The sequence below is a fragment of the Papaver somniferum genome, chromosome 6 (genome assembly GCF_003573695.1).
Source record: "Papaver somniferum cultivar HN1 chromosome 6, ASM357369v1, whole genome shotgun sequence".
Lineage (NCBI taxonomy): Eukaryota > Viridiplantae > Streptophyta > Magnoliopsida > Ranunculales > Papaveraceae > Papaver > Papaver somniferum.
The window spans coordinates 69,508,094-69,580,182 of NC_039363.1; the positions used below are offsets into that span (position 1 = coordinate 69,508,094).

Here is a 72,089-nt window from a genome sequence, read left to right on the forward strand (position 1 = left end):
CAGGTCCATTCCAACGAAAATAAGTCATTGAATCTCCATAGAAATCGCTCAAAACTCCAACCCTAAATCTACCTGCGTCTGCACTATTTTCCCGCCAATTTGAAATTTGAGTTTGGGAAGAAAGGTGGTCGCCCCCTATTCAGAGTGGGGGTGCGAATAACAGCTGCCTTGGGGGTGTCCAGGTGGTTCCCCTTATCCAAACCGGGGGTCCGAATAGCAAGTGTCCTCCGGGTGCTTTCCGACAACTTTTCGAGCCAATTTTTTCCAAAAATGTTTATTGGCCAAAAATACCTACAAATAAATAAAACACCATAATAAGTACAAAAATGAGCCCTAATAATATATAGAATCGAGACAAATCGGACACAAAAATGTGTCTATCAGTCTATCGCATTAGGAAAAAGTTTGATGGTTTTATTGATCGTTACAAAGCTCGTCTCGTGGCCAAAGGATACTCTCAACAGTATGGGTTGACTTTGATAAAACATTCAGTCACGTCGTTAAGCGAGTTACATTAGTATTGTTCTCTTTGTTTGTGCGTCCCAACAATGGTCTATTCGTCAACTCAATGTAAAAAATACATTTCTCTGCGGCACACTTGATGAAGAGGTGCACATGACTCAACCTCACGCATTTGTTGATAATAAATTTCCGAATCATGTTTTTTTATTTACATAAGGATTTATGTGGATATGTCCTGGAGATTGGTTTAATCGTCTCACCAAATATCTCTTTGAATTACGCATTCAACAGTCTTTCGTTGATTACTCCATGTTTTATACGTTTTCTTCATCCAGTATCGTTATTCACCTACTTTATGTTGACGACATAATCATAATTGTCTCTATCTCAATAGGTCTTAGTACTCTAATTTTCATATTGTAATCTCAGTTTTCCATGTCTGATCTCGGCCCCTTGATCGGCATGGAGGCTTCCTCTAATTATCAAAGCCTGACTCTCACTCAAACTAAATGAACCACAGATCTTCTTAGATATGTTTGTTAGAGCACTGCTCGGTCGAACTCGCAAGTTTTGCTGTCTCAAGCTTGTTGTCAATGTTATATTTAGAAAATTATATCTTGAGTTCTAGTCTACTAAAGTCAAGTCTCAGACGAGGATTAGAGTATGGTACTTAAGTATCAGACATCATTGAATATCCCTCAAGGATTGAAGACTGAAAAACAAACGAAGACATTTATAAGAACTTCATCAAAACTATTATGTGAACACTGACGTATTATATTTACTCGTGGAATATAATATTCTATCTTATGAGACTATGTCATGTGATTTTAATTAATTTAATATTTCAAAATACGATTCAACCAATGGATGTTTATTGTTCACAAAATATTTTTGTTTCAAGTTATTCATTTGGAAATTGCTCAAGCAACAATGTATATTGTCTATGGCTATTGAAAATATTTCAAATCTAATCATGAGAGAAATAGAACTGTTTGACGCAAGTCACACATATTTGTATGTATTACCCTAAGTCAGCATGAGTTCCAGAGGTTGTAGAGGTTGCAAACCCGATTTGTGAACCCTTTACATCTGAGTTCCGGAATGGGGGTACGTGTTCAAACCCCTTGAACCTGACTTCGCGAATTGCCAGTGGTTTGCAGACCTACACAGTTCCAGTTTAACGGAAGGTCACAAACTATTCTATATGACTATGTTCTCTTTTGCTACAACTCTGATACACACTTTTAAGGTAAGCTTATTTAAGAAATCACTTCGGGCTTGTGGATCCTTGTTTAGTCCCGAGTGTTATTGAACACCGTTATACGCTTGTAAGTTCTAAGGCGTACTTGCCGCTATGAACTATCATTGTGCATGGTTCTAGAACCCTAGACCATAGTGCATATTATTTTGTGTGATTTCAAGGCGAACTTTACACATGATTTCATAAATTCCTAATAAGTTTTTCATTTAAACTTGGAAAGTGTTTGCTTGGATCTCAAGCTAACTTTAGCTTGAATCCAAAGCTACCTATAGCCTTGAAGTTAGAGTCGTCCTTTATAACCTAGGTTATTCATAGAACTTTGTTCTAGGTTACGACTTTGAAGACTTAAGGATTCGTGAAGCCCAGTCCGATTAACTTCTTATCTAATAGTTATAATTTATCCGGATAGGTTCTACTGGTTATTGAAGTTCATGGACTTTAAATAAGGAACAAGAAAAATAGAAATCACAAAGAGTTCTCTTCATCTCAGACTTTGTGAGTCCTCAAAATAGATAATTTCTAAACTCTTCTTCGATTTGTTTGGATTATTCTTGAGATGTGGTTAGTAATCTAGGATTCTTTGTTAACAGAGTGTAAGTATTCAGGATTCGTGAGGTTTGCTGAACTTTGTCTACCGCAAACAGATTTACAAACTAGATTGAAACCTATCAAAGTGGATATCAAATAGGCTTGTCTGTTAGAGACAAATAGATATCAAAAGTCCTCACTAAGGTTGAAGCAACTCTTAGATTGTAAAGGACATCAACTCAAGTGTGTAGAATCTTGGAGGTTCAAGAGATGTAAGGAAAATGACTGTATCTGAATTGCGTGGAGGGTTTCAGTTTCAGCTACATTTCAGTCTGAAGTATGATAATTGGCTGATTTCTGTAGCGGTTTAACACAGTATCACGTTCAAGTTAGACGAGGTCCCGGGGTTTTTCTGCAAGTACAGTTTTTCTCGTTAACAAAATTTCTGGTGTCTTGTGTTTTTTCTTTTTCGTATTATATTGAATAGCATAAGTACTGCGTGAATCAATCTAGATAATTTAAGTTCTTATTATTTTAGGATCTTGCAAGAACTCTTCTATACGATCCGTATGCGGGCCTTTGGTCTATACATATTTATTGTCGAAGAGAAAGAGAAAAACACTATATACGATCTTCTTCAAGGGTCTTGGCTTTGACCTACTTGTGATTGTATTAGGTTTTTTCCATACAGGTTGACGAACGAAAAACTTGGTGGTGTACTTGGTATCGTCTCCTTTTTAGTATGGATCTTCTTCATACTAAACATGTTGTTACTCCTGCCAAAACTGGCTCAAAATTTTTGTGTTCCAAAAGGTTCCTTTTAAGGATGTTATCTTATATCACAGTCTTGTAGGTGGTTTATAATATCTTACAATGACGACATAGAACATCACTTACGTTGTAAATCAAGTTAGTCGGTTTACGCATGCGCCTGCTGATATATATTTTATGGTACTTAAGCGCATTCTTTCGTTATTTAAAAGGTACATTTGTTTACGATGTTTGTCTTTTGGTTTCTTCTCCCTTTGAGTTAACAACATGTTCATTGCTGATTGGGCAGGTGATCCAGATCATTCAAGAACTACAATTGGTAAATGTATCTTTCTTGGTCGTAACTTGATTTCATAGGGTTCTAAGACTCCACATATTGTTTCTAAATCTAGTATTAAGGTTGAATATTGTGCCTTATCTAGTACTAACGCTGATCTTATTAAGATTCTATTCTTAGTAATTATCATATCCTTTACTGTGACAACATCGACGCATCATATTTAGTAGTTAATCAAATTCAACATTCTTGTTCGAAAAACATACATGTTACCTGTAATTTATTTCAGTAGCGTACCATCTATGACCAGCTTCTTGTTTGTCATATTTCCACTCATCTTCGGTTAACAGATTGTCTAAGGGACTTAGTACTAATCAGTTTAGCAATCTTTGTTCCAAGCTTTCTCTGTGGTTTCCCATTGTTTAACTCGAGGGGAGGTGTAAATGAGTTTCACATTATGTCGAAATAATGTATTTGCTTAGGTCATAAGCTTAAGACAGCGTATGTATATTTGTATACTTGATTGCTTAATATAAATACTTCTGCCTCTATCCTAATGAGGTAAGAAAGCCTAATTACTCTTACAAGACGAACAACATTGCAAAAAATAACTCCCTTTTAGAAGAGAAACAACATTTGCAAAAACTAACACGAATATATCTATATTTTTAATCAGTTATGTGGTTTTTCGTATGGGATGTACTATTTCCGAAAAGGGTTTTATGTTAAATGTATATGCGGTTTAGATGTTTAGTGTTCTCGGGGAGTGTTTGCAATGTCTATCTAGCAACACTCACTAATGATGAAACAAAGTAAATCTAGAAGACGTGTAAGCATAGCGTACAATGAAACCCCCGACATCTGTACAAAATATCCGAGGATATTTCCGGCGAGTTTGAAAGTTTACAGACTAGGGATGATTGTTGTCAGTATTGGTCCGCTATTAGTTTTTCTATGGAAAAAAAATGTTATACAAACAAGAGATTAAGATACAAAATTTTTTCCAGTTCAAATCTCCAACCAAGTCCCACCAATAGATTTTTCTCCGACGACTTCGTGCACCTCAGTGATGACTAACGACTACACATGTTATTTAACTCTTCTCCTAAGGTTGTTTATGATCTAGTTATAACTAGATTAAGTTCCTATTTGGCTTTTATTTCCAATTTTATTATCTTTTTATGTTTACTCTTTCATGTATGGGTTCAGTGTTTACAACATCAACAACAACACTACCAAGTTTTCCAAAGTCACCGGTTGAAACAAATTGTTCTCTAAAGACACCCACAACAACTTCAAAGTTGCCGAAGACACCAGCAACAAATAATTCTGGAATATAAATTCCGATGAAGACCCAGACCGAGTCTGATGATCGATTTCGTCCTATGATAACCGATTCATGTTATCTCTGCTATTATTGGTGTCACCTTGAAAAAATAATAAACAATTGGATGAATCTATGGATCCTTTCTTACCTATGTCATATGTTTTACTACATTTCAAAAAAAAAAAGAAATCTTGAGAAATGGTTGGATTTTTGGATACTAACTTCTTTAATAATTGTAGATTTGTTTATAGGTTGTGCTACTTTCAATCCAAACTAGACCATTTAAACTAGTTTTGTTACTTAAAATATTGTATGAAATGGTTAGGAGTCTAAGTTGAGTTATCTCTTGTAACTATGTTGTTAAGTGTCTTCATTATGTTGGCTGTCTGGTAGGGAATTTTGTGATGGTTGGAAACCACCTAGTCAGTTCTGTAACCGATTTCGGTCATGTAAACTATCCCGTCTTTGAAACGAAGAATAATTGAGGCTTGCCGCTTTTAGGAAGTAAAAAAAAATGAAACCCCCACGGGTCCCCACTTATCTGTTGGGAAGCCGTTACAGGGTCCACAGTGCGCCTACGTATGGTATGACCCGTCTGGCCAATGGTCATAAGACTCACCAGTGGCCGAGCGAGCTCGATAAATGTAGCTCATCTTCTCCAAATCAATTGAAACGGCATTTATTTGTCAGAAAGAAAAACTTGTCCCTAGCTTTGCTATTTATGATGAGTTGGGACATATTCCATTCACTCTCAACGGCTGCTGTCCCACTCCAACGGAAGACATAACCATTCCATCTACCACAGAAGTACAATGATACGTAAGTTGAATATCAAGTACTCGCAATAGTGAGTTTCATTTTCTCATTTATTATTACTATCAATATAAGTTGTTGCCATATATTATTATCAATATAAGTTTATTTTGTCTCACTCTTCTTTCACCCCTTCTCAAAAGCCTAGAGAACACTCGTCATCTTCTTCTTCCTTTGCTAAGATCTAGTTCTTTTGGGGCTAGATCTGAACATAGATTGTCTGTTTTTAAGAGTTATTTGGTTATTTAGAATAAATTTCTTCGCTATTAGAGTGATTTTTTTCTTCGTTATTGGGGCAAATATTCTCTTCGCTATTAGAGCGATTTTATCTGCACTTTTGATAGTGTTTCATTTTATAGATTTGTTCGTGATTTGGATTATTGGATACAAATACATCGGCGATTTGACGGAGGCAAGATCAAATTATTCTTCAATAGAATAATAAATCCAGGGGTCTGGGGTTCTCGCTACGCATGAGTTTTTGGGAAAGTCACTCCTCTCTCATACGAGTATCTCTTTTCAAGAAGAAAATCAATCAAAAGGTCGAACTATGATTCTGAATACCATTTCTTCTCCAATCTCTACATACAAGATTTGGGTGCTACCGTTGTGGATCACCCTTGCTCTTCGCGATTTATTTTCGTTTTGCATCTATCATTGTATTTTTTCATGCTTATGTTGTACTTGTTTTTTCTTAAAAACCATCATGTAAACGTTTCTTATTTGGAATGAAATAGTAATGGTTTGATTATCAAAAAAAAAAAAAAAAAAAAGCTAAAGGTTGACTAGGGCTTAGTTTGGAACATGCAATTGGGGATACTTATATTAATTGAGGGATATAGGAAAAATACAAAAACGGGATTTAAATAGTAAATCAAGGTCACACCATATCCATGTATTTTCACTAATTCTTAATCTACCTCTCATTAATCAGGTTTAGTGGTTAATAATAATTAATTATGTTAATTGATTAGTTTGAAATGATTTATAGAAATCTTTATCGTTTCGGAGAGATTAGAAGTATGAATTTTGGGTTCAAAATTTTTGGTTGAGATGAGTGACCATAGTGACCAAAGAGATGTCTCTGAGTCTTCACGTTAGCAATAAATATGTCTTTCATGTTGAATCTTCTCTAGATGTAACTTTGGATTCACCATGGATGCACCTGCAAATCATCCTGTCGGCATTGATATAACTATGAATACCATGTCGGAACAACCTGAACCGGCATGGTATTCATAGTTATATCAATGCTGACACACCATATTTTCACGTAACAGGGAATATTCAACCAACACAGTGTGCCGGGGTTGTTGTCGTTCGTCCATCCATGACGGCATTTGTTGGAAATTTTCATAAATGTTTGCCGCTATCCGAGGGGGCGTAGCCCCTCCCGGCCGTGTTCAAAACCTATTCCGGTTTTGAAATTTTTTCTGGTTTTAATCAGTCCACTGCCAGCACAGTCAATTAATTCTCGAGCATGCCGGTACTGCTAACGGCATAGCATGTTGCTTAAATTTCTTTGCCGGCACATGATGTAAAGTATCCAGAAAATTGAATTTTTTTCACTTGACTATCGGTATTAATAGATTTCTATCGAGCATACCGGAAGTTAGTTACCGCATTGAATGTTAGTTACCAAGCATGTCGGCATCATTTTTCGGTATGGTTTTCATCAATTCCGGCACCGTCTCCATCGCTTCCGGTAATGTAAAAAAAAAGTAAATTCCGACATGGTCTTCATCACTTCCGAATGTAAAAAAAAAAAGTGGGGAATATTTAGGTTTCAAAGCCCTAACCCTAACGAGAATGTCGGCAGTGAAGATGGAAATGGGGGATATGATTTTCTTTTTTGATTTCTATTTTGAGGGAAGGGTATTTTAGTATCCCCCCGAAGAAAAACACCCCTTAGCAAACACTATTGGTTGGGAAAGTAATTTATATCCCTCAATTAATATAAGTATCCCCCAATCGCGCGTTCTTAGTTTAGTATTACTGCGGTTTTTGGAAAAACATTTCTTTGTGGAAAAGCATTTTGCTGCTGTGTGTTGATGTGTTGTGCTGTGAGAAAAAAACAGTTAGATGTTTGGTGAAAAATTAATTAAAGTTAAAGCTGATTAAAAAAGCAATCAAAGTGTGTTTGGTAAAATATCATATTCAACCATTATTGTTGTAGCAAATAGTTAATTTTACTGTTAGATATTAAATTTACTAATTATCACTATTATTATGATTATAAAAAAAAATTTATAAGAAAATTATTTTACTTAATCACTTTTTAATATATATATAATTTTCAAACAAAAAATCAAATTAAAATAAAAAAAAATATTTAATATTTATTTTTATTTAAATTATTGACAAATTAAATGAAAGTGTATATAAAATAGTTAGAAATAAAAAATAGTAATATTTAGAGAATAAAATATAAGAAATAAAAATTTGATTATATATAAATTTAAGCATAACTTTTGTCATTCATAAAATAAAATAGGGATAAAAAAGATAAATCAAGTATGAAATTGAGGTGGGATCAAAATTTATGCTTTTGTAGCTTTTAAAAGCTCCTTCTCCGTAGCTTTTAAAAGTTGAGGAATTTGAAAATGTTTTCGATAAAAAGCACTTTCATTTTTTTTACCAAACACTAATTTCATATAGATTTTGAAAGTGCTTTCGGAAGAATAAAAAAAAAACCCATTACCAAACTCAGCCTAATCCTAATTCTAACCGCTGTAAAATCCTTATAACCATATTAAACCCTCTAGTTGGTTTTATAATTTATATTTAGTCCACCTATAAGTGTGTACTACAGTCTATGGTCCTGCATAGGGCTGCACAAGACCCGCCCACCAAATCCAAACCCGCCCGTACCCGCTAAACTCGTGGTTTTTTAGTCCATACCCGCCCGTTGTGGGTGCGGGGTTGGTTATGAGAAAAAAAAATCTGTTGTCTGTGGGTGCGAGGTTGGTTTAAGCTACTACCCGCCCATACCCGCCCAAAAAACCCGCAGATTTTATTCCATTAGATAAAACTAATCCTAGCCGACCATTATGAAACCCTAATACTAGTAGATAGGATAACTGATAACCCTCATTCACTTTCTACACTCTTGTCTATGTTCGGCCTCTCCTCTTCTTCCTCCTCAGTTCTTCTCCTTCACCTACGAACGACAATTACCAGAAATCTTCATCAGAAATCAACAACAACAACTTCGAATCTTCACCAGAAATCGACAACAATCGAAAAATCAACAGATTTTCAACACTTAATCTTCATCTGTGAACTTAAGTAAAACATGTGTGTGAGTGAATGAGTATTGAATTATAAAGCGGGTCTAAGCGGGTTTAAACCCATACCCGCCCAACCCGCCCGCTGTTTGTGGGTGCGGGGTTGGTTTTGAAGAAAAAAAAACCGCAATCTGTGGGTGCGAGGTTGGTTTGATCTTATACCCGCTCATACCCGCCCATGTGCAGACCTAGTCCTACATGTTTAAAGAATGTTTTTTCGTTCCCACGAATCACGATGTTAATTTCTGGTTTCGCCACTAAACATATGGTCCAGTGGAGGAGATATGAACTCCGTTAATGGCAATCTGATCAACACGATCATAAAGCGTAGACATAATTAAGACAAGAATAAATAAGGTTTACCATAAACCCAAAGATTCCAATGTATAAGCAAGAAAGAAACGAAATGACACAACTCTAGACGACAATCACGTAGTCAATTGTTCAGCAACGGAACAATCGTCTAAGGTAATAATAACACAAGTGGACGTCTCTTTTTATGTCAAAATGCATCCACCGGATCAGATATCGTCATTGCAATAAACACGGCCAATATTATATCAATGGATGCTCTGAGATAAGCAAATCAACATGGGAATGAATCCACACTTCGTACCAAAAACGCATCTCAGAGTGCTGATCAGTGACAGCTTTAGCAATATCAAAAATGCCTTGTTGTCTATTATTGCATCTGTTAGGAGTCATTGAAAGGTGATTATTTATGACAAGATGTGAATGTGGTGGATGAGGTTATTCTTCGTTGCTTCTTTCACATTCAACGAAGTACATAATTGTGGACGTAATTGGGAATAAAGTATGATATGTTTGTCCAACCGTGGTTGCGGACCATTAAATTCCTTCTATTTCTATCTATTTTTCAAATTAAAAGCAAGGAAATGCATTGCGCGGTCATTTGGCCATCCTCGAATCGCATTCTTGTTGATAATGCGGAAAATGGGTCATATGACCAAAACCCAATATGGGAGTGATGGACAAGCAAACTATGGGTCTAGATGAAAAAGACACAGGAAAATTTAATCATATATATCATTTACTTTAAATTTTATTATTCTTTATTATATCCTTCTCTTTTTTATTTATTTTCTCTCTCCAATTTAAATTAATCGCGAGAAAGATCTTAACTTCCGAAATATAAGTCGGATTTTAATAAAATTTATGATTTTGGAAACGGATCAAAAAACCTCTACAAAACAAGATCCATTGTTGATATGAAATTCGAAGAAGCAATTTTTTTTATTTTCAACCAGGCCGAAGATACATTATGCACCCAGGCGCAACTTAGTCATAATTTATTTTCTATTAAAATGTGCTTTATACATCCAGGTGCAACTTGGCCAAAATTTAATTCATATAAAATATGCGTTATGCACCCAGGTCCAACCTGGCCGAAATTTATCTTCTATAAACATCAAAAAAAATATACATGATGCACTCGGATGCACCATGGCCAAAACCTATTTCCTGTCAGAATTATACATTATGCACTCAGGTGCATCTTGTATATTTCGTGGATAAATCTAGGTTTATCCTAGTAATCACCTGCAATATATTATAAACAACCAAAATCATTAGTTCATGATCTTGAGCGATAGAATCCACCACCAATACCATCAAATTCACCATTAAAACATCAACCAAAAACAAATATTAAAAAAGAAAAATAAAAAAAATTCAAAAAAATATACATTAAGCACTTAGCTGCAACCTGACCATGATATTTTTTATTTTGTCAGAATATCCATTATGCACTCCGGTGCATCTTGTATATTTGGCAGGTCAAGCTAGGTTTATCTTGGTAATCTTTTTAGGAAGGACCTAGTAGTCACATGTAATATACTAACAACCTTGTCACGTTAGGCCAATTAAGATCGACAGAATACATACATTTTCAATCCATAGAGAATAAAAAAAATCACCAAAAATATATTAAATGGAAAAGGTAAGAATTAGTAAACAAAATCACTAGCAGGAGCCATGGAAAAAGTAAGAATTAGTAACCAAACTTGATAAGAATAAATCTCCTCGGATCATGTTCAATTCTAGTACAATATCTGCAACAACTCCTGGTACATCTCAATTCAACCACAAATAAAATTGCAGTAACATACCATCAATTCCTCCTTGGTTTAATCAACAACGACGCTTTCTAACTCCATTTCTTCTTAATCAGTCTTATGGCATCACTGTTCTTCTCCATGGCTTGAAATTCGTGCCCTACTTTGACCAAATTTTCACTGTTTCTCCTAATCCACCGTCTATTGAATTCTAATTCTTATTATAACCCTTAAAAGACTCATACCTATCAGCAGAATCATGAATCAATAACCATGAAAAAAAACCAATCTTCTTTTCGATTGAAACCCTAACTTTGAATGATGATGGAATTGGTGGTTCGAAATACTAGAATCAAGCTTACCGATTTGAGTAAAGATTAGAGAAGAGTTTGATTGGGAATCAACATCGATTAGATCCGAAAACTGGAGCTCGTTTTTTCAAGTCTGCATCTTAAAATCAAAACTGGATATCTCTTTATCCCTCTTTTTGTTAACAGCGACCAAATACAATTGTGGTTAAGGGTATGATGGTCAGTTACAATTAAATGTTTTTAATATTTTGGGCAGTATATCCAAATTTGGATATTAGAATAGTATATGGGATGATTGGGGAATTCAGACTGTACTTACAAGATACAAGTGGTATGTGCAGAAGTTAATTCCAATGAGATGCATGGCAGACGATGATCATTGCAGTTTCTATACTATAACTGTATTGAGATCGATACGGTGGCTGAGCCAGAAAATAATATTAAGGCGGCTAGGGATTGTATTCTTTTTTTATTGAAATGTGAAAATTTTGGTGGATTAAGTGATCATTTTTTGGTGGAGTAAACATATAATATAGCATAAAATGTAGGGTTTCTATACAATTATATATCATTTCAGGCGTGCTAGCAGTTAGAGCGGGGGTTAGTCAACTTTATGCTCTGCTCATGGATCGACGCATCAGTGTATGATTGAGTTACTCAACTTGGCTCTGCTCATGGATCTGCGATTAGCTGAACTTAAATTTATGTTCTTCACGGAAAATATTATGGCTTCTATTTTAATATTGCTCGTGGATGCCATAGAGTATGTCCGTGTGGATAATGTTAAACACTATACAATAAAATTGATTCAACTCTCAATGATTTTACCTTTCTGCATTTATATCAGTTTGGCTACAAAGCAACGCTCATGGGTTGATGTATTGTTTCACGCGTTAGTGTGTGGTATCTAACGAAAATAATTCTCTCATATTTCATTTGATATTGATGATAGTTAAGAGAAAATCAAATAATTTGACTCGACAGTCAATGAGTAACGAAGTCACCCTGAGACAATTGAGGTCTTTTTTTTTTGTTGAGAAAAGTTGAAATTGATTCAGAGTGCCAAGGAGGAACAAGAGAAACAAACAGGAAAACACTCCGCAATTAAAAAGATTGGCAGTGCTAAAAAACTGGTTGCAAAGTTACATATAAATCTTTGGTTCCCAATTGCGTACTAAATCATCAAAATACAAACCTTTAAAAGCTTGAGAGGGAGTCCCCATTGAAACAAAAGTGACTTTACAGCTATAATTACACCATTTGGTTCGTAATCCTTACTGTGGAAAGTCCTTTTATTTATTTCGATCCATAGTACCCACCGTATCGCATAAGAAAGATTGTTCCATATGAAGTTATGAATTGCTTTGGAAAATTTGTTTTTCGATGACTTAATGCAACCTTCTGTTGTCTGGTTCATTGCTAAGCCAACTACACAGTATCCAAGAAAATATGACCAGACAGCTGAAGTCTCTAGGCTACTCTTTTTCTAACCTTAATGTAAACATGGATAATTTTTTGGTAAATTTTTAGTCTTTGTGGGGTTAGCAGAGAAAAACTGATGTAACTACCCTTTATTTATTTTGACCCAGATCGGCGAAACATCTTCCCTCAGTCGTTGTCGTCAACGGTCAGTTCAGGTACCAACTTTTAAGTTCTTAAATAGTGGGTATTAAACTAATATACGTACTGGACATTTTACTACGTACCAACGGTAGATAGCCCTTGAAAAATTGATTAATTCTAATCCTTAATTACCCCTTTTGTTACTTAGCACTGCAAATGTATCTACAAGAGTTGGTGTAAATACCTTTATTTGGGTCCTTTTTAAACCACCGGAAGGCTCTTTGTGCCTTTGATAGCTAACAAAAACTCCTTATCCATAAGATTTTTTTTTGTAATGGCCAAATTACCTCGATTAATTAGTATTAATAAACTTAACCATTCCAGTTATTAAGTGTTAGGGATTACAAAAATTATTGAAATTGATTAATAGGTAGATTAAAAATATTAGAGTTAATTTAAACATTTTTATTCTATCTACGTCTAAGAAATAGTTTACAATTAAGAACTTATGAACTCGTGACCATAAACTATTTCTACGACTAGGAACTCATGAACTCTTACTGGTAAACAACTTCTATGGTTGGGAACTCATGAACTCCAAGCCATAAACTAGAATTTATGGCTAGGAGTTCATGGTTTTCTATCCATATACTACATCTACGACCAGGAAATCTTCTTATTTCAGTTAAACTTTCTTATTTCTGTTTCACCTTTTCATTTTTGTTACAGTATCTATTTCTTTTTCGGCTTCTTATTTCTGTTACACCTTCCTATTATAATATAATCAAAAACATAGAAAAAAATGCAATTTCAAATTTTTTTAAAAAAATCAGATTCCTACGACCAATAATCAAGGTATAGTTCACTTACGGCTAGAAAATGCTAGCATCGATTGGGAATATAATTTACAATACACTGTCTACGTCTAGGAAAATACTTATACGACTAGGAGTTCTTCATTTTCCAGTCGCAATAGTTGATAATATCCAACTTATATTTGGGAGTTCTGATGGTATTTTTCAATGATGTTGTAGTAAAAGGTTCGTTGAGACTTGTGAGGGTTCGATTTTTAAACTTAATAAAACTAAGAATATAGCAAACTCAAATATAAAAGGTGTTTGTAGAAATTATGGAGAAGATGGGGCTAGGAATTCATCATTGTCCGATATTAGTGATTTAATAAAATAATAATTACGCAACTCAGCATTCAAATTGATTCTAATATTATTGCCTAGACATGTAGATTTTCAAAAGAATAGATGTCACTCCAAGCATAGAACATCAAAACCCTAAAGCAAGCATATTCTATTAAGAGAAAATACACCTAACTAATCAAAATCATATAAAAAAAATTTAGTTCTAGAGTTGTTATAATTAATTAAAAATAAAAATATATCACTTTTACCAAAGCAACGGCTTCCTCCATAGCCCCAAGGATTGGGTTTAGCTCATCATCATTTTGGAAACACGCTCAAAAGTTGATTTCATTGCTCAAAGTGTTTACAAATGATGAAAATGGGAGAAAATGATTAAACCGGGTTTGTAACAGTTATATTTGTTACAAACCGAACTGTTACAAAGAACGATAAAGGCGAGCTGTCACTGTTACTGTAGCATAGACTGCCACCCATCTGTCGCACTTACAGTAGCAATAACGACTGTTCCGCGTGCGTCTTATGTTCTTCGTGTTCTTCACAGCAGCAGCAATGGTGATTCTGTAACTTCACTGTCCGGTTCTGTTGATGCTCTGTATCTCTCCCAAACTCTCTATCCCCCTCCGTGAGACCTTAAACACCCTTTTTATACTCAAAAGCATCAGAATCTCTCGCGATAACTACTTCAAATCTTCTCTTTACTCTCTCGGGAAAAGTTTCCATGATTAAATTATTCACGCGTCTGTTGCAGAGTTTCACGTGTTTTCTGGTGTTGTCATACTCAAAGCATGGTTAGTAATCATCCCATCAGTAGTCAAATTCCCTGAAAACACATGCAGTCCTTCCAATTATAGAAAATCAAGCCGGAAATAAAATATCCTCCCTGTTATACGAGATATGATAAGATCTTCTCTCTTTCACGTTACCATACTTGTTTTGGTTCAACAGGTCATTACCAACCAAATCTGAGAGAAAATCTCGAGAGAATCGCTCCAAAATCAATACAGCAGATATGCAGGTGAAAACTGCTTGAATCAGAGTTTCCCGCCAAATCCAATTTTGAACTCGTGAAGAAAAGGGTTGCCCCCTATCCAGAACTAGGGTGCGAATAGCATGTGGCTGCCCCTTAGAAATTGAGATGCCCCTTGACCAACAGTGAGAGTCCGAATAACACTTGTCTTCCGGGTGCCTAAATCAACTTTTCGAGCCGAATTTTCCAATAAAGTTTATTTCTCAAAAATACTTACACATACACAAAATACCAAAATTAGTCCAAATCGAGCACTAACAATACAGAACATTGAGGACAACTTAGACACAAAAATGTGTCTATCAAGTTCATCGATTCTTGGTAGTAACTACAAAAAAAATCTAACTTACCCCCAATTGTAATTTGTTGTTTACGTTTAGGAGTTCATCCATTCCTAGCCATAGGTAGTTCAAAAACTGAAAAATGAATCCTGAGTTTCATCAAACTTAACCTATTTAAGCAATCAAAAGCAAGAAAATATGGTAATTTTTTTGAATCTTACATATTAGATTTGTTAGAGGATTAACTTATGTTTGAACTTCTTGATTGATCAATTATTCATTTTGTTGTGGATTCATTATCATCTATCACCGATGAAGAAGAATAAATTTTAGGTTTTGTTTTTGAATAATATTAGATTTAGCTAGATTCAGTTACAGAGAAAGGGTAATCTTGACATTTTTATGAGATGGTCTCCCCCTTTGTCCTGTTTTTAGCTTGAGATAGAACTTTGGCCTTCGAGCCATTTAAAGACTCAACAACACTTTAACATGCATATAAAATTTTTTTTTAGACAGAAAAAGGGCATATTTGATTAAAAATTAACTCTCAATGAAAAGATGAGAGGTTAATAGATACAAAAAAAGATAACAAAAGAGAGTTAATTGTCGTTCACAATTGCGTCCCAATTACAGATTAAAGAGCTTAAAGAGTAATCACTAAAAAGCTTTGTATGCACTGACCAATTGAACAAAGTGCATTTGACTAAAATTATTAACTGATCTGCATTTCTTCTTGTATTTCTATAAAGCACTGCCGTTTCGTTCCCCCATATAGTCCACCAGATGGCAAAGGGCCGGGAGCAGCCCCCTAATCTTTTTGATAATGTTTGTGCTCTTTTTGTTGGACCACTCCCACAAATTAGTTTTAACATCTTCTGCAAAGACCCATTTTGCTCCAAAACTGTCCAGGAAATAATGCCAAATCTTCCTTGTTTCCGAGCAATGCAGGAAAAGATAATTGTTAGATTCTTGTTCTGAATGACATAGCAAGCACTCACTATTAATTACTTTACCAGCTTTATGTAAATAATCTAAAGTAGGAGCACCTGAGTAGCAAAGAGTCCAAGCAAGAAACGAAACTTTCAATGGTATTTTTGGGTTCCACAGTTGTTTGTGTGGGAACCTCAAAAAACCACCTAAATCCAAAGAAGAGTAGCAGTTTGCGACTGTAAACTCAGACCCAAAATTCCATTTTCTCCCATCATCTTCCCCTAAGAGGTGCAACGGATTTGCAACTTCACCCACTTCTGTTTCATTTAAGCACCTTTTGAAGTTGAAATTCCAGCCTCCTTCACCGTTGAGCATATCCTTCACAGATGCCTTTTTTTATTTTGATAATTTAAAGATGGCAGGGAAACTGTCGTTTAAGGAGACTTCTCCGAGCCATTTATCTATCCAGAAGAGGATGCTTGACCCATTATGCAAAATCAAATTAGTATTCTCAACTATATACTTTCTTTCTTTCAGAACACCTGCCCATAAACTATGTTTCAGTGTCTTGGAGTAAGATGAAGGGAAGAAATTACCTGCATTTCCACCAAATTTTTCGTTAATGATAGATTTCCATAGAGCCTTCTTCTCCTTTCCATAACGCCAAACCCATTTACAATGCAAAGCTTTGTTAACCAATTTCAGTTTCTTAATACCAATACCTCCTTTCGATTTTGGAATTGTAGCTTTGGACCAACCTACCCAACTTCTTTTCTTATTCGATTGAGAAGATCCCCAAATGAAATTTCTCATTATCTTCTCAATTTCCTTGACTACTGACATTAGCATTTGAAATAGAGAAAGATAATAAATAGGCAAGCTTGCCAGAATACTGTTTACCAAAATCAGTCTTTGCCCTTTAGAAAGATATCTTCTCTTCCAAGTACTCAGTTTTTGATGACACTTCTGAATTATTACTTCCCAAATAGCCTTGCACTTAGATCTGCTTCCAAGAGGGATACCCAAATAATTTATAGGCAGGTTAGTAACTTGACATCCAAAGGTATTGGCACACAATTCCGCATTGTTGTTTTCTCCAATTCCCACTACTGCACTTTTTATAAAGTTCGCCTTCAATCCTGCCACTATCTCAAAAGAAAATAAGATGTTTTGTAAATGAGTTACCTGCTCAACTGTATCATCAATGAAAACAATCAAGTCGTCGGCAAACTGCAGATGATTAATTGTTGTACCATTTGGAGTTACTTGAAAACCAAAAATTAGATTCATATCAGCCGTCTTCCGAATCATTGCAGATAATATGTCAGCTACCATAATGAAAAGAAAGGGAGATAGTGGGTCTCCCTGCCGTATACCTTTTTGGTTCTTAAAACATTTTGAAGCTTCACCATTGATGAGAATAGAGAATCTAGCAAAGGATATACACCATTTGATCCAACTCCTCCAAAAGTTGCCAAAACCAAATTTTTCCAGCACCAGATCAACACAATTCCAGTTAATGTTATCGAATGCTTTTTCAAATCCACTTTGCACAATAAACCAGACTTATTATGTTTCATTCTGGAATCTATTAACTCTGCGGCAATGAGGATGCCATCATTTATCTGCCTCTCTTGAACAAAAGCCCATTGGAAGTTAGATATAATGGAAGGCATTACTATCTTCAACCTTTTTGTCAAAAGCTTAGATATAATCTTATACACCTCGCCAATAAGACTAATTGGCCTAAAATTTTGTAACGAAACAGCACCACTGACTTTAGGAATCAACTTCAGGTTAGTACTGTTCAACCTCCAATCCAGCGAGGCTTTAGATTCAAACTCTTTGATAACCAACATCAAATCCTCTTTGAAAATATCCCAAGAGACTTTAAAGAACTCCATTGTTAGACCATATGGACCTGGATCTTTGTTCGACCCAAAATTCATAATAACTTGTCTCACTGACATGCATATACATTTTGTTTCGTTGAAATTTGTTTTTTAGCTATGTTTTTACAAAAAATACTACTCGATGTGGTGAAGGAGAAAGATACTTTCTCCAACACCTAAGCGCCACATTGTCACCGTCTTATTCATCCATTAACGAGTCCAATTTTATGAACACACCTTGAAACGGTGTGCACTAACAAAACAATTCCATATCGTTGAAAACAAACGATTGCCAATTTCATCGTTATTGTTATTGATTTTTGTTCTTAATACTCCTATGACTTAAATTTTAAATGATGGATATATACCATAAATTAACTAAATTATAGTATTTTTAAAATTGGGAATTTAATTAATTATATCAAAATTTAGGGATAAATTCTTTTTTACAATTACATGGATTCGGTCATCATGAAATCTATCATTTGATTTATTTTTTATGTTAATTTTTTTATGCCTGTCTCCTTATATGCACAAACGGTTCCATTATATTCCTTGAATTCTAAAAGTATATTTTAGCATCCGCCTCAGTTGTCTTTTCTTAAAGAATTTGTTGAACATCATCACCAAATCGAAGATACTCTTCGGTAATATTTGTATTCTCCCACACTTTGTTTTTCCGTCCATCATTAACTATTTTTTTCTTTGGGGAGATACCCTCACACTTTTATTTTCATTTTTTTTTTTATTTTTTGATGGAAACCACATTTCAATTCATTCAAACCAAATTAGTGATTACATGATTGCTTCAAGATTATCAAAAACACCAAAATACAAGATAATCAAAACCCAAATACAAATGACGACACCAATTGCAAGTATATCCTTATTTTCATACTATCTCACATTTTGAGAGACATTGTTCTTAAAAAAAATAAACGGTAACGTATTTGAAGCTAATATTTTGGGGATATGTCCGTCTTGCAAAGCTTTACATGCTCACAAAAAAATGAGCACATTCCGAAACGTATAACTCCACTATCTATTGTTTTGAAAATCTAACCGTCAAAATCAACGACTTTTCAACCATAGAAAGTTAAGATTAGTAGATGATGAAGTTTGATATTTCAGAATATATTCATTTTTTAGTGAATATATAGAGCTTTATAAGACAAATATATCCTCAGACTATTAGTTTCAAATACGTTATTGTTTAAATTTTATCAAGAAAAATACCTCTAAAAATGTAATGTGAAACAGTATGAGCTTGAAAGTGCGAGGGAATCTCCCTCTATTATTTGTAAGATGTTATATTTTAGTTTATATATAGATATTGTATGTTCATAAGATTAAAATTAAATTTAAATTATAATAAGGTTGCTTTGTTACTTGTTAGTGCACACTGAATTATTTTGACTCGCCATTAACTAGCTGGTCTAAGCATTGGTGTTTTTAATATTCTCCATTTAGAATAACTAGTCCGAATAAAATCATAATCGGGAACAGAAGAGTCCAAGATCTGCATAAAAATAGCTTTGAGACTGCTGTATATATAAACAGGAGGAAGGGAACTGTGTCCTCAAGTCGAGCGAGGCATGGACGAGACGTGGGCCAAAAATATCCCCTCAAATGGCTGTGGATCTAGTATTAAACCTACAACTATATAAGTATGGTGGGGAGTTTTCCAGTAGTCCATCTTCATTAATTCTTTCTTTATTATACCCATTTTGGAAAAAGTAAAGTATCTGATGATAACATTCAATTGTTTCAGTTGGCTGGTGCAAACTCATTAACTCTTCTTTTCCATCTTTATCTTCTTCATTCTATATATATATTAACCCTAGCTACCATCTTCTTCACTATCTTCATATATACACTCTCTTTAAACCTTCACATTTTCACCCTTCAAATTCTTCCCTGATCTACAAAAATGGAAGCTCTTGATCTCATTATCATCTCTGCATCAATTCTTTTCACATTCGTATGGTGGAAATATTGGTCAGTCACAGGCGGAGGATCCAAAAATCTTCCTCCTGGTCCACCAGGTTGGCCTCTGGTCGGAAACTTACTTCAAGTTGTTCTTCAACGTCGACCGTTCATGTATATTGTTCGTGATTTACGTCTGAAATATGGTCCTATATTCACCATGCAAATGGGGCAACGTACACTGGTTATTATCACAAGTTCTGAACTAATCCATGAAGCATTAGTCCAAAAAGGACCCATTTTCGCTAGTCGACCTGAAGAATCACCGACTCGTCTTCTATTCAGTGTGGGTAAGTGCACAATCAATTCTGCTCAATATGGTCCTCTTTGGCGTACATTACGAAGAAATTTCGTTACGGAGTTGATAAACCCGGCGAGAATTCGTCAGTGTAGCTGGATCCGAAAATGGGCATTGGAGAATCATCTGAGAAGACTCAGAAGTGAGTGTCAAGAAACCGGCTCCGTTGAAGTTATGAGTAATTGTAGACTTACAATATGTAGTATCTTAGTGTGTATTTGTTTTGGTGCTAAAATATCTGAAACCCTAATCAAAGAAATTGAAGCTGTTTTAAAAGATGTCATGCTAATGACAACACCAAAACTACCCGATTTTCTACCTATATTTACACCGTTATTTAGGAAACAATTGAAAGAAGCCAAAGAACTAAGGAGAAAGCAACTGGAGTGTTTGGTTCCATTAGTAAGAAAAAGGAGAGCTTTTGTAGAGAGTGGTGGTAAAGATCTAGGTCATGACTCGGTGATGGTGAGTGAAATTGGTGCAGCGTATATCGACTCGCTATTCGGGTTAGAACCAGCTGGTCGAGGCCGATTAGGTGAAGAGGAGTTGGTAACCTTATGTTCTGAGGTTATGAATGCTGGAACAGATACTAGTGCAACAGCCTTAGAATGGGCGTTGCTTCATTTGGTTACCAACCAAGAAATACAACAAAAATTGTATGATGAAATTGTTGAAAGTGTAGGGAAAGAAGGGGTCATTACTGAGGAAGATGTTGAGAAAATGAGATATTTGAGTGCAGTTGTGAAGGAAACGTTTAGAAGACACCCACCTAGTCATTTTGTGCTGTCTCATGCAGCAACCAAAGAGACCGAGTTGGGTGGATACACAATTCCGGCAGATGCAAATTTAGAGATTTATACAGCATGGCTTACTGAAGATCCAAGTGCATGGAAAGATCCGGATGAGTTTATACCCGAAAGATTTTTAGATGGAGATGGAGTTGATGTTGATATCACCGGTACAAAAAATTTGAAGATGATGCCATTTGGTGCCGGAAGAAGAATTTGTCCTGCTTCAACCCTTGGAACTTTACATGTTCATATGTTACTTGCACAAATGGTTCAAGCTTTCAAATGGGTTCCAGTACCCGGTTCTCCACCCGACCCGACGGAAACTTTTGCTTTTACCGTGGTCATGAAAAATTCTCTTAGGGCTGTCATCTTGCCTAGGTCATCTACAGTTGTTGCTTGCTAAGTTGTTTCTATCTAAATTGCTTTTTTGGTTGTATCTTAAGAATTTTTGTAGCTGTTTATTGTTTCTGTCATCCACCTTCTCCTGTTCCCTGTTAGAGAATTCATTGTACCCGGTGATGCTATTAAATACACTATATTATAATTATATATATAAATAATTCTGTTTTCAGGATTCTAAACCCTATTAGTTGGATGATCAGACAGCGAAAGCTAATAGAGCAAGTAACTTAGGCTCATTTATTATGTAGCTATATAGTTGGTGTAATTTGATCGCAAACACAGCTAGGGTTACATTTCTTTGCTTGTGTAGTAATTTAGTTCAGGTTGGGGGTCTTGTCGTCTTGATATCTCTACTTTTGGCTTTACCATATCCAGAGTCATGTGCATTTTATGGTTTGTTTCCTACTAGAGGAAAAATATCCATTTTCGTTGTGTGTTGAAACATCAAAGTCATTTGCCAGAAGAGTAAGAGTGTTCTGTCACACAGATATGGTTTTGCTTTTTTTCGAATTAAATTCAATGGTCCAAGGCTAGCTATAAAGAGACTGTACACACCTTGGCAAGATTTTTTTCTTGTATTGAAAATAATGTAAGATTGTGTACATTGTGAATGTGTTAATCTGGGTTTTACAACATAAATGGGTGATTTCTTATATAGAGTATAACCTTGGTTTTTACCTTTGGTCATACTCATGAATCCTACACAAGAAGCCTTCTTTAAGGAAAGGAGGTAGAAGGGTGTTGTTCATCTATAACTTGTCTACTAATATCACTTGATTTCTTCTTTAGTTTATTTTTGATTTCGTGCTCTTTTTTGTCGACGAAATCCATCAAGTTCTTGAAGCTAGTTGAACGGCTTGGCCCCCGCGAAAGGTGTGGTCTTTCCATTTCTACCGCTTCTGCCACTTCATCCCCTGGAACATACCTCCGGAACTGACACAAGACTCTGATGAAAAATATAAGGAGAGCGAGAAAGCATGATATTCCGCATATGAGGAATAGTCCCCAAAAGCTTTTTAGAGATAGTCGGTTGGACTCTACTTCTTGAGTGGCTTGCATGGAACACAGTGTGTATGATAACCATTTATCGTGAATCCTCTGTAGCTCACCATTCTCCGAGAGTTGAAGGATAGCCGTTGATAGGTCAACAGCTAAAGGAGAGTCCCTCTGGAATGCCTGTTAATGGATAAAGGGTTAGAAACTTAGAATAACACCATACATCTTTGTCAGGATAAGCTTTCAGACCAATAGCTTGTACTTACAAATCCCCAACCACTTTTTGTAAATTCCTGTCCGATTATCTTGAACTTGCACTTGGCACTGGATAAAAAAACCTCAATGTATGGAAGTTCATCTACAATGGCAGCGACTCCACCCCCGCTAGGTCCAAGTTGAAGGGCACTTAAATACTCTTCTTGACTTTTCAGTATTCTAATCCTTGACTCGGCTATGTTTAGCTCTTCAATCAGATAGTTTTTTGCAAATGACCCATCTTGGACCCCAATAGGATAATTACTTGAGATTAAGCTGTCAATCCCTGAAATACCCGATGAGAGTTGCTGGACTGTAAGGATTGAGGTCAAACTAGCCGTGTAACTTGAGTTGATAATTAATACTACAAAGAGCCATATCAGCAGCACGGAACGCCCAAGAGTACTCACGGTATTTTCTCCTGCATTTAGGTTCAAGAATAGTGAATTGACATTACAATTGAAGATTCAAATTACAGATTAGGACTCTCAGTGGGCCAAACCGAAAATTCACACAGGGATAAGAGGCAAAGTTTACTCACTGTGTGCAAAAAACATTGTTGAGAAACTAAACCTGCAAAATTTAAAGTAGAGTAGAGGGACTCTTCTTAGAAATCTATATGATTTAGCAAAGACAATGGTATCAAACATATGATGGATCTCTAGAAGAGTTGGAGATACTAACCAGAAAACTGTCACAAGTTGTTGTCTTGGTGGCCCACGGAATTCAGTGTTCATCCGATGCTCGAGAATCCATACAACGGATCCCACAAATAGAAAGAAAACACCAGTGACTAGCCACATTTGATATGTAAATGGCTTTAGAAAGGCCCAAGCACTTGAGTCTGTTTGCTTGACAGGAGCAACTATAACAAGACCAGATCCAACGTAAGGCTGTGTAAAATCAACAATTCGTGTCCTATTGGTAATAATGGTTACGTCTCCAACAGCTGCATCAAATTTCTGTAAAAGGAAAAGAAGAAAGTTTCAGGCATTTCAAACTTATAGTGCAGTATCCATGTATAAAGTTGATCTCAGACTTCATACTCTAGATATGTGGTTTACACTAGTTATATACCTAGAAAAGAAAATTGGTTGTTGACGAGTACAACCACTTTCATTCGGAACCTTCATAGCTAAATTAAGATTATACATATATTTCATTAGAAAGATTACTCACATTATCAGCAACCATCCTCACTAGATCGCTGTAGCTAGGGTTTCTCTGACCATCACCAAACAATATATATGTGTGTGGAACAGCATAAGGCAACAACCTTACTGCAGCTTCAAACACATCTATACAGAACCCCTTGGCACCATTAGGACCTTTTTCTTTCGCCACAAATGCCTTATAACTAACTCTGTTCGGAACCCCAATTCTCAGAGGCATCCCATTGTTGGGAAACACCCATCCGCGTGGCTTTACAGTTGTTTCACCAGGCCATATCACACTGTGAAGCATCTGACTACTAGCAGATGTGTTTGGAGGTTTCTGGTATTGGGTTTCAGGAGAAACAACTGAGAGACCAGAATAATCAGTCCAATATCCAATCGTACGAGACCCAGAACCACCAAAGTTGATGACATCGTAAGCTGGGTGAATCAAATTCTTCTCTAGATCTAACTGTATCTGACCGGATAAACCAGTAAAGTTTGTTGTGATAATTTTCTGAAGTAAGCTCTGGCCTCCATCAAAGACACGCAATGCTGCTGTTAACTGCAATTTACTTCCATTTGTATCATGCAGCCTCTGATCTTTCGAGAAAGAAATGTTTTCTCCTTCATTCAGGAAACTCTCAATAGCACGGGCAACTAACCAAACTGTGTCATAAGCATAGAGTGCATATGAATTCATACTTGAGCTAGCAATGCCATTTCTTCTTAAATGATTCCACCTAGAGATAAAACCCTTTTTCAGTCTCGAGTCTGGAGTGTGGTGACGAAGTGAAACTACTCCTTGTAAGAGATTCATTGTATCAGCGTCTACTGGTTCTGATGAATCTATAACAGATGGGAGCCAATCTGTTGTGATCCACACATAACCATTGTTCATCATTTCAAGAGACTTGGCAACAGAGAAAATATTTAGACCAGAATCAGGGTTTACATGCACTACATAAACTCGAGATTCCATCAGATTTACATCAACCAGTAAGTCATTGATTGTGCTCTCTGTGGCCCCAGGAGTAAATGCAGCCTTATAAGAGATCTTTGATCGCTTCTTTGCTAGCGCATCACCTAGAGCAGATATGCCACTTCGTCCATAATCATCATCAACATAAATGGCAATTACCTCTCTCCATCCGTAAAAATCAACCAAGTCAGCAACAGCCTGCATCTGAAAGTAGTCACTTTGCGTCGTGCGGATGAAATATGAATATTGAAGTGCTGATAGAGTAGGGTCTGTTGCTCCAAACGATAAAAGTGGCACGTGAAGCTCTTCGACAACATGGGAAATTACATGAGCTATTCCAGAGGATTGTGGACCAATGATGGCAACAACATCTTTCTCCATTAGCTGCAAAGCTGTAGAAGGATGTGAAGTGTCAAAACCAGCATCTTACACAGGAATAGATGCTGCACATGCAAACTAAATCACAATTGCTTAAATACCTTATTTCTCAAGGTTTAGCTCTACATTTCAGTTATTGTTTAATCTCGCTATTCACTTCGACAGATTTCAGATAGTTACCATAAAGAACTTAATTTTCATGCATTAGAAGGCTTCGAACTATTTCTTGCTCCAAGGTTATGAACTAGATACAGCCTAGGAGTTCCTTTACAGGCAATAGTTACTAAGAGTGCATGGCGGTATATGAATGGTATCGATAGAGGAAATCCCGTATTGTCTGAAACTGTAATGTAATCCTCATTATAAGGAATATTCACAGGGTTTGCTGAAACAAACAAGCAGCGCTGCGGATGATAAGTTATCACTTCATACTTTTAACTGGGTATGCTAGGACTTCAACTCTAAAATTGTAAAGTTCTCAACGCTACCAGACATTACATGTAAAGCAAAGAATGCAGAATCAGAAACAGATAATAGAACATTCTGCAGTCTGCACAATTTAGAAGAAGTTGAAGTTTTGAACTCGAGGAAGAGTAACCATGAATTTAATGATCTATTAAGTAGTAAATCTCACCACGCAAGCGTACCTTCTATCGTTCCAAGAAATTCACTGCAAACTGTGTCGTGCATGACAACATTTAGTTTTGTCCCAGAAAGGATACTCGAATCAGAATTCACATCCGCAACAGCTGCTAAAATAGCTGGTTTTGCCGCTCTCCCAATTGTTGAATTGAAAGTAAATAGAGCCCCCACATTCACAAAACTAGGCCTTGATGATGAACTGGAATTTCTAGTTAGACCTTTGACTTCTACAGGAGTGAATGAGCATACGAACATCATCATCAAAAGCATTCTCACATAGCACATTTTGTCTGGCCTAACCAACTGACGGAGCTCCATAATACAAAACACCAGCTCTTCCATGAACTCTCAACTTCAAAACAAGCAAACACAGGAATGAGACACCATTATGAACAAGAAGAAAGATGCTAATCGCCAATCAACAGCCCAACAAATAAACCTCCATGATTCATGCTAAACATTAAAGGTGGACATTCATGTACCCACTTCTCAAACAATCAAGAAATTCCAGCAAACACTCAGAACAGAAACATGTGTAGAGGAATCATAAATCTCATAATTCAGATAAACTCATAGTACATAGGTTCCTAAATTTCTACCAAACCCATGTCAAGAAAAGAGCAAAATAATAAATGCAAAAATGAATTGAACTAGCTTTCTTTTTCAATGTACTCGAAATATGAAAACAAATCGCATACTTTTAATGGACTAAATAAGGCCAAGAAAATTTAAAACTAAAGTAAACCAAGTTGCTTGACAACCCATATCAAATATTAGGGAATCATTAAGACAACTCTCCCAACATGTCACAATAAACATTGATCAATAAAATATTGTAATTAACTAAAAATATCAATGAAAAGGATTAAATCTTTTAATTTAATCAAAAGTCTTACCTTCATATAAGAACTGAACTGTAGAGTACTAGTTTGGTCTCCATTTCACCATCAAACTACGAAAAAAGAAGGAATTGTATAATCTTGATATTAAGGTAAAGAATCAGAATCAAACTTCCATCATCATCTTTATTTTATTTTTACTTGAAATTGTAGGTCCTACCTTTGAACACATGAACCTCATGGACATATTAATCCACTACATACACAGTTGGATTCTTCTTCTTCTTTTACAAAAATATCCCACTTTATCTACTTATGGCAAGTTAGATTTCCACCCCTAAAAAAGAACAAACGCCAAGTATCCCGATTAATTACGAAACTAACATTTTCAAATGGCGGGAAAAAGAAGGAAATCAATAAAAAGTGTGTAAAATATATACCTGAGTCGAAGCAAAATGAATCCCTTATGATTTCAGGTTCTTTCTCAGTCTGCATTTTCCTTGCGGTCATTTTATGTGATGATTGAGTTTATGAAATCGGACATTTTTCATTTCAATTAAAGAAACGCACGATTCGTTGAAACCCTAATCGTACAGGTACATTAGAGAATTTCCATAAGATTTGGGAAGAGAGAGTACTGCATTTACCTAATCCTAACTAAGATACTCTTCCTGAGGTTTTAAGACTTCAAGATTATTATTATAGCTACCCGCCAAAAAGAGAATCTTATGCTTAGATGTTGACTGCACTGTAATGTGGGTTAAGAATACCCCTGTATACCGTACTTGCTTACATGTTCTGGTTAGGATGAATGTGGCTAAAAATCATACCAGAACATGATGTGAAAACACGTCTACAGGAGGATCTGTAATATTCCGATCAAAAAAAATCTCTAAAACTAAAATTTGGGATTGTCTTACTAAAAAGTTGTTGCAGCACACAACAGTTGAAATTAAACAAGGAGAATCCACACAGATTTTCAGAAAATGTTAAATAGGAGTAGTGTTTATTTGAAGAAATAGTTTGATGGGTCTAAATACCTCATCAGAACCGATATGAATGTTGCATGGTTTAAACTTGTAACTTGACTCTATCGTTACTCAATAGTTTAGTGCAGTACATTTCTGAGTGTTAGACAACTAACTTTGTAATATTTCTAGGAGAAGAGTTACACACAACTCTTTAAAATGTTAGCCAGAAGGAATATTTACATGCTTTATTCCTTGGTCATAACTGAAAAAATTTATCCTCCTTGCTCGTTTTGTATAATGCAGTTTATCTGATTTCATCGTTAGTTGGTGGATGCGGATTTATAGACGGTTTAAACATTTTCTTGATAGCTTCTTCCTTTTCATCAATGAAATCAAAGAAGTTATAAACAACTCTAGACAAGCCACTCGTACTATGTGGTGTTTGATCAGAGGATGAAATTGCTAACAGTTGCCTCCGCTTTCTCTTGTATTGAACATATTGTCGAACCATTCGGAAAAGAAATATCAACAAGCAGGTGATGGTGAAGATGGCACATAGAAGAAACAAACCCCAGAAACTTACTAGATGAAGTTGATTAGGTTCGGATCGCCGTCCTTTACGCAATAAACAACCAGTCCTACAGAACCATTTCTCATTGATCTTTTGGAGATCTCCGTTTTCTGAAAGCCTTAATATCGCAGTAGACATGTCGACGGCAAGAGGAGATCCTTTCTTGAAAGCCTAGTTTAAGCAAGATAAAATTCATGAGAAGGGTCTGGACTCTGCAGAAAAGTTGTATAAATGAATGAATAAACGAATAGTCTTTCATGCAAGTGTGATTAGTTGTACTCACAAATCCCCATCCACTCTTGGTAAACATGTGTCCGGCGATACCAAAATCTGTATGCTGAGACAGAAACTCCTCTATGTATGGAAGCTCATCCACGATAGCAGCTACACCTCCGTCATCAGGCCCACGTTGCAATGCCCTTGCATAGTCATCCGTGTCCTCCAGAGAAACTAGTCTTCCCTCGTATATATTCAGACTGTCAGTCAGATACTTGTGAACAAATGAACCCCCTGGAAGCCCAATTGGCTGATTGCTTGTGATCAAGCTGTCGATTCCCGTGATTGGTGATGACAACTGCTGGACTGTAAGTATTGAAGTCAAGCTTGCAGTGTAACTTGACGTGATTACCATCAATAGGAAAAGCCACACCATCATTACCATCCGTCCAAGTGTGCTCACTGTATCTTCTTCTGTGATTTTCAATGGCAAGATAAAAAAAAAATGACCAACGTGTTAGTCTCAGGCACAACGAAACATATACTTACATTGATCAAATGATACAGGTTTATGATCTCCCTTACGGTTTGTCTTAAATAAAGTTGAAAAGCTAAACCTGAAATGAAAATGGCAGAAGAATCAAAAGCGTCAAAACATTCATACCAGTGGTAGACAAACGTAACGGAATACAACAGCAGGAGTAATCAGGAAAGCTTACAATAGCATGGTTATAACCTGACGCCTGGGTGAACCCCGGAAATCGTCATTGATCCGATGCTCAAGAATCCAAATGACCACACCGATTAAAAGGAAAAAAACAGCAGTGACGCACCACATTTCCGCAGTGAATGGCTTAAGGTATACCCAAGCACTTGATTTCATATTTTTAATGGGAACCACTATTACAAGTCCATTAGCAGCATAAGGCTGAGTAAAATCAGCAAACCTTGTCCTGTTGGTAACAATGGTAATGTCTCCAATAGCAGCATCAATCACCTATTGACACAGCATGTCAAGCAAATTAGAAATTCATCCACCAACAGAATAGACCAAATGAACCAGTTTTGGGGCTTTTGTATTGTCTAACAAAAAAAATCAGTGAAACTGATAACTTAATTTTTGTCCAGGTTTTCACCAACAAACCAAGATTTCAAGTAGTAGCAAAAGCATAGGCCATTATAGCGCCACCAATTTAGCTAATGAGAAGCTTAGGTAGTTGTGTGTGGCATTCACTAGACCAATACTTTCAATTACTTATTTAACCACATGAATAACTAAGTTTTCTTTTATGAAAACGGTACTTACATCGTCTGAAACCATTTTAACAAGCTCATCATAATCAGGATTCAACCTCCCATCCCCAAAAACCTGGAATTTATATGGAACTTCGTACGGAATTAGATTCAGAGCTGCATTAAACACATCAATACAGTATCCCTTCACTTCATGGGTGTCTTGATCTTCTGTAACGAAGTCGGGGAAACTGACCCTATTAGGCACTCCAACTCTCAGTGGCTTTTCACTACTTGCAATCACCCAACCACGTGGTTTTTCTGTCTTACCACCAGGCCATGTAGCGTTATTAAGTTTCTGATCCACACGTGACATAATCTGTTGCTCCCTGGTTAACTTTTCAGGGGGTACAACTGAAAGTCCTGAATAATGGGACCAGTAACCAATCCTATGAATTGATGCCTGATCAATATTAATAATATCATAAGAACTATTGACAAGATTTCTGTTCGAATCAAATCCAACTTGACCTGTTAAACCAGTGAAATTAGTCTCTAGTAATTTGTTAACCAGAATTCTCCCGCCATCAAAGATTTTGAGCTTTTCCAACTGCACTGTTGAGTCATTCATATTTGGTAACCTTTTACTAAAAGAAAATGTGAGATTTCCATGTTCCTTCAAGAATTCATCAATACCACGAGCAACAGTCCATACTGTATCATAAGCATATAGTCCATAAGCATTCAAACTGGAAGATACACGTCCGTTTTTCTGTAAACCTCTCCACCGTGTATAAAATGCCTTCTTCATGCTAGACGCTGGTGTATGCTGTCGAAGCCCAACAACCCCTTGAAGGGTTTGCAGTAAATTAGGGTCCACAGTTGGTGATGAATCTAAGTGAGTAGACAGCCAATCTGTGGCAAGCCATACATAATCACTTGTCATCATCTGTAATTGTTTTGCCATTGAGAATATTTCAAGACCTGAATCAGGATTAACATGAACTACATAAACCCGGACCCCCATTTCCCTAGATCTATCGAGCAAATCAGAAATAACACTAGCATTTGCACCATGAGGGAGAGCTAATTTATGAGACAATTTTGATGTTCTTTTTGCAAGTTGAGAATCCAAGAGCGATATCCCGTTTCGTCCATGATCATCATCTACAAATACAGCAACAACCTCATGCCAATCATAGTAGTCAATCACATCAGCCATTGCAGCCATCTGGTGTGAATCACTTAAAGTTGTGCGAAGAAAGAACGGGAACTGAAGGGCAGAAAGAGTTGCATCAGTTGCAGCAAATGAGATAAGAGGAACTTGTAGTCCATTGGCAATGAAAGATATCATATGAGCTACTGAAGAAGATTGTGGGCCAATTACAGCCACTACATCTCTCTCAAGTAGCTGAAAGGCTGCATGTAGATATCAACAATGAGAATTTAACATCACCAATCTACTCAAATAACTTTTCAGATCAAGCTATTTAAAAAACATAAATCCAAATTACTGTATAAACCATATAAAACAATCCATGAGTGCATAACAAAAGGCTTACTTTATGAGATGTGACACAAACAAATACATCTTCCAGTGTTTTCTCATTGGAAAGTATACATCTTACTACCTTAGAGCTCGAAATAAAAAAAAAATTGAATTCACATGACATTTACTTGTACTGAACCCTGCTCTAGCTCCTCATTCAGAAGTGAATGTGTTCTATTTCTTGTTCCAACAATGCATTTATGTCTTGCTAACAGAGAACATTCAAGCAGGGACTAATTTGAACTACTTATGTATGGCCTTGACGTAAACTTAGGATGTTCGCTGATTTAGTCTTAAAAATTAACCCACAAATTTGGGAATCCAAAAATGAGCCACAGCTTGAGAATGAGAAGTCAGTTCATGAGAAACCAAAACGAAGTTCAAGTCGTTTTGTTGTATTTAATAGTAAAACTCCAGGTAATATCAACTATGTATCAATCTATGTCTCAGCAATTTCAAGTGCCCACAAAAACTAGTACTATTGGTTTTAAGCTTAAACTAATTGTTCAACAAAACCCTCTCAAATCAAAGAGAAGAGAAAAGAAATACCTGACATTGAGCCCATAAAGACACTGCAATTAGTATCTTCTATTATGAAATTCAATTTGGTTCCTTTCAGAATTCTAGGATCTGCATTGACATCAGCTACTGCAGCTTCAATAGCTACCTTTGCAACTCTACCAATCACTGAATCAAATGTAAAAAGTGCCCCAACATTCACAACAGTGCTTGTTTGGCACTTTACATTCCCATTAAGTTGGAAAAAAAACAAAATGATAACTGAAACGAAAACACCATTTCCCATGATTTTCATGGTCGGATATTTCAAATAACAAATTATTTTCTCCAACCCATTTACCCTATTTCTTCACAAATGAGATTATTTGATTCCCTTGAACCGTAAATTGTTTGATAGAATGCCCAAATGAGAGATATTTTGGGTACCAAAAGGACTAGAAAATTTTGGAGACTATTGAAATGGGATCAAGAACTGTACATCTTCGGTTTAGAAAAACAATTAGAGGGCATCAAAACAAAAGGGAACCCATCAACGGACTTACTTTTTGTAATAAAATACAAAGAAAATAAGTACTTGGGTCAGCAAGGTAGTTAATTTCGGATTCCGGTTTATCTCGGTCCCGAGCGAGACACTGTACAACGTTGTCTCGGGGAGATTCCGTTTTCAAATTTCGGTGTAATTTCGGTTCCAATTTTTATAATAAGAAGTGTTTGTTGCCAGGTTCAATTAATTCCAATCGTAGTTTGAGTCAGACTAGAAGATTGAGGGAGTATTGACCCACTTAAAAGAAACATAGTATTAGTAAATCTGGTTGTTCACCTTCCTCATCATCAACACCAAATGATAATTTTAGGTCAAGAAATTCAAACACAACAACAAGCAATAATACTAGTGAGTGAATTAATCTGTTTAATTTTTGTACTTGAGATTAATCCACTCAATTTAAAAAAAATTATATATATATATATTCCGGCCGAAATTCCGACCGAAAAACGCGTTTCCGGCCAAAATTTTCGCAAAGATTTTGTCCGGCCGAAATTAACAAAATCTCGTCTTCTTGGACCGAAATCCGGAATTTATTCGAAATTTCGGCCGAGATGGCCGAAATCGACTACATAGCTTGGGTGAACTCTGCTTCAATAAAATTAGCAAGAAGTAGCCCCCACTGAAGCTCTGCAAACTCTAGAAAGTAGAAACATATTCTTGTTGTATACTTGAAGGAAAAAATAATCTAGTTTGAGTTCAGCAAGCTCTTTGATGAAGAAAGAAGAGAGAGAGGGAATGAAGAATATAAATGTTGATGAAGTTTTCAAAGAACAGGAGGCATTGGAAGTTATTCTGTGTTTTTAGACTCTTGGCTGTTGGGAGACTTTACAAGCTTAAAGATTTTCTCTTCTAACAGTTCACGACTTCACATTCAAACCATTTTTTTAATTAAAGCGAGAAGAAGAATATAAAAAATATATACTCGCATTCTGTGGGTTTCACGATTATAAATCCAGACCCCAGAGAATTCAGCAAGGGCCCCAAAAGACATCCGACTTGAAGCCACCTCCTGTCTATCGTTTTCTTCTTCATATTTCTTCGATGAACAATCTCATTTGGATGGATAAGAGACTAATTGTTAATCGACCAGTCTAATTACCTCATCACTAAATCACATCAAAGGATGGAGTTGATAAGTCACGGCATACAGTTTTTGAGTGAGCATCTGATATACTTTTACCAAACGGTTTTGAGAGATTATTTGCAAGACCTACACTGATTGCATGCCAACTTGGGGTCCTATCATACTCTCAAGAAAAAGCAATAAAAAGAGAAAAAGGAGCGTTTTTGCACGAGAGTTGTAGTATTCTCTAAATCTAAAACAGGGAGCACGTGATTCTCATTTCTCATTCACTACTTGAGGCATAGCGGACATTGATGGAAGATTAAGTGGCTAAGAGCATCTCCAATGTGACTAGCAAATCTTCCAATATTTAAGGCCACGTCAGATTTCTTTAACATTTTCAGAAGAATGCTCTCCAACAGAAGCGTGATTTTCATTGTGGAGATTAGGTGGCAATTCGGTTACTATCACATCCTCTAGTTTCAGAGGTTCTCCTAGAGGATGTGGGAAATCCTAATGATCATTTTAACTCTAAAAATATAGAAATAAATCATTAAAAGCATCATCAGGTTTTTCGACCTATTTCAAGAACACTATTTTTTTTTATACGTGGATAAATTTTAAGAGCATTTAAAATCAAAAATTATAATTTAAAATTTAGAAAACTAAAAGTATCGAGGGAATACGCGTGCCAAAACAAAATTTCCGGCTGAAATTCCTAACCAACAATTGTGTGATAAAATTGAGAAACTAAAATCATTGGTTGAATGTGCCCGTCAAACAAAACCCTCGCTAAAATTTCTAACCAACAAATTCATGATAAGATTAAGATTGGATCTTTATCTCCTATAAAAGCCCTAGGGTTCTCAGTAGAAAAACATCGAAGTAAAATTGTTTTTAGAAGAAAAAAAGGTATGAGTAAGTTTTCGTGCTCTACGTTCTTGTGTTCTCTATTTTGTGCTCTACTGTTCTTGTATTCTCTATTAATCACGCTTTGATTTCTACCCCCACCCCACACCATCACGCTTTGATACCCACCCACCCACCCCTCCCTTTATGATGCACGGTACACTTTCGATGGTCATTCTATTTATACTTTTTCTATTACTATCATGTTATGCTTTTAGTACAATGATTGCTTGATGAGAAATACTTTGATTGTTGGTCTAGGGTTTTCTATCCCTACTGCACCACATCATTGTTTTCTCTACTAATGGATAGCATCACCGGGATACAACCTACAGGATCTAACATTGTCCTAGGTGTTAAAACTTTTTCTGTTTTTGGGTTCTATTATTAATGTGCTTGTACATGACTATTATGTTATCTTTTGCGAAAGGAAAAAGTATATAGATGGTAAAAACATGTCATGTGATCATGGAAATGGATAGTTTTCGTTAATATATATTCAAACATGATTAGGCAATCTTACTCTGATTTAAAGTTAATTACTCAGAAAGATATCAAAATCATGTTTTATATGTAATTTTTGGTTTTTATTTTCTTTGCAGGTTGATTAAATAATATCTCAATGGAGTTCGGTAACCAGAATGGAACGCAACAACAGCAGTCACACAATACTGATAACCATATCATGGTTACACCTCCTAACCTAGAACGCCAAATTCCTTTTGCATTCATGAATTCTAATCACATGAATGCCTCACAGTTCCTTCCTCATTTTAGCTTGCACCGCGTGAACACTCCATAGCCACAGGAATTGTATGGTGTATCCAACCAAGATTCTTTTGGCATGAATTCCCAAGGTTGTTTCACCGCTGCCCCCACTGCTTCCAAGCAAACCGGAAGCAAAACAAAAAAAGAAACACTACCCATCAAACTAGAAAAATCCAACAAGCCAACCGCTGTAATTGGTCTACCGAAGAGGATATAGCTCTAACTAAGGCTTTCCTGTATGTAACTCTGGATCCGGTAGTGGGAAACGAATAATCAAGTGGAACCATGTGGCAGCGTATTCTTCAGGAATATAAGAATAATGTTGCCGATTACGATAACCGGGGATGGAATAGCTTGAAGTGTCCCTGAAAACCCATACAACAGTCTGTTTCGAAATTTCATGGATTTTACGGAGGTATAGAGAGAGCTCCCCCAAGTGGAAACCCATACCCGAAAATTTGAACATATTCATCAAGGTTATCAGCGGCGCAACCATATGCAGGCATTTTAACATCCGCAACCATCTTTTATAAAGGACTTACTCCTTCCATTTTAGCAGCATTAACCTTATGAGTGAAGTAATCATCATACTGACTAATATCATATAAGATACGAAGAAATAGATTGATGTCCATCCTAAAACGATGCCGAAAATGATCAGCTGTGTACCTTGATTTTTCCCCTTTAAAGTAGTCAGGAATAATAATTCTATGGCGAGGAATTCTATCACGGTGAATGAAACGCCTTCCAGGAATAGAGCCACCATGAGGTCCTTTAAGGTCTATCATTGCTGCTGCGCATATGACCGGGACCAGTGTTACAAGTTTTCTAGTCGTTCCCCATGGGTTCAACATATCATCCTCGCTCATATCATCAAAATCTAACAACCGCTCTGTCAGACAGGAATATTCCTCACTACTAGTTGATGAAGTATCAGAAATTAAGATCACCTAACGAGAACAAAAGGTAAAATTAGTGAGACTAATCAACATGGTTCACATTGGGCATTTGGATTGTAAGTCGCACAATCGAAACATGTCCATCGATCAGAGAATGTCAATACACATGATACTGGATATTTTATGACTCTACTGGAGCAAAGAATCAAATAAAAACCCAAGCACTTGAAAATCAAAATCTTTAATATTGCAATTTTAGGGGCCTTCTTATGTTATTTTTAGATCCGCATTAAATCTAACCAATTAGGACTTGGTAAAGCTGCCGTTTAGATTAGACATGGATTATAACTCAATACAAAACCAAAACATATAAGATGGATGGAAATAAGGGCTTTCTAATACAAATTCTAACCTTGATTTTTAAAACTATATGGCGTATCAGATTACTGTAAATTTTAATTGTAAGCAGATGGGTGTGTCTAAGACAATCACTAATCCTGAATTAAATACAACTGAGCCTAAAAAGTCCATTCATGTGAGTGAACATTTAATCTCTAATCTCCATGATTGAAGTAGAAAGTATTAATCAAAAAACGTACCTATATCGTGCGCAAATCCCTAGCTTTGCAAAAGAAATTATGTGTTAAACCCTAGTTTTGCAGAAGAAATATTGTACGGGATTTATGTGTTAAACCCTAGTGCGCAAATCCCGTATAATATTTCTTCTGCAAAACTAGGGTTTAACACATAATTTCTTTTGCAAAGCTATGAAATTATGTTTTCCCTTGATATCGATTTTCCCTTTTTCTTCTTTTATCGGTTTTTTTATCTAACTTAAAATAATTAAAAAAAATAATAAATTGGTGAAAAGCGTGACGTGGAGGTGCAGCCTGAGGTGAAGATACCACTTTCTAGAACACCTTCGTATTTAGTAATTGGTCCTTCCTATTTTGTTGGACCTACTATTGGAGATGGTTTTTTGTTTAACGGGGTCTAAAATCCTATGTGTCACTTAAAAAAAACAACCTTCACCATTTATTGCAGATGCTCTTAAGGATGTCTTTCTGACCAATACACGTAGGATACACACCACAATCGGTTGGAGATGCTCTAAGTATTAACGTCGTTAGAAAAAATCTTATTATTGGGGCTGCACTAAATAGTAGATGCAATAACCGCTTATCCTATCATTTTTTTAATACCTAATATACCTTCGATTGAATTAGTATTAATTATGATGTTTAACTAACTTAATTATAATTAGTGAAGATATTAGGATTAATCAAATAATTAATCCTTTTTTTCTTTAGAAAAGGAAAAGGAGGATTTTTGTTGAACTTTTTTCAAAACATTTGAAGAAAATGATGAGAAAAACTTGTAATTGTAATGAATCGCAAGCTCGTCAACGCTATTAGATCGGTCAAGAGACGACTTAATCATTAATGACTTGATTAATCAAATATGAACTTTAATTTTTAGAAATTAATCAAAATAATAACCTAGAAACAAAACTAATACCGTTAGATAGATCTCGAAAAGTTATGCGAAATGGACTACTCGAATGTGTCATTCAAATACTAGATGAAAAAGATAAGACATTCAGAAGTTTAAATCGATAGAAACTTGACTTTAGTCAAAACGGTTTGACCTAGGGATTTGACTACTAATTAGTGTAAATGTTGTATAGCAGTAATTAGCAAATAGTGATGAGATTACCTGATTAATTACAATGAGTGTAATTAAGGTGTAACAATATTATTTATATGGTTGCCTCTTTGTATATTAGGGTTGGTAGATAGTAAATGATTGTTTTAATTTGAATTGAATAGTTTTAAGAACCAATTTTAATTTTAGTGAAGAAGTTATCTTCTTCAAGTATATGTAGATGATGTACATTACAAGATTAAAAGGGAGTGGGAGTGTGACAGCTAGGGAGAGATGAGTTTGGAAGATAAATATGATTTGAATGAAAAGGGAATACTAATTGTTGAGAGTTTTAGGTTGAGAGGTTAAGAGAAAGAGTTAGAAAATGAAGGTGCTTATGGATGTTTATTAGTGGTCTAAATAGAAGATGAATTTTAGAAAGTGGTGACATTAGAAGTTATTGAAAGGATAGAAGGAAGTGGTGAAAAATAGTTTACTTGTGGTGTTTCTATGGAGATGAGGTTTATGGTGGAAACTAGAGGAATAATTAAGTTAGATTTCATCAATAACGATCGATTCAAAGGATGAATCGATGGATTGAAGATCTCAAGGTAGGCGTTTTTGGTCATTAAATCGAGTGGGAACCTTGTAACTTTCTTGTAATCATTAAGTTTTCCTTTATCTGCGGGCATGATGAAACTTTATCATTTTTGTGCATGATTGCGTGTACTTTGATGTACTATTCCTGTATCTTTGGGTATGATATTTATGTTGTATCTGTATGTACGATGTTTGGTATGATGTGTTTTTGTGTGATATATATTGTGAGATTTCCCTGCGAGGAGTGATTGCGTTTCCCCACGGCTCCTTGCTAAGTTAAGTAAGGCGGATGCTCTTCCGTCGGCAATATTATTTAGGAAGGCGGATACTCTTCCGTCTAAATATTACTTAGTAGGGCGGATGCTCTTCCGTTTGAATATTATTATCTTTTAATTTTATTGTCTTAAGATAGTAGGGCGGATGATCTTCCGTCTGAATATTACATAGTATGGCGGATGCCCTTCCATTTTAATATTATATATATTATTTTATTTGAGGGAAATTACTCGTGTGCATATTATACTTGTTTGTCTAACTTTCTGATCTTTATGGTAATATTCTGAATCATGGTTTGTATGGGCACTCTGTGTGGACGATGTTATTATTATTGATTAGGGTTGCTCTCGCGTCGTCTTCTCCAATGAGTTTGGTGAGGTTAGAGTGACAAATGCTTCGTGTTGCATAAATTTTGAATGATTAGTTCTTCTTGTGTCTTTGAAATCCTGTTGTTCTTTAGAACTGTGAAGCATGTTAGTGATTACTTGAGAGTTGCATGTTTTCATTGAGAACCCTTTTGGGATGATGTGCTCACTCGTTCCCACTTCAGTTTCAGTTACCCGAAGAAATGGTGCACGTGAAGATACTCATTTCCGTGGTTTAAAGCGTTACCGAATTGTGTTACATTTATGTACCTTTTGTATATTTGTATTCTTATTTATTATAAGACATCATACTAATATATGAATATCATTTGATAGTTCTTCATTTATAAATATCAAAGTGCTGGGTTTAAGCTTGGTTTTAGTTCACTTTATGTAATTATGATTCTTAAAATCATTAATCTGAAATTGATTCTTCAACTAGGTTGTAATCCTATTAGCTAAGCAGGTTTAGTAATTGGGGCGTCACAATAATGAACCCCCAATAGCAATTTTAATTGCTTCAAATCCGTTAACAATCGGGAAAAAATTGGAATTTTTTAACAGTTATGGATGGAATATTTTGTTGACCCAGCCGTAAGACTTATGAGCGGTCAGGAAAAGTCTCCATTCCAGGCCGTAAGTCGAAGTTATGGTTGTCCATCTAAGAACTCTTGGTCGTAGAACCTGATCATGGATGGGTTAGAATGAACTCCTGGTCGAACCATCATCCAGAGTCACATGTGTCTCTTTCCGGCTATTAACCTAGCCGTAAAGGATAGATACGGCTGGGATACTCAACCGGTCTAAGGTTATGACTCTCAACCGGTTAGTTTATTTTATTTTACTTGGACCAATATGGTTATGCTTCTAACGGTTAGTTTTTCGAAAAATTAGATGTTAGGTCATTAAACTCTATAAAAAGGAGACATTTTTATCATCTCTTCCTCACCCTTATTTTTGTGATCCCTTACCCTTATTCTTGAAGATTCTTCTATTGTCACCATGGGTCATGGTCAGACAACATGATGAAGATCTATACATTGACATATATCAAACCTCCCTATCTGTTTCGAACTATATATTCATAGTTTTTGTGGCACTAAATGAAAATCATAATGGAAGAACTTCGACAATTGTTAGGAAAGATTCGAGAAACTCTTCGAAGAATGCAAAACTTTCAAAAAGGAACTGAAAGCGGTAAAGGAAGTCAATCCTACTATGTCGGGTGCTATAAGAGTAATTTTTTATTAAGTTGTTTCATTAGAAATAGTTTTGAATAACACTATCCAATATAACTGATTTGTTTTTCAGTGGTTGAGGGATCGACACGGATATAAGGCAGTCCATGGGAAAGAGTTTGAGCAAGATGATTGCTACCGAATCTTGGAAAATACTACCTATGATTTTACCATATACTTTTAAGCGTTTAATTGAAATGTTATGATCTATTCTACCAATTTTACAAAAGATTATGGTTTTTCGATTCAATCAATGAAAAACCAATTTGGTGTTTTGTGTTTTATGTTTGTTCAATTTCTAAAACGGAAAAAATGAAGAGCTTTGGAAATTTATAAATACTTTCGGCTAGGTTTTCTGCAGCAAGGACCTAGCCGTTTTGACCTAAATGGAAGAAAACTGAAATTATCAGATTTACGGTTTGAATAATAGACCATGACCAAACCGTAAGCAAGACCACGTCTGGGTCCTTGGCCTTTCCTAGACGTAACTTGTTTTTCAGTGGAAGTTACGGCTTGGAATTTGATGTTTCGGCTGGGAAATAACAAGTTACGGCAGGTTATTCTGGTCGTTACATTTGATTTCCAGAATTACGGTTGGTTTACCTATCATAAATGTAGTATTTCTGAGATGTGTTTTCGTTATTCATCAACTTTTTCACTTTCATTCATCAATTCATAATTCATTACATAATTAAGCAGTGTCATGCCCCATTATACCTAAATGTGAAAAAGAAAACTTAGAGTATTACATTTAAATAGTCAAGCTTTGTTGAAATACTGAAGAAACTCTTTAGTGATCCAATAGCATTACTTATGTTCAAATTCTTTGTGATGAATAGCTTGGTATCGGGAAAGATCCGACACTTACTAAAAAAAACAAATCAATGTTAAGTTAGTATATTCTTTAAAACTTACTTGATGAATAGATTTTGCACATATTCACTCTTCCGAAAAAGAACATTTCAGGACTCTTCGCCTTCACCCATTCCAATTGCCCCCTTAAAATTTCCATTTCTAGGTAGATCTTCTCGAACCTGTCCTTTATTTGGTTCATTGATCTTCCATTTTGATTAAAATATATGGCCACAAAGACGATAAATACATAGTTCAATTGAGAATCATTACTTTAATCTACGTTAATTTCTTAATCATCGTCATGCTTTCTGTCCGTGAGCAACGCTCTAACGATTGCAACATCTTCTTTGGTAATATAGTGAGTAACCATGTTTCTTCTTTTTTGTTACAACAATTTGAGAGTTTCAGAGTTTTTGCACAATTTCTTTGTTTACAGCCAGGAAACTTGAAAGATACCATGCCGTAAAAATACAATCGACTGGGTATTAACCCTTACCCAGTCATAAATATGAATCGGCAGGGAAATTTTATATTTACATGTTGGTAAAGGTTAAAACCCAGTCGATTGTCTTTATACGGCCTGGTCCTTCCATGTATCCTGGCCGTAAATCTGGGATTGCATATGAATTGACAAGAAAAGTTCAAATTTACGGCTTAGTAATGGTTAAAACCCAGCCGATTGTGTTTATACAGCCTGGCCTCTTCTATCTATCATGGTCGTAGATCTTGGATTGCATTGAATTTTTCGAGGAACGACTACTTTTTTCAAAAAACTAGTCGTTGGGTCATTCTTTTCTATAAATGACCCTTCTCCAACAAAGAAATTGTGCAAAAACTCTTAAATTTCTTCTTTTGCATAAAACTTGTTGCAACAAAAAAGAAGAAACATGGTTACTCGCTAGGCTACTTAAGAGGATGTAGCAATTGTTGGAGCGTGGATGACGGTAGCAAAGCATTACGAAGATGTAAACATTTACAGAGATGAAACCTCCGATTCATTTTGAACTGTGTGCGTATTGTTTTTGTGGCACTAGACATAAATCATAATGGAAGATCGTTGACACTCATAAAAAGATTCGAGAAGCTCTTTCCACAACTGGAAGCTTTCAAAAGAGGAAATGAAAGCCGTAAAGGAAAACAACCCCAGCATGCCACTGCTGAAAGAGTAAGTTTCTCAATAATTCGTCCATCAATAATACTAACTTATAATTGATTTGTTTTTTCAGTTGGAGATGGTCGGAGCCGATTATGAGGATATCCATGGCAAGAAGTTTGAGCTTCATGGTTTCTATCATGTCTTGGAAGAAAGTACTTATGCTGATTTTGGTCACTATTATTAAGAACCATGTTCGCAATGTAATGATCTTTTCTTTAAATTTTATGCTATGAAATATGTATGCTTTACTGGTAATTATAACACCAATATCATTTTTATTCATTCATGAAAGAACCCGTGGTACACAACATTAGTATCACCACAGTTGGTGTTGAGAACATCACCATTACACTTCCCGTCACCCGTAACTTCTCGTATAACTACAGCTGTAACTCAATCTAGTATAACTAACCAACCAAGTTCAGTTCAACACCATCATCAATTGAACAAATATTCCACTGTAAACTCACACAACCTGACTCAATCTATCTTTCCTCATCATTTCTCATTATCCAATTTCTTTGAATTCAACACAAACCTACACTGCATTTATAGCTCTAGTTCATACCACTATCAACCCTCAGCTACGTTATCCCACTACAACACTTGTTTACGACACCAACCACCAAATTTAATAGCATCACTATCTCCATACCTGTAACCTTAGTTCAACACCTCAATTACCATTTCATTTACATCTAAAACTTTATTCCAAGCCCATCTCAGTTTTCTGTTTAATTCTTCAGTTTACACCACAGACAAACAATTTCTCAGTTATCTTCTTGATTTCAACCTAAAACAGAACCTAATTTTTGGTTTCTCCTTTGTAAATTGAGAATAGATTATTAATTCCTCCTCTTATCTCTGAATAGAGAAAGTACATCAATAATCACTTGATTTTGTCCTTAACTTCACACAAATCCTCAATCAAATTCATCTAGTAACTTCACTAACTCATTCATCTTCAAAAAACACGAAACCCTAACTGATTCAAATCTATAATCTTCCCAACACCTTCCTGCTCCACTAATTCCACTAATATTTTTTGTAGAAAATTCTCGACAATAACTCTTCTCTATAAATCGCCAGAGAAATAAGAAAGGAAAGAAAGAATAAAAGAAAAGAGAATGAATGAGTCGAATTCTTCTCGACTCAATGGTTTTATCCAAAACCAATGGGTCAGATGAAAACACTCACCTTTTGGTTATATGCATCCAACTGGGTTTCCTTGAGTAGATTTCTTGGATTCCTTAATAACGTCATATGTCAAATGACCATTTTACCCTTCATGTTGATTGGGTGATTTCTTCATTGTCTAATATCTGAATGACGCGTTCAAAAAGCCCATTTTGCATAACTTTTCGAGATATATCCAATGGTGCTAGTTTCATGACCAAGCTATTGTTTGATTAATTTCTAGTAATTAGTATTCATATCTATTTAGTCGAGTCATTAGTGGCTAAATCGTCTCTTGACCGGTCAAATTGGGTTGACGAGCTTGAGGGTATAGTACAAGTTCGAAATCGAACCTTAAATTAAAGGGATCAACCCAAGTGTTTGGATTAACGTATATTGTATTTACTCTCAGTTATAACTAAAATGATAAATATGGTTGCGGAAAGTAAATGTAAAGACAAGACAAGATTTTGTTAACGAGTAAACAACGAATTCATAAAAACCCCGGGACCTAGTCCAGTTTTGAATACTCTCATAATTAAGTCGTTATACAAATAACGCTACCAATTTTGTACAGTTGAGACTAAGCAATCTAACCTATTTACCTAGTTTCCTCGGTATTCTTACGCCTACAACCAATATGGGCAACGCACGTGAATCCTAAGATAGATTTCACTATCTTAAGTTGCATTATGCATTGTGAAGACTTCAAGCACTCATCTACTTTGGACAGTCTTTCAAATAGTAAAGGACTAATATGTCTGGTAACCGCTCTTAAATCTCAAGAAGTTAATTAGAGGTTTTGTTGAGTACGACAAAGGCTCTTCCCTTTAAACTAAAATAACTCCCTTTTCCAGTTTAGATCAATTAATATCCGAATTACTGAAATAATCAGATCTAGATTTACAAGCTATCATATTCGGATACTGAAGAGTACTACCAAATGATAGCTTGTCGATCTACTACGACTAGTTAATCAATCGTCTATGAAAGATAAACGAGATATCGGCTGATTCCAGTTTAGATCAAATCAAATCAAAAAGATACAAAACTAATAAGAAACATGCTTGTCTTCAAATCTTCAATGTCTTATTTTGTACCTGCACAACTAAACTTGATTCCAACTTATGACCGATCACGCACAAAACAGAGTCTGTTAACAATTGATGATCACAAATCAACGCCATATTTAAAGACATATATGAACTACCCAATTTCTCGATCTAGTTTGAGTGACGTCATGTCATATTCCAGCTGGATCCAGTTTGTGCGAAGAAAATCACAAAGATACGAAACCAATAAGAATCGTTCTTGTCTTCAAATCTTCAATATCTTCTTATGTGCCTGCACAAACAAACTTAATTGTAATTTATGATTGATCACGTATAAAACGGATTCTGTGAAAATGGATGATCACAAGTCAACGTCAAACCTAAAGATAGATCTGAACTACTGTTAATCTCTTGATCTAGTTTATTTAACCTTGTGTCAGAAGAGAAGTCTCTCAAGAATAATCAAACTAGGTGCAGTTAAGAGTTAACAACTGTTAGTCAATAAAATCAATAATCGAAAATTAAAATAACAATACAATTCTAGTTTCTTACCAATGGTACTAGTAGACCCTTCTTGATCACAAAGAAGTCTTTAAACTACCGAACGTAAGAGATAATTAGGTTACTCTCCTCTCCAAGATAATATTACAAGTAGTATTATTAGTCAGTTACACCAGTGACTACAAAATGAAGTGCCTGCCTCAGGATAAGTTTGTAAGAAGAACAAACATCACTATTTATAGACCAAGGTAGTTTGGACACCAACGAATTTCTATAACCAAAAATATTCTCAATATATGTACTAAAGCACTAAATTGAGTTTTATCTAATTCCAACAAATATCCAACTATATAACCGAACCCCTCTTGGATACAACTCATTATAGCTAGCATACAAGATACTTAACTTATATATCTTCCAGAGATATGCTTTGCTTGCTGGAAAAACAAAACATATACATAAGAAAATCTTAACAAAAAGATTCTCAAATATTTCGGTTTGAAAACTCACCTTGAGTATGAAGGAATATTTTTGAACAATAAAATATAAGTTTTGTGCACATGTTCAAATTACTCATTATGTCGACATCTTGAACTTTCTTATTTTACAAACCCAATTTTCAAAATTACACAAACCCTAAAGTGTACATGACTAGAGAAATTAGTTTTGCATGTGGGATGGGTTCTACCATGACTTCAAATGTAGGTAAGAATTGGTTTTACCTTAATTCTTATATAGGTTAGGATCGGTACTATCTTGACTCCCAACATAGGTAAGGATCGGTTCTAGCAGGCATGGTTCCCAATATAAGTAGGGAATCGGTCCTTCCTTAGATCTTCAATGAAAATCGGACCACCAATCCTTGATTTCTTTCAACTACGATACAAGTTCGTAAGTCTAGTTACTTCCTTAAATTCATGTAATCGAACATAGTTTTCTAGGCATAATCAAACCTTATTTCATTAAACAATCTAGTAAACTAGTTACAAAAATTATGTATATGTGGCAATTACGAAGTTCAAAAGATAAGCGTTATACTCTGTAACTCAATATACCTAAGTTATAAAACAACTTGTATATCCTTCTTTGACACTTTGATCATAATAAGATGATCAAGTCTCTAATACTAGATTTCCATGTATATAACTTTGCATGTTATGTTTTCAATCTAAACGACTTGAAAAAAAAACGATACAAAATAGAAACAAGTCAAGTCTTGTATTACCAACCTCAAGTAGAAGGATGATGTTTCGCTGATGTCGGTACGTCTTCAAAATCTTCGTGTCTTCAGAGTAATACTTGTATGTCTTAATATTTCTAGACTTCCTAGTCTAACCTAACAAAATTTACTCTAATGATCTAATCAACCGACTCTTGAGTTTTGATACTAAAATATGCAACCAATCTTGATATACCAACGCTTGGTGGGTTCAACCGAGCAATTCTCTAACACCAAACATATTTGTGAAAATAGTATATGAGCATTTGCTTAATTTGATACTGTGTAGGTATGTGTCGAGGTACGCATACCTATAGACCAGTCTGTGAACTCATGTTATTGGAGTACGGGTATCGGGTATTTGTACCCTTAGCCATTCAGGAACTCAGATCCTCGGGGTACACTTACTGGGTATTGTACCTCCCTCTCATTCACTAACTTCAAACCTTAGGGTACGGGTATTAGGTATGCGTACCTACCCTATTCCAAAACTCAGATCACTAGGGTACGCGTCCTAGGTATACTTACCTATCATGTGTCCATAATTTTAGAAGTTCTGAAAACTCTTTTTGAATAATTTGAAACATTCCCAATCGCTACAATAGGTAATAAATACCATTGCTTGGTTAATTTTCAAAGGATCAGCATGAAACAAAAATAGTTCATGAACAATAAAATTTTCTTAGTCAAGATTGATAAGGATCTATGAACATCCATTACTTGAATCATATTTCGAGAGATTTATCAAGACAAGATTGAATCGAAATTTCTTCTTTGCGGTATTAAAACTACTAAAATCATACGATATAATCTCATAAAATAGAATGGTAAATGTTTTGGGTAAATAAGATGGTTCAGTCTTCACATACCTCTTTGTCAATGAAGTTCCACAAATGTCTTCGTTTGATCTCTAGTCTTTAATCTTTGAGGGTTATACAATGATGTATGCTACTCAACTACCATAATCTAATCCTATTTCAAGACTTGACCTTAGAAGACTAGAAATCAAGATATACTTTTATGTATCTAATATTAGAAACAAGCTTTAAATAACAAAATTTGCGAGTTTGACCAAGCGTTGCTCTAACACTTGGTATAAAAAGGGAAAACCAACCTGGCTGGGAACTACGCCTATTAAAGGTGATGGTCTATCATTTTTCATCACTGGTGTAAGTGGTTATTCATAAGAGGAGGGAAGACCATTAATACCTTCTGTCGGTTTTTTTCCAAAAGGACATGGTCCATTTCCACTTCTTTATTTGCATTCCATGGTGTTAGTGCTCTTCAAGTGGGCATACAATTCTGGATTTGGTTCCAACTTCGAGTTGTATTTCAGTTTACGTGATATCGAGGATATTCTTGATTTCTGTCTGGATTCAATACGATGTACACCTATGTTTATGGACAATGTTGTGTTCTCTTGGTATGCGTGTGGTCGATATTATTTATGCTCCTCTTGTCTAGGCTTGGATTTGTGTAATATTTTGAAAGACTTTGATATTATCTTTTCGGTTATCAAATAAATCATTGAGTTGTTTGATCGCTGTCGTAATACATCAAAAATAATTACACTTCCTTACTACTCAAAATATATAATGAAGCTAGGGAAAGAAAGGATCCTTCCCACAGAGAAGACAAGGATTGTCGTTTGTTTCGGTTTCTTGTAAGTAATAAGGGGGGTTTTCTAATTTTAATAAAAGTAATCTAAAATAAAAGCAAACAACCAAAAGTAGACAAGCAAATCAGAGATGTAAATATATTGGTCAAGGATTCTGTTTTCATTCATAAACATGTTCTTGTCATAATAATTATAATTGATATTTAATCTCTAATTATCAAAATCCCTAGGATACCTTGATCGCAAGAATATTCTGCTAATTTTCTCTTGTCATCAAAAAACACATTAAAAGATGCAAATATGAATTCTACCAAGGAAACAACTTAACGTGGAAGTAAGGCTAATCAATGCAATCGAACGTGGAAAGTGCACTAATCCGATTTAACAAAATTCATGGTTCACATATGATTACAAGGATATATCACTACAAGCTATAATCATATCTATGCTACTTGCAATCATGAGTTCATCACTTTTACGTATAACAAACTCTAATATAGCAAGAGATATGAATGTTCTCTCTCCCAATTTGCAACTTGAAAAAACAAACACTCAATCATATATGGAGATGTTAATATTAAATCATGATCGATTATTATGAGATGAAACTAATGTATCAATCAAAATAAACATATATTGTGAAATCAAACTAATCCATAACCAGTAATAAAATATAGCTAATCATGGAGTTCATAACAAGAAGAAAAAGAAAGTTTTTCATGTTTCTAAACCCTAGAACAACAATAGAATCAAAGATTAAAAAAAAAAATAGAACCCAAGAGAAAACTCTTCTTTTTTATATGTTTTTCAATTTCCATAAAGGATACTCTTTCCAAATTAGGTAAAGCCTTTACAATCTTCAAAACTCCATGTTAGTCCACCAATCTCATGAATTAAACATCTTTTATGGAAATTCTGGGTCAAAAGTGGTCGCCGGGTATGCTGAATCATCACCGAAAATCAATCGTATGATTCACCGTCGATCACCTAAATTCTGTTGCTGGTCACCTGAGATTCTGTCACTGACTAACATAATATTTCAAGGTCAACCATTACTTCTGACGGTCAATAACAGTCAACGGATTCAAGGCAGATAGAACTGAGAAGAAAATATGAGTTAGCCGAGTCAGTTGATATAACTCCGTCTGATTGGATCTTAGTCAGCGAGCTGGATCGGATCGGTGAGTCAACTCACCTAAGCAAATTTCAGACAGGGTTTACTCAGTATAGACCGATCCCATACCAAATTCCGTCCTATTTAAACTTCTTCTCTTCGGCAAACTTAACATACATTTATCTAACACACAATTCATTCATACCACCATCTGTGGCTTCTCAGACCATCAATACCAGCTCCATAATTGCAACTGCACCCAAAGGCTCAGCAGAAACTTCTTCAACTCATTCCTACAAAGTTCATAACACAGGCAACCATTTCTTTTAGCTCCACCAAAACCCAAAGCAAGAGCATCATCTCAGCTACCACCACCTGCATTCATCAATTCCATGCACCACCAAGTTATCGAGCTATTTCTCTGTAACCTAACTCAACCCCGCAAATAAGTTTCAAACACAACCATAATTTCATTATCACCTGCAGATTCGACCCTTGTTCTCTTACTTGCAAATGAAATTGCACTTCATTCAACTTCCAGTTACCAGTTGCACGCCTAAATTGAGCACTACCATCTCCATTACATCAGCCATCAGTACCCATCCATTGTATGCATCTATACCTGTTGTCCAGGTCGCAATTCACATTTCAGTTCAACAGCAACATCACTTTTCATAATTATCCTACAGCGTCATAACCACCTAATCCATCAGCATCACTTGCATTGCAGTTCAGCTCAAACCTATTTCCTGCGACAAACCAATCCCATCTATCAACAATTACAGTTTCCACCATCTTCCAAGTCTCCATCAATTCCTCCATTCCCTTGACCTAATTATCAGCAGTAGTTAATCATTCCCAATCTGAATTGATTCACATACCTCTTTGTCGATGAAGTTCTCCAAATGCCTTTGTTTGATCTTTAGTCTTCAATCTTTGAGGGTTATTCAGTGATGTATGATAATCAACTACCATACTTTAATCCTAGTCTGAGACTTGACTTTTGTAGACTAGAAATTAAGATATAGTTTTGTGCATCTAACATTGACAACAAGCTTGAGATTGCAAAACTTGCCTGTTCGACCGAGCAGTGCTTTAACAGTTGGTTTCCTATTTCTTACATGGTATGCACAATTGTTAGTATTGTAATTGATAATTTCGTGGGTGACTCATATTTGTGACTTATTGCTTTAGGTTTTAATCTAAGAAGATTTGTTAGGTTTTTTTACACATTCTCTTCATTGATTTTTGTTATGAATTCTTAGATGTTGCTATGTTATATGATTTTGTATGGTAATTACTATCCATGTTTGTAAAACTTTGTTGTTATGCTATTCTTACTCCATTCTTTTGTGAAATTTGGTTTCCTTCTTTAATACTGATTAGTTTCTTTTATTTTACGGGGGTTTAACCAATACGTTTAATGATTTCCAAAAAAATTATGGATTGCAAAGTATTGTGTTATTGGTTGTATATTTTTAAAATCGCTTTCGAAGTTTCATTACTGGTTATATATTGTAAAAAAATATTCTAAAATTTTAGTTACTAGATGTAGACTTGAAAATTTAAAGACTTTGCATACTTACCTATTTTCAAGACTTTGAATGATTTTTGTATATTTATTGCCTTGTTGAAAGTCATGCAAACTATGTAAGAATTTGGAAGACTTACAAAATTTTTAAACCATTTATTATTCTCTTTTATTTTATACTAGAAATTGTCATGTGAAGGTATAATTTTTTATCATAATAATTTTAATAATTACCACACATCATCATTAGACTTAATTCGACTCGTAAGAACTCGACGTTATGAAAACTTTAAATATTTTTCGTTAGAATAATTAAAAAATCGATTACACTTCCAACTGATTTTTTTTTTAAATTTATATTTTCTAAAAAAAAACTTAATTAAATGAGATTTTTTGATTGAAAATCACGTAAATATCGTCTTATTTTGGGATTAGATAATTTTTTTTACGATCCCCAAAGATTGGAGATCTTTGATCAAATCATTACGCGGAATCCTCATCTGATACAATAAATATAATTACATCCTCGATCTCAAAGAATATTGTCCCGTGTTCATCATCCATATGCTCTGGTGATTCCATTCCGGTAATATCCCATGTCCTTTCCATCGCATAGTTTCGTCGCAACCTCAAATCCATCCTCTCATTCTCTTCCCGAATCATCAGTAGTTCCGCGTGCAAGTGATACATGAAGCATGGCTTCTCCTTCATTTTCCTCCTTAAAGGAACATCAATATTTTCTCTTCGACATCGTTGTCTCAATTCCTCACGGCGTTCTTCAGCGGTCTCGATAAGTTGTGTTATCCCCTTGTCGGCTTTAGACTTAGACCTCCCCAATGGGTATCCTGGTCTAAATTCTGGGAGGAGAATCATTCGTTTTGCCTCATCTCTGTTCACAGACTCCAAGTGTTTGTATGCCTCATTGTTCATTGCATACTCAACGTTGTATTTTTGTCGTCGACGCGGTTTCTTACCTGAATTTTTAGTCGAGAATAAGTGGATGGGTGTGATTGAAGAAATACATTCCTTTATTCATACACGCTCATTGAACAATTGTAATAAGTGTAACTTTTAACTTTTTTGGACGTTTTTTTTTTCTTGTTTTTGGAATGGCCTATTATGGGTAAATATAGGAGCATCCGTCTCTTTGCATGGTATGGATTTTTTATATTATTTATGGGTATTCATGGTGGCGGGAGAATAATTAGGGAAGTAAATATAGGAATGAAAGTTTCAAGGGAGAAAAATTTAGGTAAGTATTTTTATTCATAGAGCTTTAATTAGGGAAGTAAATATTAGCCTCATTTATGATTGACCACTTTGTAACGTTTCCCGAGATGAAACAGACGAAGAATTTCTTCGCAGAAATTAGATAAAAGAAACAAATTGTGAGATTTAATCCTTATTTAGACGTGCATGTCCAACTAATTATTAGCCCATTTATTATGCACGGCTGACTAGAAATTTCATTACGGATGAGTAGTAATACATTCCTCTTTTTAATAATGTTTCCTTTTCGGTCTTTCTTCCCTTGGAGAACTGTTCTTATTCTTATTACTCTAACAAAACAATGTTCATCAAGCAGCATGAGAAAGTGGTTTCAAAAAATGTAAAAGTTTTTGAATTTTTTTTTGAATATTCTAACAAAACAATCTTCCATCTGTTTCAAAAATGTAAAAGTATCTCGTTTGTCCATAACCCGCCACACGAAGATATCTATTCTTCCTCTTTCCAACTGCAATGTTTCCTTGAAATAGTCTGTAAACAGATTTTTATTCCCAAAGATATTTTTGCAACGTTTTCTTTACATATTTTTCTAAAGTTATTTGTTCTTTGGGTTTTATATATGGAAACTCTAATGTTATTTGTGTTTTGCAGGTTGATGAAGGTTGGCTTACTCGATTGCCATTTTTTTGGGTTTTACATATTGCAACTCCCCAGTTATTGCACTCCACATAACTTTCCTCACCTTATTCGATTGTTCCATTTGTTCAATGAGTAAAATTGAAAAGTTTTAAACCATTTTTAGGCCAACCGAACGAAGCGAGGGAGGACTCTATATATGGTGACTTTGTGTTAATGTGAAGCGTGACATTTTTTTCCAATTTCACAGAAAAAATTGGATTTGGTTCAATAATGAAAGGACCTCCCTGCCCCTCCTTGATTTTTTCCCTTCTTTAAACAGACGTGAATAACAGTTTTGTAAAATGAGAAAAACAAAAACACGGTATTGAGTTAGATGTCGTGAGGTCGAATCTCGGCCACCTCCAAAAATTTCAATCTGTTTCTTTCTTTCTTTCTTTCTTGTTCTTCCTCCTCCTCTCGATTTCTCCTCTCTGAACTTCTGGTGATTTTGGTTCGAGTTTGAGAAGATGATTTCGCGTTTGAGAACGCAAAGAAAAGATTGGTTTTACCTGAGCTGGATGTTGCAGCAGTTAAATATGATGAATGGAGAGTGTTTTGGTATGTGGTAGGGTTTGAAATTGAATTGAAATCGAGAGAAAAAGGGGAGGCGCTGTTAATGGAGAAAACGAGAGCATTCAGAGAGAGAAATCGAGAAGATGAAGAAGAGAGATCGGCTACAGACGGAGAATGGATTTGTGTTTAAATCACTTGATTTGGAAGAATAAACCAGAAAAGAAATTGATGGTGATGTCCTCAGTTGATGAAGAAGATGAAGAGGTTTAGATGAATGTTTGAACAGGGGTTAATGGGTTCTCGAATTCAGTGATGCTGATTCAACGATGTTTGCTTGGATAGCGTTTTCATGTCCGAATTTCAGTCGATGGAGATTCATGTAATGGATAAGAGTCATTGAACAAGAAACCCTAATTTATATTCCTCCTCATGTACCTCCTCGGAAGGTATAATTTTCATTTTTGATTTTTAATTTCAATTATTTTCTCAGATTGTTTTTTTCAATATCATTTTGTAAGAATTCATGTGTTATATATGCAAATTTCTACAGGTATTATGATTATCTACTTTTTTGTTGTTGAATCTTTTAATTTGATTGTTTGTTTGTAAATGAAACCTTAAATTGGGGATTAAAAATCTATGTTTTATAAAATTAAGATCTTATTTGTTTATGGGTGATTGGAATTTGACAATTTTTCCAAATGATCAAGTTCTTGTTCATGTTTGACTGAACAACTCAGCTTATTTCAGGATTTTGTTGTTTTGGTTGATGACTGAGTTTATAGTTCGATACCTTGATTTATCTTGATAAGGAGTTGTGATTTTTTTATTATACTGATGACTACTGTTTTATTTCATTTAGGTACTGCCTGCAATATATTGTGGGCAAGAGTTTATGATCGGGGTTGGCTCCAAAAGTACTGGTGCTTCTCTGTATTACAAATCACAGATCCGGAATGGATCTCCACCTTGGAGGAATGTTGATAAAGATGGATACTACGTATTTGTTATCGGAGAGAATTTGACTCTTTGCTGTAATGCTTTCTCGCCACAATCAGTAAGAGTTAATACACTGGTTTATTAATGGAGGATTTTCCTATCACCCTTTGGATAGTGGACTCTTAAGATAATATGCTCATTTCAATTTTGTGCAATTTGATACATAGATTTTCTGCTCCACTCTAATTGATTAAATATCTATTGTGTAACATGATATTGACTGGTTTGTTATTAGCCTAATTAACCCGAGGCGAATGAAAACGTTTATTAACTGCACTATTGTTTAGTTTTTCTATCACTCTTCTAGATTTGAATTGTTTTTACTCCTTGCTACTCTAGTTGTTCAAATGATTAAGCCTGCTTTTGAGCTATATCTGATTGTCAATAAATTTCACGAGTAGAAATGCTTTGCATACTAGTAGTTTTTCTAATAATATGCCTTCACTATATGAGATATGTTTGATTTTCTTATAGAATTTGTGAGTTGTTAAGAGTTTTGTTCACTTCGTTTTGTATTTAAATATTTTTCAATAGCTCATATTTCTTTTGTATGTTGCTTCCCAGAACACTAGGGAAACAACGTTCTCTTTAAGGAAGATGCCTTTGGTCAAAGCCAAGAGGTATTGGGAGGATTTCTTAGCTCACAAGTAAGCCATTCCCTTCAGACGTTTTTGTGGTGGTGTTGGTAGGACTGCTCAAGCCAAGAACCGTCACTCAAATGGAGAAGGACGTTGGCCCGCTAAGTCCGCCAAGTTCATCCTTGATCTGCTTAAAAATGCTGAGAGCAAATGCTGATGTAGGCCTCTCATCTCTATTGTATTTTTACTTTATCAAGTTAGAGTTCAATGATCTAAATTGATGCTTATTACATGATGCAGGTAAAAGGTTTGGATGTGGATTCACTTTACATTTCTCATATCCAAGTCAACCAAGCTCAGAAGCAGAGGCGTAGGACATACCATGCTCACGGAAGAATCAACCGTAAGTCTTCTTTTAAACATGTGATGTTTCTCTCTTTCTGGATTGTTGGATTTTTAATTTAAGATGGCTGCAATGTGCATCTTTGACTCAGCTTACATATCATCTCGTCACGTCGAGTTGACCTTATCAGAGAAGGAAGAAGCAGTGAAGAAAGAGGTGAGGGTCATTGGATTATTAATAGAATTACAGTTGTTTCATTTAATAGAATCCTAGTTATACTTGTTGTATCACTACTTGCTGACGTTAATTCATTTTGTTGCGGGCTGACACTCAGTTGGCTCCAAGGAAGTCAAAGAAATCACAAGTTCTTCGTAGTGGTGCCTCATCTTAAGCAGTAGATGAGTACTCTGAAATGTATTAAGTTCTTTTTGAGCCTTGATATTCTTACATTAGAAACCATTTTTGTTGCTTTTAGATATGTCCCGACTTTCAAGCATATGAAGATTTTGGCATATTCTTTTGATGTGAATCCTATTTTGGTAGAATTAGATTGGGTTTGGTAGGAATAATATGCAGGGATGGAGTTGTGTTTAGGATCTAGAAATCAGGCTAACTCATCAAATTTCATTTTGGGCATGCTTAGCAGGTGTTTGACCGAATTCCTGAACCAGCCATGTAGTAAAACTGTGCAAAAGGGAGGAGAAATAGCAAGCCAGTGCTACTAGTTCTGTATACTGGGTGTCGGAGATTGAAGTGTGGAACTTAAAGTTTCATTGAATCATAGAGTGGGTATCAATTATATTTGAAGAATCGCAAAGGGATGTATGCGTTGCGAGTCATGTTTTCGGTCAAGTTTCTGCCAGAATTGTATTATACATCTATGAACAATTTTCAACTGAATTCAATTTAGCTTTTCAACTGTATACAATTTTAGAAACTGCTTTACATCTCTTTACAGAGAAATATGATGTCTTTGTTTGAACATCTCTTTGCTTTACAATTTCGCTTTGCAAATTTACAACCCGACTCCGTGTCATTATGGCGGAACTAAATTGTGAGTACACAAATTAGTTTTGCGACAGTTTTTCGGTCGGCCTTCCCACCGTGGCAGCGGTCATCTAGTGTATTTTTGAATTTTCACCCCCTGTACAGGAGTAGAATGAAAATTATTCCTATTACTTTTAAAAAGAATACATTGTTTGTGTTTTGCAGATTGTCGAAGATTGACAATAAAATTTTTTTTGAAGACATGGCTGGTAGTAATTGTAGCATTTATAACTTTGTTTAATTGTATTTGTTGTAATGCTATTATTTAATGGTTGTAACGTTTAATTGAAGAGGAAGTAATTAAGAGGGCTAGAAGGAGGTTACAAACACCACAGCGCTAAATGTCTTTGGCTAGGATGAGATTAGGGTGGTCGGATCACATGTTTATCTCTTAAAATGTTATCCATCCGTTCAAGGCTCAAAAATCCATCCTATTTTGTATTATAGATCATAAATATAAAATTTATAAAACTCATATCATAAATTATATAAATTATATGGTATGATTAAACACTTTTTATTTTCGTTGTTACGTAAGAATATGTAATATAATTAGGTTTTACCTATTTCTTATCCCTGTTTTTCCTAATTTTCATCCCAGCCACACCAATCAGATTATATAAAACTCCTTTTAAATTGCGTAAAAAAAACTCACCCAATTATCTTCCATAATTAACGTAGATTCTCACCACCACCACCATCAATTCCACCAAATTGATCAGGATGGAATTTCATTGTGAAATCACTGTTTTAATCGGTTTAAAAATTGAATTGTGGACCTTGCTACGTAATCTCTTATTAAACATGTGGATAATTGGGTACGATAAAACCTAATCGAAATGTCCATGAAATTCCCGGTGCTCATGAAAATTACATGTTCTTCTTCCGTCTCAATTTCAGTTCATCTCATGATTCACATTAGTACAAAATTCCAATAAAAAATAAAAAAATATTACTGATTATACGGTTAATCATAGTTCTCTTTCTTTTTGTAATGAGTACACAACCATTTATTAGATCATTATATCATGCCTTTAAACAATACAAACTGTAGTTGTGGTGATGGCAATATATAAAGTGTTCTGGTGATGGGAGTAGTGGAGATTCGCGAGAAGGAAAAGGGGATAAAGAAGATGACGGTGGACCTGGTGGATGAAAGTTACCAATAAAATAGGGTTGGGCGAGTTTTGGTTACCTAACCAAGAAGAAGTTAAATAAAAAATGATTTTGTAATTTGGATGGGATTTAGCAAAAGTGTGGATAGGAAATAGGTAAAACCTATAATTATTTTCATTATTAATTTTATTGCATTTTGTTGAACAACAGAAAGATGTATATATAATAATAGTTTTTTTTTCTTTTGTTGGTTGAAGTCGGTATATAAATAAGCTGCGATAATTTTTATATTTGTGATTTTTATGTAGTTTTTTATATAATTTTTTAGATTTCTATATAAAACTTGTTTTTACAACTTTTCGGGATTCTACAAATCTCTGTAAGACACTAAATAACTATGTATAACTCCTTGATATTTCTACACAATTCTCATAGAGTTATTACTTTTCATGACTCTTTGTAAGTCTATACAAATCTATGGAAGTATTTACTGAGTAAACCTTTGTTAACTACATGTGAAAATGTTGTCATTCTTGAAGAGAACCTCTCTCATGCTGCGATCCTTGGAGAAAATTTATCATATTGCTTGGATAATTTTATCTACAAGCCCAAGCCCTATTTTAGTTCGATCAATGAAGAGAATTCTTCCTATATACACATTTCAATATGGAGATATTGAGAGAAAATCTCCTCCAATTATCTCAGGGGGAAGTGAACTTGAGTTACTTTTGGTTAGCGATTACTATAAACATGGGATTTTATTTCCTATTTTTTATACTATTGTTGATTATATGGATTTATTGAAATTGGATGGAGCCAAAATTGTTTACTGGCGCAAACCACCACGTTCAGATGAGTAAAAGATTGATATTGATGCGTCTGTTAGATGTTTAAGAAGAGCTATCATTGGAGTTATTTTAAGAGTATGAAGTCTCAAAAGGAGAACAACAAGTTGTTTGTGTAATATGGTTTTTTACTGACACGATGACTGCTAATCCATACCTTATGTCATATATAATCAATTAAGAGCTCTACTGATAGCTCTTCATCAAACTTTTGATTTGTATCCTTCTTATATAGACAGAATGATGATTTCATCTGGTAGAAAAATGTTGCGGATCTAAATGTTGTGGATCTAATTAGAGCAATGCGGTTTGATGTTATTGATCCAATAGATCAAAAAAGAATGAATAAGATATTTAAAGAAGAAGAAATATGGGATTGTTAAAATTTTGGTATTCGAAACGATGGTATTGCAATGTTATACGAGCATAGTAATATTGCCCATACAGAGCTCTTAGAGCTCCCAAAGTAATAATGAAATGGGGCAATTACAAGTTATCTGTAAACTTAATTTTTTTTATTAATGTTCTTATTCACTTATAAATGATATGGCTATTTAGAACCTTTACAACAGATCATGCATCTAGGGTCTTTTTATTTAGCTTGAAAGGAAATACAAACTAGGTATTCTTATTTTATATTTTTAATTTACTTAATCTAATTGATAATTTAGCTCCCCAAGTAACCGATTGTATAGACACTTCTAACAACCGACTAACTATACATTAAAAGAATACTTAGCATACATAACTATTTTTTTCTAGAATATGCTAGATTTAGACATTACAAATTACAATATTTAAAAAACCCATATTAATTTTTAATGGTCTTTAATTTTTGTGTTCACCCAATCTTGAGTGAGTTGTTAGCTTTTTAGTCTGACTTGCATTGATTCTTTTAACTTTGTCAATTTATTATGTCGAGCTTTCATCTTCACATATTCATTTTCACTTAGTATATCTCCATAACTTCAGTGTGTTATCCTTCTTCAAAGTTGACATTTTTGATATGTCGATCTTGCATAAACTTAGTCTGATAGTTTTCTTAGATGCAGTTGTTCTTCTCCCAATGGATACATGCCCACTGACTTCATATCACGAGTAAAATATTAGCGTTCCTGTGATAAATATGGCTTTATTTCAATCTTTTCTTTTTAATATTTAAAAAGGAATTCTATGTATATTTATCTCTAACCTCAAACTCGTCTTCGAAAATGCATTCTCGTATACATATCCCTTCTTCTTCGTCAATTGAGGAGGCAAACAAACTTTGTCGCTCTATACTCTCAACTTTATCTTTGTTATTTAAATGTTGAGGAGGAAAACATTTTTTCACGCTCTTCCCTCAATATCAATATTGGAAATGTAATCTCATGTGCGCCTCCAACACAACTTCTTTAAGAAGCACGAGCCTAATATGTGAGTAAAACTTGGTAATGTACACCAAATGCTCACAAACTTAGAAACCATAAACAAAAACTACTCTCTAACCACTTATTAAAAAGTAATTACTTTTTTATCTTCATCTTCATGGTGACGCTTTTGATTCTGTAAGTCTACTTTAACTTAGGAATTCAATAGAATTTTCATTCTTTCTATTTTTTCTATCTTCTTTTTTTTTTTCTTATCATCTTTTTATCGATACTTAGATTTGGAAAAAATATTCTTGCATCTTATCATTCTTAGACATTATATATTTTCACCTCTTTTGATTCGTATGTGTTGGAAACACTTTGATGCACTGGAAACACCTCGATGCTGGAAAAAAACTTTGACGCCCATATGATCGGACAAGATCTAATACCATGTTGGAATTTTGGAATTCGAAACAATAATATTGTGGAGTTATAGAGCATAATAGTGTTACCCGTACAAGTCTCCTAAATCTCTCAAAGTAGTAATGAAGTGGAGCAAGATAACTTATCTGTAAGCTTAAACTTTTTATTAATGTTCTTGCTCCACTTACAAATGATACAAGTACATGGCTATTTATAGCCTTTACAACAGATCATTTGGGGTATTTTTACTTGGCTTGAAAGGAAAACCAACTAGAAATTCTTATTTTATTTTTTTAATTTACTTAACCTAATTGCTAATTTAGCTTCCCAAGTAACCGATTATGTAAACACTTCTAACAACCGACTAACTCTAATTTTCACATTACAAGAGTAGTCAGCGGACATATATAGTTCTTTTTAGAATATGCTAGACTCAACTTAGACATTACAAGTTACAATTATCCAATAAATTTTAAATTAAGATTGTGGTAAAAGAAATAGTGGATTACTTAACGTTTTAGTGGAATGTCAAAGATAGAGAGTTTCATAAAGTGGTGGAATTTAGTTATAGAGAAGGTAACTTTTTGGCCGATTTCTATACTAAACAAACTGAAGGAGATGGAAATTTGACACACCAGGTGAAACCTAATGGAAAGTTTAAGTATATTTTGAAAAGGATATCAAAGGACGTTTTATCCGATTCTCCAAAAAAATGTTGGGGAATTAGTTAAAAGGTGGAAATTTTGGTGACAAGTTTGTAAATAAATAAATTTAGGAACCAATTTTGGATTTTAATAACAAAAAGAATAATCAATTATAGTTTTAGTGAGAGACATCATAAAGTTTTAAAGAAATAAGTAATGGAAGACGTCAATCACTTGTTTGTAGAAGCAATGATAAAGACCATAAAACCAGAACGCCAATTTATATGTAGAATTCCATAAGAAAAGTAATGTAGTAAATAATTTTATTACAAGAATCGATGTTTATAATCTCTATCAAATCTTTATGTTTCTCTCACTGTGATGATTACAAAACACTTAGTAGAAATATTTTAGTGAGGCTAGGATTCCTTGTTTTTCTCCTTATATAACTGTTTTATTAAGAGTTAACAGACGCGGGACTTCAACTTTAAATTTTACCTATTTGGAAGGGATGCAATAAGTGAAGAGATATGAGTTGGTTATTTATAACCGTTCCTGTTTGTAGATGTGGCGCATGGGCCGTGTCACTGTTTTTATAACATTCTACTGCTTGGACCATGTGACACATTTGTCTCTTAAACATGTGTTTCCCCTTCATTCTGTAAGTAGATAAATATTGAATGTTCTTTATATGACCAATGATAAATCTCAACAAAATGAAACATGTATAAAAAATTAATGTACGAATCCTGGCGGTCAAAACATTATTGCAAGATATTCCTTAAATGTATCACGATAACATCATTTTTTATAAAAAGTTCCTTATCATAGTGGATTTATAAATAAGTACCAATTATTTATTCGGGTCCAGCTGTTGTCTCCAACAAGACATTTCTAATTTTACAAGATTTTATGTATACAACTTGAATGAAAATAGACAAATCTTATTCATAAATGTTTCAATTTACATAATTCAGAAAGCATTTAAACGCACGATACAAAATACACATCATAGGTTGATCAAAAACATATGCTTAACATGTTTCCTGTATAACTGAGGATATAATCCTTTTGTCAATAGATCAGCAAGCATCGTTTCAGTGTTAATGTGCTCTATAGTCACGTAATTTAACTGGACACGCTTTCTGACAAAAAAAATAATTACTTGGTAACGATATGTATATTCTTACTTCCACTTTTCTTGTTGTTATAATAGAAAACTGTAGCTGAGTTATCACAATATAAAATTAATGGCTTTGATATTAACTCCACAAATTTTAGCCATGTGATAAAATTATGTAACCATATAGATTGTGAAGATGCTATTTCGAGAAATTGCTCCTCTGGCAACAAGAAAATGTCATGAAGTTGACTTTTTAGTGTTAACATCAGTAGAAAAATCTAAATCCGAATACCCAATCACTTTTAAAGGGTCATCAGATTGTCTATATGTGAGTAAAACTCGTTGGTTCCTCATAAATAACGTATTACTTCATTTGCGACACACCACGGTTCAAAACCTGGGTTACTCTGAAATCTGCCCAACATTCCAACTGTGAAAATAATGTCAGGTCTTGTATAAACTTATGTATACATTAAGCTTCCAACCGCTGATGCATATGGAATGGTTTCCATCATTTGTAGTTCTAGATCATTCTTTGGACAAAGATATAAACTTAACTTATCTCCATTTTGAATAGGGTTATACTAGGTGCATAATTCTTTATTTAGAACCGTTCCATAACTTTGTTTATATAGGCCTTTTGAGACAATCCTAGTGTTCCCTTGGGATCTGTCTCTATGAATCTCTATGAAAATGACATAAGAGGCTTCACCCATATCTTTCCTATCAAAGTTTTGTGAAAGAAACTACTTTACCTCATGTAACAAGTCCATCAATGTGTTATTCCTTCTTTCAGATACACCATTTTGCCGTGGAGATCCAGGAGTCGTATATTGAGCAACAATTCCATGTTCTCCAAGGAATATTGCGAATAAACCTAGTTTTTGTCTTGTTTCTGTGTATCTTCCATAATATTCACCACCTCTTTCTGATCTTACAAACTTTATTATTTTATCATTTTATTTCTCTACTTTTGCTTTAAATGATTTAAAAGTATTTAATGCTTCACCTTTATCGTTAATAAGATAGACATACATAATTCTTTTGTGATCATCGATAAAGATGATGAACCATTTTGACCATTCCAACATGGAAGTGTAAACGTTCCACGTATATAAGTATGAACGATTTCCAAAGTGTTGGAACTTCTCATAGCACCTTTCTTTGTCTTGTTAGTCTATTTTTCCTTTATAAAGTTTACACAAGTACCAAAGTCATAGAAATCAAGAGTTTGTAAAACATCCTTCTTTGACTAACCTCTTTAGCCTTTCAATGGAGATATGTCCCAATCTTCTATGCCATAAATACTTTAAGCCGTGGTACAGAGGCTATGGTTAAAAGAAGAATTTAAATTAAGCTTTTATAAACTATTTTAAATTTTTGAAAAATCATAAACAACAAAGTCTTTTAATAAATTTAAAATATACTTTTGATATTAACTTCAAATCCAAAAGACACAAGTTTTGAAACAAAAATAAGATTTCTTGAAAACGAAGGAATATAAAAGGTCTTTTCTAAACCCAAAAAAAAAATAGAGTCAAGAAAAACTCTAAAGGTTTCATCAACTTCAAAAGTTAAGGGCATTATATTCCGAGAATAGATGTAATGTTCACTGTATTTATTTATTTTTTTGCGCTAAGGAATTCCTGCATAATATTGGCAGTGCGGATTATAGAAACAGAATCAATCCACCAAGTATTGTGATGGAAATCAATCAAACATATTAGATTCAAAACATACTAATGATATATTGTGATTTCGTACACCAAAGTCCAATTATGCCATATCGATGACAATTTTTGCACTACGGTGCTTGCAAAATCATGGTCTACGTACCTCAGAGTCGAGAAAACTTTCTCTTTCCATTCCTCATATTTGTCACCGTTCAATAATGGGATACGAGAATAAAGAATATTTAAAAATGCAGATTGTATAACCAAAAGAATAATAGACAAACGTGTTCACAAGTTATTGTAACCCTTCTGTGGATAAAAGTCACGACAACATATAATATCATAAATACAAATGGCATACACGTATATATATGATGATGTATGATATGACCAATAAATTTAAAATCAAATTAAAAACATATTTTTCCTATGGGTATTAAGAACTTTCAATCTAATATTCTATTTAAAATTATATCCAAGACAACGCCCATAGATTTCATTTTCGGAATAAACTGCATTCTGCTTGTTGAGGTGAGGTAAAATTGATAAAAATATCGTCTTAGCTATTACGTGGAATGGCATAAGCAAATGTTTTTTACAACTTCACTTGGACCCAGAAACTTACACCAATGCTAGGAAACTTTCCGGAGGCATGCACTGACAATTTTGTGTTTGTGTCCTGTCATATACTCATGATAATGTACCACACTTTTTATTCTCCAGGTATTGCAAATCAGTGAGGTACTTGAACATGATGGTGCTTGTAACGAAAAGGAGTGTAATAAATTTTTTGGTGTTCCTCTCGTCCCAACTGATAGGCAGGAAAAATATGGTAATGTTAATGTAAGTTGTGAACTTTATAATGATAGCACATAAAAGTGGCTTCTGACATGTTTATTCTTACGGTCTAGAAGTTTTCTTATTTCCATAAACTGTTGGATTGGGATTGCAGTTATCAAAGTCCAGAACGAGACCTTCTAAGTTTGGATAAATTTCTAAGAATCTAAACCTCCAGAGAACCATAATGGAATGAATGATTATAGCAGTTAAATTCCGTATTGTTTTGATCGAAACTTTAGCAACTATGTTTCAACCATCAAATTCTTATTTGTAATTCTTCATTGATGCAGATTCAGTGAGAAATTTTAAAATCGCTCAGGCCTGGTGGAGAGATTTGGTAAAAAAGAACCATTCTTGTAACAAAATATAGTCCTGGCACTCACATTAAAACTGTTAATCCTTCTGGATTTTTGGTTAAAAGTGTTTTGTGGTTTGTTCATCGAAAAAGCTAAAAGTGCACCAAATTTCATAGTTTAATTGTGGACCAATGAAATCCAACCATTCAAATCAATTTTGTAGGCCCCACTCACATCTTAAAACCCCACTCTCTATAGATTTCAACGGTTCAGAGGATTGGTCCATAATTGGTCCACATTTTTGGTCCGCCCCAGGACGCGTCGTTTATTTATTTTGCATGTACTTTGATGGCTTCACAGATTACTTCCAGTTTTGACCTGCCACCCTCATACAAATTTTTCCCATCCCCTCTTCTCATACGCAAGTTATATTGTTCCACACATACCACACTTTTGATGTCTTTTTTCCTCTTTATTATGTAGGTTAAAGTGGGTCTCAAAAGGGGATATAGTAGGTTAAAATCGTCTTTCTTAGGGAGTTTTACTGACTCATTTTTTTTGAAGCATGTAATTAAATAAAAGGAATTTAGTTTACAATTTTTCGTGGGTATTTGGTACCCATGATATCGTGAAATACAATTTGACTAATAAAAGATGAGATTGCCTGGTCCCATATTTTGGTTGATAATCTCCCTGTTTGACTTCCATCTACCGCATGATTGGATAACCCGTCTGCCGCTTGATTTCCTTCCTGTAGTTGTGCTGAATTGCAGCTTGAGGGATCTGTCGAAATCTGATTTTTTATTTCTTCAATCATCCCTGATATGTGTTAAGGTTGGGGTGTAGATGAAGTGATGAAAAGCAGAAGGTTTTCTAAGTCGGTTTCAAAGATAACCCTTGGCCATTGCCTTTCTGTTGTTGTTCTTGATGCCAATTGCGGAGCCCAGGTTTCTACAGTTAATGCATTCGTAATTCCTAGTGGCTGAGTTAGAGCTATTATAGTTCGTGCATCAGAATATCTGCATATGAACCCTGCCCCTGCAAATCCTGGGTGGCCTCTGGCTACTCCTTCTGTGTTAATCTTAATCCAGTTTATGCTCAGAACAGACCATCCTACCGATATTGTTGATATCCTTTTGTCCCTCATCGGGTGGTTAAATATCGGTGCTCCTGGTGTAATTGGTGGTGAAGAGTGTAGTGCCCCGTATAATTCTTGTTGCAGTTTCTGAGCCCATGCTAGTATTTCTTCTGAAGTTGTTTGCTTTTGTTGGTATATTAGGTTATTCCTAGCTAGCCATAAGGTCCAGAATAAAAAACATAAAAAGGAGATTACAGATGTTGACGCAGATTTTTGAAGGATTTGGGAAATGGTTGTCTGAGGCGTTAAGGTGAAAGTGTGGTGGGGGTTGGAGTTAGGTGAAATTGATAGTTGAGTGAATAAGGTTTTCCAGAACGTAGTTGTTGTTGGACAGTGGATTCGAAGGTGACTTGCCAGTTCTGGCTCAGTGTTGCATCTAAGGCATATGTCTGAGTTGGTCAGATGGATGTGATATAAGAGCGAAGGTTGGTAATCCTTCATTGATGGCTTTCCACAAGAAAATCCGAATTTTTGGTGGACATGGTAAAGTCCATAGGAATTTGGTATGTGGTAAAGGGTTGTGAGTTTGTTAACCATGGGTTAGACATTTGTATCCCGATGAGGTAGTGTAGTTTCCAGATTTTGAATGTGGCGAGATATCCTGGGGGCTATTTTGGGGGAGATGGATGTTCATAATTTTTTGGATTATATGGCTGGGGAGGGTGCTTAATTTTTCATGATTCCAGGAGTGGGAAATTGGGTCGATAATATCTACTACCATTCGGATTGGGTAGCATTGTGATGAGTCTAGATTTGTTGAGCGTGGAATCCAATTGGCTTCTACCGGAGTTGATAATCCATCTCCAATACGATGGAAAATCAAATTATGCATGGTAGGCACAATTGAAGCCAATTGTCTCCATTGAGGACTGGAGGAGGATGGTATGGAAATAGAATGGTATCAAATTCTGCTTCCACAAATAGAGTTAGGTTGTTCATGTAAATTGCAGATTCTCTTCATGAGAAGTGCCTTATTATGATCGCTGATATTTCTTATTCCTAATCCTCCTTCGGATATCGGTTTTGTTACTTTATCCCAACCTATCGGGTGTAGTTTTTTAATTGCTGAGTCATGTCCCCAGAAAAAATTTCTCGTGATACGATCTATTTGTTTATGAACATTGCTGGATAGATTTTGTGTTTGCATAATGTAATTTGAGGTGGGAATTAGGGAGGTTTTTATGAGAGTGAGTCTTCCGGCTGGAGTTAGGCATTTTTTTCATCCATCCTTTAGATTTTCGGGATAGTCTTTTTAGGAGGGGACCGAAGGATTGATTGGAAGCTCTGCCATGTTTGAAATGGGCTCCTAGGTAGATTGGCATATTGAAGAATTGCTGAAGTTCGTTTACCTTGATCGATTCTATATTTGGGTGGTGGATGATTATTGATTTGGAAGTGTTAACTATCTGTCTTGCAGATATGCTATAGGAGTGGAGTAGTGTTTTAAGGTGTTGGTTACTCTGGTTGTAAGCTGTATATGTGATCATTAAATCATCTGCATACATTAAATGAATTATGGGTGATGCTTTTTTTGATATGTTAAGTCCCCGAACTAACTTTTGGTTTCGAAGGTTTCCTATAATTATAGATAGGATTTCCGAACAAATGATGAAAATATAGGAAGATAGCGGGTCTCCTTGTCTGATACCTCTGGTTGGAGTGATGTATCCATGGGGTATACCATTTATGTTGATTGAGTATATCACTGTTGCGATGCATAGCATAATGTAGTCAGTAAAGGATGACGGAAATCCAAGTTTTGTAAAAGAGGTTTTGATGAATCCCCAAGCTAAGCTATCATAGGCTTTCTGGATATCTAGTTTGAGAGCTATTTTTGGATCTTTGGTGAGGTTCGAGGTTTTGATATGATGGAAGAGTTCTCCTGTAATTGCTATGTAATCGTGTATTGATCTTTGTGGAACAAAAGCACTTTGGAAAGGACTTTTTAAAAAGGAGAGAAGGGGTCTAATTCAGTTGACTAGAATTTTGAAATTATTTTATATGTGACTTTACAGATCCCTATGGGTCTGAACTGAGATGGTTTTGAAGGGAGGTTGATTTTAGGTATTAATGTTATGTTTGTGTGATTCATGAGAGGATGCATGTTTAGGTTATTAAAAAACTTTGAACCATTGCTATTAATTGTTGATGAGTTGTTTCCCAGAAAACTTTGAAAAACTTACTTGTATAGCCGTCTGGACCCGGAGCACTTTCGGAATTTATGGAGAAGAGGGCTTGTCTGATTTCCCCTGCAGTTACTTCCTTCGTAAGTAGGTCTGATTGTTTGGGAGTTAATCTTGGTCTGATATTTGTAAACATGTTTTCATTTATCACTGTAGGCGGGGCTGCATATTGTTGAGAGTAGTGATCCAGTATGAGATGAACAATGTCTTCCTTCTTATTAATCCAGTTGTTTTGTGGATCTTGTAATTGTTGTATATTGTTACAGGCTCTGTGAATGGTAGCTTTAGTATGAAAAAAGGTTGTGTTGAGATCACCCAATTGTAATCATTGAATTCTAGATCTTTGTTGCCAGTATGTCGCTGACATTGTAAAAGTTCTACATGATCTATTCTTAGTTGTTTTTCTTGAAGTAGCCAGAATTCCAGGTCGGTGCCCGATTGGGTTGCACATTGATGTTGTGCGTGCTTTATCTTGGTTGTCGATTTCTTGATCATAATTAGTAGGTGGCCAAAGGTTTCTTCATTCCATTCTAAGAGAGTTTTTCCGGTTGTTATGAGTTTAAGTTGGAGGTCGAGGTTAGGTTCACTATCATGTTGTTCCTCCCAAGCCGATTCGACTATTTTCCTTAATTGAGGATGAGAGAGCCATTGTTGTTCGAAATTGTAGCTTTATGTTCCCTGCCAATCCATTGCTTTCTTTTGTAGTAGTATTGGGGCTACAAAAGTTGATTTGCTAGAGCTCTATCTAATCTTTCTAGGATGTTATCCTGCCCCATTTGGTTGTTTGTCCAGGTGCACGGGTCTCCTCGGAATCCCAGATCTATAAAACCCGTTTGATCCATCAGAGTGAAGAGAGGTTGAGATTGAGCGTAAGTTACTTTCCTTCCTCATTTTTTTCCCGATTGGTCAAGGACGTCGTTGAAGTCACCTAACAAGAGCCAAGGTATGGATGGATTGATGTTGCTAAAGATTGTTGGGAATTCCTGCCAATGAGTTTTCCTTATATCCGGATGTGGTGGGCCATAGATACTCGTGCAGAACCATGGTTGCTCGTGGTGTAACTTTTGTATGGATGTAATTTTGAGAGTGGAATAAAATTTTGATACTTAGGTTATCTTTCCACATTAAGCATAGTCCGCCTCGCCTTCCAATTTTTGGGACGGTGAAGAAATTATTGAACTAGGAGGATTGTGATAAGGTAATCTCCTTATGTGTTGATTGTTAGCTAATGTTTCAGAGAGAAACAATATGCTAGGTTTGTGAAGAGAAACTAACCCTTTTAGATGTTGAATAGAAGATGGGAGGTTTATGCCTTGACAATTCCAGGCTAGACTAGTCATTATGAGGATTTAGAAAACTAGTTTAAATAGACTTTGTTTGAGGAGGGTATATGGGAATTCTAAAGACAATTTTACAAAAAAACAACGGATTTGGTTCAATGAGAGTAAACCTAAAGGGGAGCTTCTTAGTATGCTCTAATAAAGGGTTTTGAAATGCTTAGGAATTGCAAGGCAAAGATCGGCTAATAAGCTAATGGAATAAGAAACAAGATTTGAGATAATAATTAATAATGATTAAAAAGGAATTGTTTAGACTAATAAGAATAAGAGAGTTTTATTTTACAAAACTAGTGACAAAACCCTAGGTGAACAAACTAGTGATAAGAAAAAACCGGTCATATTATTTCTACCAAATAAAAACCGTTTCAAATAAAACTGGAACAAAAACCCCAAGCCAAATAATAATGTGTAAATTTAGTTTTTGTTACTTTAGAAAAAGACAAACATGCCCTTGACCTTTTCTTCTTCTTCTTCTTCTCTGATTTCTTTTTTCTTCTATCTTCCGTCTCCTTCTCCCACCACCATCTTCACCAGCAGCAACAATGGATCTCCACGAAGACCAACAATAATTTTATTCTCCCCCGACACACCACTACACGTCCGTATCTCACCACTACCACCACCCTCCTCCGCCTCCTTCAATTCCTTCACCACCAACACCATTTCCACCACCGTAAACATCACCACCCCCAACTCCTCTTCACGTCACATCAACCATAATCAAAACCCTAACCATAGTTTCATTTTAAAAATCAGAAGGAAACACAGGTGGATCTGGTGATGTTTTGATGATTCTGTAAGATCGGATGAAGAAATTGGTGAAATTAGGGTTGCAACTGTAATTACAATTGAAGAACAAGAAGAACATATATGGGTTGGTGACGAATTTCCTCACAGCCGACTCCTCTCTGAAGAAAAATACTCCATTCAACAGATTCATTTCAAGCCATTAACCAGGAAGAAAATTTCCACAATGAAAACTCTTTTGTATTTGAAGTGATGTTAAATTCTTCTGCTATTTCTCTCAATTTATTTCACCATCTCCCAACTAATTTCAAATCTGAGCATTTTTTTCGGTTTTTTTTACAGGGGTTGCTGCTGCTGCTTGAAGAAATTCATGATACAACAAACCCTAGTTCTCGATTCTTAATTTTGTGACTAACCTTATTGGGTAATCATCTGACTCATTCTTATTCATCATATTCACGTTTAGAAATGTAATTTTTAATATTAGGGTTAGGGTAAATTTTAAGCTCTTGATTTTGTAGGTAATAGTTTCGATTGAAGTGTTTTTATTCTTGATTAGGGTTGTGGTTTACTTATACTAGTTCCTATTGTGATGATAAAAAATACATGATGATAATGGTGTGGTGGTGGTGATGAGACAACAGAGTAGTACGTTTAAGTGATTTTGTTAATTTGTGAATTCTTCAATTTCATTTGAAACCTCAATTCTGTCCAAGTCTTAGATCCTTTGGTGTTAATGTAGAACTCTCAAGCTTCATTTAGTTTTCTGATTTTTAATATGACCTCTCTTGATTGTAATCGCTCATTCTTCTCAACCCAAGGTTATTGATGGGGACAAAAATTTCAGCGGAATGCGTTTTTTGGGTTCAATTTTATTTTCTGGTGTAGACTTTGTTTTAGTAACTCATATTTTTGTTTGTTGTGTGTAGATGAACAGAGCTTGGGCTGGTCTTGGAGAAGATCCAGAGACTTCGATTTAAGAACTCGTATTTTTGTTTTGTAGCGGGTATATGAGTAGAGATTGGGTTGTTCTTGGAGAAGCTCCAGAGGGTAGCATCAATAGTTTTCTAAGGAATAAATTCTCTAACTCCATTGTTTATTTACTCGATTTCTTATATATTGAAATATGTTAATTGAATATGGGGTTTTGGTTAATTTCTTTTTGTAGTTTGGGAGTGAAGCTATTGGCTGGACATGTCTTGGAAACGTATTCCATGGTGGATATATACATATGTATACGTTCTACAGTGACAAAATTTGGATATTTATCAGTTTTCTTTGTCAGATGAACTCTTACCATTTCTTTATTTATCCCTTGAATCTTCTGCTGCATTATAGATGTTTCATAGGAAACAAAATTAGAAATTAGTTACTGGTAGAAATCGCTTCACTTATGGGTCTTGGAAATGGTCCTATTATATGCCATACTATTATGGAAAAATCCTATAAATCTATTTTGGCTGGTAGATGAGATTGATTTGGAAACCCTTGGTTGTTTTAAGATAAACTTGTGTTGGGTTGGTTTCTCTGAGTATGACATGTTTTTTATTTTTACGTTAATATTTTTTTGATATTGGGATCTTATTTCTGAGACCTTGCCAATGGAGAATCTCATTTCAGTTTGATACATGTATGCTCCCAAGCTGGTTATGATTGATAAACAATAGTTTTCTCCAGTACTTCTGAAAGTACTCTGTACATTTGATAGCTGCATATATGACAGGAAATTTTTGATTTCAACTTAATGACAAAGGATTGCTGCTTGTCTTGTGGGCTAAATAGTTCGTTTGTTTATGTGGATTATAGATAATCAATCACAATGTTTTGCAAATGGTTTTTCACTGTCCATGGTTATTTGTTCGTATTCATGTTGATTATGTAAATGTTCTTGATGCTGTTGTCTTGGTGATTGGTCTATTAGACCACCTCCATGTGTATTATATTCGACTAGTCATGTAACCTAGCATATATGGTCTGACATTCTACTCATATTCTGAATGTAGTTATATACTTTCATGGACGCCATCAATCTCTAGAAACCCTTGGTTGTTTTAAGATAAACTTGTGTTGGGTTGGTTTCTCTGAGTATGACATGTTTTTTATTTTTACGTTAATATTTTTTTGATGTTGGGATCTTATTTCTGAGACCTTGCCAATGGAGAATCTCATTTCAGTTTGATACATGTATGCTCCCAAGCTGGTTATGATTGATAAACAATAGTTTTCTCCAGTACTTCTGAAAGTACTCTGTACATTTGATAGCTGCATATATGACAGGAAATTTTTGATTTCAACTTAATGACAAAGGATTGCTGCTTGTCTTGTGGGCTAAATAGTTCGTTTGTTTATGTGGATTATAGATAATCAATCACAATGTTTTGCAAATGGTTTTTCACTGTCCATGGTTATTTGTTCGTATTCATGTTGATTATGTAAATGTTCTTGCTGCTGTTGTCTTGGTGATTGGTCTATTAGACCACCTCCATGTGTATTATATTCGACTAGTCATGTAACCTAGCATATATGGTCTGACATTCTATTCATATTCTGAATGTAGTTATATACTTTCATGGACGCCATCAATCTCTTGCATATGGTCTCATGAGGGTCACTGATGTCATGGTTGATGGTAAGATTGTTGTTGCAGCTGGATAAGATATACCAGGTGAAGCTGAGTAATGGGTCTTGAAACATAACTGGTGGTAT

At 35.1% G+C, this 72,089-nt stretch overlaps 4 protein-coding genes and 1 long non-coding RNA gene across 12 annotated transcripts; 2 read left to right on the forward strand and 3 right to left on the reverse strand.

Annotated features, from left to right (window-relative positions):
• Window positions 1–10,653: 10,653 nt before the first annotated feature.
• On the reverse strand, window positions 10,654–11,255 carry LOC113285754. The gene is made up of 2 exons (XR_003328912.1): window positions 11,167–11,255; window positions 10,654–11,049 (listed from the first exon to the last, which is right to left on the reverse strand). It is a non-coding gene; the product is annotated as an uncharacterized LOC113285754 (long non-coding RNA).
• An 8,596-nt stretch (window positions 11,256–19,851) lies between these two features.
• On the forward strand, window positions 19,852–21,578 carry LOC113287892 (cytochrome P450 77A3-like). Its single transcript, XM_026536765.1, has one exon. It carries the CDS (start codon window positions 19,896–19,898, stop codon window positions 21,441–21,443), a length of 1,548 nt encoding a protein of 515 aa, XP_026392550.1. The 5' UTR covers window positions 19,852–19,895; the 3' UTR covers window positions 21,444–21,578.
• Window positions 21,579–21,996: 418 nt separating this feature from the next.
• Window positions 21,997–27,344, reverse strand: LOC113287893 (glutamate receptor 3.4-like). 2 transcript variants are annotated; one of them, XM_026536766.1, is made up of 9 exons: window positions 27,129–27,344; window positions 26,909–27,025; window positions 26,746–26,801; window positions 25,855–26,201; window positions 23,873–25,221; window positions 23,378–23,655; window positions 23,235–23,266; window positions 22,705–23,114; window positions 21,997–22,618 (listed from the first exon to the last, which is right to left on the reverse strand). In XM_026536766.1, exons 4-9 carry the CDS (start codon window positions 26,189–26,191, stop codon window positions 22,160–22,162), a joined length of 2,865 nt encoding a protein of 954 aa, XP_026392551.1. In that variant the 5' UTR covers window positions 26,192–26,201; window positions 26,746–26,801; window positions 26,909–27,025; window positions 27,129–27,344; the 3' UTR covers window positions 21,997–22,159. The 2 variants fall into 2 exon arrangements, with proteins under 2 accessions (XP_026392551.1, XP_026392552.1); XM_026536767.1 differs by lacking the exons at window positions 26,746–26,801; window positions 26,909–27,025; window positions 27,129–27,344 and having other exon boundaries at window positions 25,842–25,975.
• Window positions 27,345–27,677: 333 nt separating this feature from the next.
• On the reverse strand, window positions 27,678–32,319 carry LOC113287895 (glutamate receptor 3.7-like). The gene is made up of 6 exons (XM_026536768.1): window positions 31,778–32,319; window positions 29,753–31,098; window positions 29,166–29,443; window positions 29,032–29,063; window positions 28,514–28,920; window positions 27,678–28,401 (listed from the first exon to the last, which is right to left on the reverse strand). The coding sequence occupies exons 1-6, from the start codon at window positions 32,040–32,042 to the stop codon at window positions 27,964–27,966; spliced, it is 2,766 nt and encodes a 921-aa protein (XP_026392553.1). The 5' UTR covers window positions 32,043–32,319; the 3' UTR covers window positions 27,678–27,963.
• Window positions 32,320–51,579: 19,260 nt separating this feature from the next.
• LOC113287896 (60S ribosomal protein L17-2-like) lies at window positions 51,580–55,600 on the forward strand. 7 transcript variants are annotated; one of them, XR_003330385.1, is made up of 7 exons: window positions 51,595–52,218; window positions 52,308–53,142; window positions 53,559–53,753; window positions 54,260–54,491; window positions 54,574–54,676; window positions 54,768–54,832; window positions 55,263–55,600. XR_003330385.1 is itself a non-coding variant. In XM_026536769.1 (6 exons), exons 3-6 carry the CDS (start codon window positions 54,414–54,416, stop codon window positions 55,005–55,007), a joined length of 303 nt encoding a protein of 100 aa, XP_026392554.1. In that variant the 5' UTR covers window positions 51,580–53,142; window positions 53,559–53,753; window positions 54,260–54,413; the 3' UTR covers window positions 55,008–55,600. The 7 variants fall into 7 exon arrangements, 1 of the variants encoding a protein (XP_026392554.1); XR_003330388.1 differs by adding an exon at window positions 54,951–55,030 and having other exon boundaries at window positions 51,596–53,142; window positions 55,260–55,600; XR_003330387.1 differs by adding an exon at window positions 54,951–55,030 and having other exon boundaries at window positions 51,596–53,142.
• The last annotated feature ends 16,489 nt before the right edge of the window (window positions 55,601–72,089 follow it).

Bases quoted from the DNA above. Each gene is read 5' to 3' on its own strand.
- LOC113287895 (XM_026536768.1), bottom strand. From the start codon at position 32,042: ATGAAAATCATGGGAAATGGTGTTTTCGTTTCAGTTATCATTTTGTTT. The intron at 31,099-31,777 runs GTATTTCTTTTC...ATCTACATGCAG, and splicing joins CTTTATGGGCTCAATGTCAG to CCTTTCAGCTACTTGAGAGA. The intron at 29,444-29,752 runs GTAAGTACCGTT...CTGTGTCAATAG, and splicing joins TTAAAATGGTTTCAGACGAT to GTGATTGATGCTGCTATTGG.
- LOC113287892 (XM_026536765.1), top strand. From the start codon at position 19,896: ATGGAAGCTCTTGATCTCATTATCATCTCTGCATCAATTCTTTTCACA.
- LOC113287896 (XM_026536769.1), top strand. From the start codon at position 54,414: ATGGAGAAGGACGTTGGCCCGCTAAGTCCGCCAAGTTCATCCTTGATC. The intron at 54,492-54,573 runs GTAGGCCTCTCA...TACATGATGCAG, and splicing joins TGCTGAGAGCAAATGCTGAT to GTAAAAGGTTTGGATGTGGA. The intron at 54,677-54,767 runs GTAAGTCTTCTT...TCTTTGACTCAG, and splicing joins TGCTCACGGAAGAATCAACC to CTTACATATCATCTCGTCAC.
- LOC113287893 (XM_026536766.1), bottom strand. From the start codon at position 26,191: ATGGAAGAGCTGGTGTTTTGTATTATGGAGCTCCGTCAGTTGGTTAGG. The intron at 25,222-25,854 runs GTACGCTTGCGT...ATCCTTCTACAG, and splicing joins ATTTCTTGGAACGATAGAAG to CTTTGCAGCTAATGGAGAAA. The intron at 23,656-23,872 runs GTGAGTAATCTT...TTCCTTTTACAG, and splicing joins TGAGGATGGTTGCTGATAAT to AAATTTGATGCAGCTGTTGG.